We start from the raw sequence: 72,089 nt of genomic DNA on the forward strand, positions 1-72,089 counted from the left end.
CACTCCCACGAATCGACGATCTATTTGACCAGCTCCAAGGAGCTAGTTACTTCTCTAAGATAGATCTACGATCCGGATACCATCAACTCAAAGTCCGGGAAGAGGATATTCCTAAAACCGCTTTCCGAACTCGTTACGGACATTATGAATTTGTCGTAATGCCCTTCGATCTAAAGAATGCTCCTGCCGCATTTATGGATCTGATGAACTGAATATGTCGACCATTCCTCAACAACTTTGTCATCGTCTTCATTGACGACATTCTCGTTTATTCCCGAAGCGAGGAAGAGCATGGCCAACATCTCCGACAAATCCTAGAAACTCTGCGATCGGAAAAGTTATACGCAAAACTCTCCAAGTGTGAGTTCTGGCTCCGTAGCGTGAACTTCCTAGGTCATGTTGTTAGCCAAGATGGAATTCATGTGGATCCCTATAAGGTCAAATCCGTTGAAGGATGGGCCGTTCTGACAACACCCACAAAAATTCGTCAATTCTTAGGCCTAGCGGGCTACTATAGGAGGTTCATTCAAAACTTCTCTAAGATCGCCAAGCCACTTCCCTCGCTTACACAAAAGGGCGTACCATTCAAATGGACGGAAAAACAAGAAGTTGCATTCCGAACCCTGAAGCAGATGCTCTGCAGCGCCCCGGTACTATCTCTACCAGAGGGAACGGAAGATTTCGTGGTCTACTGTGACGCGTCAAATCAAGGTTTAGGTTGCGTTCTCATGCAGCGTGGAAGAGTGATAGCTTACGCATCCCGCCAACTAAAAACGCACAAAGTTAATTATACGACCCATGACCTAGAATTGGGAGCCGTGGTCTTTGCTCTGAAGATTTGGAGGCATTACCTTTATGGTACAAAGTGCACCATCTTCACAGACCACAAGAGTCTCCAGCACATCTTGAATCAGAAAGAGCTGAATATGAGGCAACGAAGATGGGTGGAGTTATTAAATGATTACGAGTGTGAAATCAAGTATCACCCAGGCAAGGCCAATGTAGTAGCTGATGCATTGAGCTGGAAAGAGTACTCTAATCGTCGTGAAAAAAACTCTCTCGATAACCATCCAATGTCACCTAACCACTCAGATCAGGGTAGCCCAGTCAGATGCCATGAAGACGGAAAACAGAGCAAGCGAAGCATTACGCGGAATGGAAAAGAACCTAGAGGTGAGAGAGGACGGAGTATACCATTTCATGAACCGTATTTGGGTCCCTAAACTCGGCGAATTTAGGGAGGTAGTCATGAAGGAAGCCCACAAGACGCGATACTCCATCCATCCCGGCTCGGACAAGATGTATTTGGATATTAAACAACACTATTGGTGGACTAACATGAAGGCAGAAATTGCCACCTATGTCGGTAAGTGTCTTACTTGTGCCAAGGTAAAGGTGGAGTACCAGAAGCCCTCGAGATTATTACAGCAACCAGTGATTCCCGAGTGGAAGTGGGAAGGGATTTCTATGGATTTTGTGACCAAGCTACCTAAGACGTCGGATGGATTAGACATTATATGGGTAATAGTTGACTGACTGACGAAATCCGCCCATTTCCTGCCAATAAAAGAATCATACAAGATGGAGAGACTGACGCATTTATACATTCGAGAAATCGTGAGACTTCATGGAATACCAGTGTTTATCATCTCAGATAGAGACAGTAGATTCACTTCACGTTTTTGGCAATCACTTCAGAAAGCACTCGGGACCCATCTCGACATGAGCACCGCTTATCACCCACAAACGGACGGTCAAAGCGAAAGAACCATTCAGACGCTCGAAGGCATGCTTGACGCATGTGTGATAGACTTTGGGAAGTCTTGGGACATCCACTTACCCTTAGTTGAATTTTCTTATAACAACAGTTACCATTCGAGCATCAAAGTCGCTCCTTTCGAAGCACTATATGGACGTAAGTGTAGATCACCGTTGTGTTGGGTTGAGGTGGGTGACACCCAGCTAGCAAAGACACTAGCATCTGACAAGGCGCTAACGGGACCGAAGATCATTCGTGAAACCACGGAAAAGATAGTTCAAATCAGAGCTAGATTACAAGCATCGCGCGACCGACAAAAGAGCTACGCTGATAAACGGGGAAAGCCCTTAGAGTTTCAGGTCGGGGATCAAGTGGTGTTAAAAGTCTCACCTTGGAAAGGAGTCATTCGTTTCGGAAAACGGGGAAAACTGAACCCACGATACATTAGACCTTTCGAGATCGTACAAACTGCAGCTACCCGCGGAGCTAAACAGTGTACACCCCGTGTTCCATGTCTCCAATCTAAAGAAGTGCCTATCAGATGAAACGATCGTCATTCCCCTTGACGAGATTGAAATCAACGAGAATCTCCTGTTCGTTGAAGAACCGGTTGAAATCATGGACAGGGAGGTGAAGCTTACTAAGCAAAGCCGCATCCCGATCGTGAAAGTACGGTGGAACGTGAAGCGTGGGCCAGAATTCACGTGGGAACGCAAAGACCAAATGAAACAAAAGTACCCTCACCTATTCTATCATTCTCAAATCTAGCTTTCAAAAGAATTTCGGGATGAAATTCCCTCTAACGGGGGGATGATGTCACAATTAGGAATTTTTGTGCCTTGTAACCAACACTTAAACCAATTTATGAATCAAAAACATAAGAGCATGAATGATGCATACTCTATGTCAGCAAAATTTCAATCAAACACCCATGCAAGCAATTCAAATAGTCATTAAGCAATTGGAAACCCTAGAAGTTCTTGTTTAAGTCCATTTTGGACTAGGATTTCCTTATTGGGCCCAATGGACCAATAAGCTTCCAATTTGGCTATCTTGGGCTTAGAACTCTTAAATGGATTCTAATTGGACCCACTTCCATTTAATTCAATATTTTGGGCCATATTGGGCCTAGAATGAGATAGATTAATTATATGAACCATTTTGGACCATAATTAACCTAATCTAACCTAATGGGTCATAAAAAAAATCATTTTTAGGCCAAAAATCATCCAACCTAGCTATAACATGGGCTTAAGGGAAAAAAGCTCAAAAACCTCCTGTCACCCTCCCCAAGCCCAAAAGAAGAGGAGAGTTGACTTTGTGAGTGACACCTCACAATTGTTCAAGGGACATCCATGCATGAAGACTCAAACATCCATGCACTCACATACTTCCAAGTCTAGCTACTCTTTTTCTCCCTTTCTCTCTTGCTCTCGGCTGAGTTCAAGCACACACACACACACATTTCACTCACTTTTCTCTCAAGGAAACTCTCTCATAACTCATCCATACTTCAAGATCTAAGAAGGAATCAAGGGGATTTTTATACAAAAATCATCATCTAAGGTAAGAAATCTCTTAGATCCTTAAACTAGCTACTTCATTTCATCCAAAAATCACCTCTTAATTCATTCAAACTCATGATCTAGCACCTAAGAAGCATTCAAGTTCGAAATCTTCCAAGGAAGGTTGCTAAGACCGAATTTCTTCTCATTTTCTTCCAAAAACCGAAACCACACCCAAAAGTGAGCTTCATACCCCCTCTTTTTCGGTTTTTATAAGTTTTTTGGGAGAGAATACAAGCAAATGTGTAGATCTATGAGTATATGTATGCCTTGTGTGATTTTTATGCTTATATGTATGGTCTTATGTGATTGTGATGTTTATACTAGCCAAAAGAACCTAAAAACCGAGATCTACAATATGATGAATGAAATAAGTATAACTTATACGATTTCACACTAATCAAGTCTAGAAAAATAACCAAGTTGGTTAATATGAACATTTTTGGACTTAAAACCCATTTTTGGGCTCAAAATGCTAAAATACAAAACTAAGGGCCCAAAACGACAAAATATAGATTCTGAAGGTTGAGATGAGACTAAACAATTTCTAATATGTTTTTTCTGAATATTAACACTTTTGAAGGGTTAAAAATGTGAAATTTAAACATAATGGGCCAAAATGGGCTTTTCGGCCCAATAAAGCCCCAAATTGTGAAATTTTGAGTTGGATGGGCCAAAATGGGCTTTTCGGCCGCACGCCCTATTTCCTTTTCCTCGATTTGGATGTGGTCTGGTGGGATATTGGGTAGCCGTCCGAAGGTTGTTTCAATATTAATTATATATCATGTGTACATCTATAGTCATAAAAGTTCTTCCATATTCATACTTACTATTTACATCATTAGTAAGTTACCATCGGGGTAACACAGGATCATACTTATACTATTGCTAGATCAATGAGTCAGTTCATTCATGAGTTAGTACTTATTACTATGAGAACATATACAAGTATACTAGAAAGAGAACATATACAACTATACTAGAAAGAGAACATATACAACTATACTAGAAGAAGAACATATACAACTATACTAGAAGGAGAACATATACAACTATACTAGAAAGAGGACATATACAACGATACTAGAACGAGTAACATTACGTTACATATACATGAAAACGTTAACAATTGTGATCCACTGTATCGGAGCATGCCTTCAATGGCATGGCCCGAGTTGTAGCCAGAGTCTCTTGGAGGGAGAGCGTGAGTTTGTGTATAGATCTATACTGGATTGACTATCCTACACATTGTTGCTAGCTACAGCCGGACCTGCAGGTCTGCGGGTGCCAAACGTCATTTCTTTTTACGACCTACATTAGTCGTTGTTTACCCAGTCGATAGTATGGTACAATTTATCACAAGATACCTTAATATAAATCCGGTTTAAGGTAGTTAGTACAGCAGTAGTTCCTATAATACAACACTACAGTACTACAATAATTTACCCTTTACATATATTTAGTGATTATTTCACTTAAACATTAATGTACAAACTATATTTTGTTAATGATAGTTACACTTGGGAAATTACATAATAAACGAACATACAAAACAGATACGCCTTAGTAGAAGGCTACGTTAATAGAAAATATAGGTTTTTCTAAGAGATTCAAACGTTTTGATACAAACACCGACACTAAAATACTTATGAACTCACCAGCTTAATGCTGATAAACTCTTTCAAAATAAATTGTATTCTCAGGTCGACAGTAGACAGGTACCGAGACCAGCTTTTGAAAAGATGGAGCGCATCCAAGACTCATCTTATTATTTTGATTTACTTTTTGGTGTCTATAACTGTACGGAACACACTTGTATTAAAATTATATATTTAATGCAATGGATGATGTTGTTTACTTATTTACTGTTATACTGTGTTGTGATATTTTACATGCCGTCCTTCGCCCCAGAACGTTTCCGCCGTTCTTGGTTTTGGGGTGTGACATATATATATATATATATATATATATATATATATATATATATATATATATATATATATATATATATATATATATATATATATATATATATATTCAACAGCCTTTAAGAATATGGAAATGGTCGAATTTCTCCTTAGGATAAAGGATATTGACTACCTTGAATAAGGATGTGGATTATCCATAGGGATTTCAAATAAAACTGGAGTTTATAAATAGGATACTAGGGATTAAACATTGACACTCCTTGGTTCTCTTAAATCTCACCCATCCTTTCCCCTCCCTCCATATTGATGAAAATTATGACCCCTCTCTATGGTTATATGATTTTTCGAAAAATCAACCTCTCTCATAAAGTCCTTATTTGCTAGTTGGTGTTTTGGGTGTGATTCCAATAGAGAGATTCCTAGTTTGGGTCCTCATCATCCGAGAAAAGTGGTTGTGACTATACCTCAAGTAAGGAACCAAGAACATCAAGATCAATAGGTTAGTTTCTTTTCAATTTTTAAAGTAGATTTCTATAATTGAAAAACCTAGATCCATAAGATGCATGTAAATATAGGGTGTAACACTTGGATTTCCGCTATGTTCTTTATTGCCCTTTTGTTTTGAAAATTTTGCATTTTAACCCTTGGAGTATTACGCAGGGCGTACCACATGGTACGCTTAGCGTACTAGCTGAAAAGCTAACGTGGGGCGTACCACATGGTATGCTTAGCGTACTAAGTGAGTCGGCAAACAGGATTATGAGGCTCCGTTCGCTGGGCATACGAGGGTTACGCTTAGCGTACTCGCTGATTATGAAACCCTAATTTTAGGGTGTTGTACCCTATTTAAGGACCTTAAGTCCCTAGGGCTGGCCTCTTTACCAGCCCCTAAACCTCCTAAAACCCTAAATTGACCCTTAAGCCTTCATTGTGGTATTCTTGAGAACTTGAGAGGATTTTAGTGGTTATTTTGCCCTTTGTGAATGGAGTCAAGAAGATTGAAGGTGCTTTGCTTGGTGAGGATTCTATAGATCCATAATCATCACCCTTTTTGCAAGTCTTTGGAGGTATCAAGTTCATACCTTGGCTTGTAAATGCTTAGATCTCTTTATGGCTTGATTTGTTATGATTTTAGTTCCCTTTTAGGCTAGTGGATGAGTTAAGTTTTTTGAAGGACTTATTCTTTTAGATAAGAGCTTATTAAGAGTCCCTTAGGCATAAAGGTGCCAACTTTATTGGGTATTGGGTCTCATACATGCATTAAGTCATCTATTAAGTCCTTCTTAAGATTAAGAGCTTCATTTAGCCACGCATGAACGTAAAGTTAGCAACTTTACGTGATAATCCAGCTCAGGGAAGTCAAATATACGTTTTGGAAGCAATGTCTTAGTGGATTATGGGTTGAAATCAAGTTTTGGCTGAATGGGTGAGTACGCTTAGCGTACAATCCCTCAAGCGAGTATGTTGCACCTACATCCTGAGTACGCCACGCATACTCAGTCTGATGGGCTTCATATTTTGTGCTTCGGGTTTGGGCCATTCTTTTAGGCCTTGATGCTTGGGGTTTTGTTGGACCATCTGAGTGCAAGTTTTTTAGGCTAGGAAAAATTGGTGGGCCTTGGGGTAAGGCCCATGTAATGGTTTAGCCACAATTTGGAAAATTGGGCCATGTATGTGTGACACTGGTATGTGTATGTGCTTGTATGCTTACTAGGCAGCGCCCAACGGTTATTTTGTATGCTATTAAGTGTTATGCTTATATGAACTATACGTGGGCAGGTCCCGTTATGTGTTATATATGTATGGTATGTGGTAGTTTAGGGAACTCACCATGCTTTGTGCTTACGGTTTTCAGTTTATGTTTCAAGTACTTCCAGTTCCAAGGGGAAGAGCTCGGGATGATTGCAGAGCACATACCACCTCATTCCGCATTGTTGATTTTCTCTGTTCTGAGATGATGTTTGATACACTTATTTTATCTAGATTGTATGGATGATGATTTGGAATACTGATTTTATTAAATTAAAAATGAAAATATTTTGGTCTTATTTTTGGGATGTTTCATGTTGGTATTAGAGTGTTAGTTTGAGGGATTCGGACATACCCTCAGGTTTGTCTAAACTCAAATTGAGGATTTGGGTAATGTTTTTCAAAAAGATCTAAATTTTTTAAAAAAGAGTTTTTCTAAAACAAGAAAGGGTGTGGCGCATGCAGTCAGCCGAGCTCAAGTAAGTTTTCCCAAATTAGCCATACATGTTATCTGATATTATTTGTTTCATGAATCTGTAAATCGCATGCTAGTTCAGGCTGAGGATCTGCTCAGTTTTTGCATGACAGTATGCTTGGAGAGATGCCTTTGTATGCCTATTATATGAGCTTGTAGACTTGCATGCTAGTCCTGATCAGTCAGTGATAGGATTGCCTAATTAGGTAATGCTTGGTTCTGATTACTTGATTCCGGAATGTTGCTTGCTTTGTGCTTTCTAGGAGTTTTATCTAGCTTCGGCTAACTAGTAAGCGAATATGCTAAGTTACATATTATGGGAAATAAATAATCTTAGAAGGTTAGGTTTTAACTCTATTGCATAGCTCTTTTTTGAGTCCAACTGTTGTAGTGTGAGACCTTTCATTCAAAAAATTATCTATTTTTAGTAATATGTAATTGTATTCATGAGCTAGTTAGAGGAAGTTAGCGGGTTTTCTTTGTGTAGCTGATAGTGGAGAGTGGCGTGGAGTTTGTCCTAGGAAAACCTAGGATGAGATCTAGTTTTGGGAGCATTATCTGTGAGGGGATGTTGTATGGATATAAAGTGACTTGGTGGAGTCAAGGCAATCTTTGAGGAAAGTATGGATATATGTTGAAGGTAGTATGCACCCGTACTACTGGAAGCAGAGGATCCATAATCGATTCAAGGATACATGCGATGAAACCAGGAAGCTTGTGGAGTTGTGATCCCTTGATATATATATATATATATATATATATATATATATATATATATATATATATATATTCTGATGCATATTTTGATGGTTTATATGGTCTATTTTTAGTATGGTGACATTATGAGGCAGACCTGTTGGTAGTTCTGGTGCTGGTGAGGGCTCGGGCTTAGGTTCTGGACCCAGGCATCTAGATGATCAGACAAGGGAGTTCATTACGTCTGAGGTGATGCGCTACATTCTCGAGCAGACTCCTGTGATCTTCGATACGATCAAGGAGGGTATTGTAGAGTTACCAGAGGAGTGTTTTGGTTCTTTCCATGCTAAGATGATGGCCTTGATGAGGGCGCGCTCCTTGTTCTTCAAGGAGTTTCAGTCATGTGGATCTCCAGACTATCACGAGGCGAGGGACCCGATAGTGAGTCGGAGGTGGTTAGCAGACATTACTAACGCCTTCCGCACCAGCAGTTGCCCTGATAGGCAAAGGTTAGGCTTGCCTCTTGTCTTTTGAATGACAGGGCAATGGATTGGTGGGATGAGTTTGGGTGCGCAGTGGGTGATGATGTTGTTGATTCAATGACGTAGGATGATTTTGTGACCAGGTTCCGGGATGAGTTTTCACCGATGATTAAGGTGCAGCAGTTGGCGCAAGAGTTTCAAGATCTCCGCCAGACTACTAAGACGGTGCCTGAGATCACTGCTATGTCCTGGGATAGGGAAATTTTGATTTTGTAGTATGTTGCGGATGTGGAGATTAAGAAGGATCGGTCTAATTAGATGTTGAGGAGTGACATTCGATAGTTTGTGAGCCGATCTAGCTGCGAGATGCTGGCGGATATGATAGCGCGAGCTATGGAGAGGGAGATTGATCTGGAGATGGAGATAAAGAGGAACCCTAAGTATGTGCCGAGTACTGAGGGTTCAGGAAAGAGGCCCAAGGTTGTTCATACAAGAGGGAAGGGACAGCAGGGTCGAGGCCGTTGTGGCAAGTACGATAGGTTGCACAAGGGGGCGTGCAAGGTGGGTGCTCCTGGCTGCTTCAAGTACAGTTGGACTGGTCATATTAGCATGGATTGTACTCCTACCACCACCACCACCCCGATATCTGATCTGATTTTCCTTCGTTGTAATCAGAAGGGCCTTAAGAAGGCCCATTGTCTGAGTTTGGCTGTAGAAAGACCGGTGTCAGCACCCGCTCATGCAACACTTCGGATTACTGACGGCCGCTAGGGCCCGACAGATGCACCTATGGTGAAGAGCAAGGCTTTCCAGTTGACAGCCGAGGAGGCTCTCGCGACACCAGATGTGGTGACAGGTATGAATCTTTTCCTTACTGCTATATTTTCATTGATTTACTGGTTATATTTAAGTGTTTTATTTTAGGATCGTTCCTCGTTAAAGGTATTTATGCTTTGGTATTGTTTGATTCGGGGGCTACCCGATCTTTTGTATCGCTTGCGATTAGCAAGAGATTTGTTGGATCTCCAAGGAAGCTGGATTGTACTCTTGATGTTGAGATTACTAACTGTTCGGGTTGCAAGAGTTCATCGGGGTTGTAATCTCCAGTTATTCAACGAGCAGTATCCGGTTGATTTGGTTCCCATTCCGCTGCGTGGGAACAAGGTTATTTTGGGTATGGATTAGTTGAGCCCTAATGGGGCAGTGATCGATTATGAGCAGCAGTTAGTTCGGGTTCGGACCCTGAGTGGGGGGAGTTAGTGGTTCATAGAGTGAGATATCAGTGTGGGCTGATTTTGTGTTCAACATCAAGGGCCAAATGCTATTTTTAGCAGTGATGTTCCGGTTATGTCGCCTATGTCATGGAGCCTTCGATAATGTACTGATTGTGCGGGACTATCCCTAAGTGTTCCCAGTGGATTTGCTTGGGGTGCCTCCGAAGAGGCAGGTTAAGTTCATGATTGATCTGGTTCTGGGTGCGACTCCGATCACTAAAGCACCGTATCGGTTGGCTCCTACCGAGATACATGAGTTGTCCACACAGCTGTAGGTGCAGCTTGACAAAGGAGTTTATTCGACCGAGTAGTTTGCCTTAAGGAGCATCGATCATGTTTTTGAAGAAGAAGTATGGGTCTCATCATATGTACATCGACTACCGGGAGCTGAATAAGGTAACGGTGACGAACCATTATCCACTCCCGAGGATTGATGATCTGTGTGACCAGCTTCAGGGCGCATCTTGGTTCTCCAAGATTGATTTGCGATCGGTTTACAATCAGATGCGGGTCATCGATCAGAATGTGCAGAAGACAGCCTTCTGGGCTCATTATGGTCATTACGAATTCGTGGTGATGCCTTTTGGGCTCACCAATGCTCCAACCGCGTTCATAGATCTCATGAACCATGTGTGCAGACTGATGCTGGATTGGTCTATGATTGTTTTCATCAATGATATCTTGTTTTATTCCAAGGCTCAGGAGCAGCACGAGGAGCACTTCAGGCAGGTGCTGGAGACTTTGAGGAATGACAGACTTTTTGCAAAGTTTTCCATGTGTGAGTTCTAGTTGCGCGAGGTGTATTCTAGTTGATCCGGCCAAGGATGAGGCCATGATACAATGGGAGGTTCTGAGGTCTCCATCTGAGATTTGGAGTTTTCATGGTTTGTTAGGTTATTATCGGATATTCATCCAGGATTTCTCCAAGATAGTTGTTCCATTGATCTGAATAACAAAGAAGACGATTACATTTCATTGGGGGCCTAAGCAGCAAGCGGATTTTGAGACTTTGAGACAAAAGTTGAGTGTGGCGCCAATAGTGCCCCTGCCAGAGGGTGTTGATGATTTTGTGGTTTATTGTGATGCTTCGATCATAGGATTAGGGGCATTATTGATGCAAAGGTGTCGCGTGATCGCCTACGTTTTGAGGCAGCTGAAGCCTCATGAGGCGTATTATCCGACACATAATTTGGAGTTAGGATTTGTAATTTTCTCCCTCAAGGTTTTTCAGCATTACCTCTATGGGGTCCGTTTTACTATTTACGCGAATCGCAAGAGCCTGAGGTACTTCATGGATCAGTCGAATCTGAATATGAGGCAGCGCCGGTGGTTTGATATGGTAAAGGATTATGATTGCGAGATCCTTTATCACCAGGGGAAGGCCAATGTGGTGTCCGATGCTCTTAGCCGCAAGGAGGTCGTAGATCCGATCAGAGACATATGTTTGACGATGATTGTGATTACTCCATTATTGAAGCGGATTCATGAGGCACATCTTGAGGCTATGAAGAAGAGCATCTGAAAAGTTAGCATATTATGGGTCAGGTGGCTTCCTTCGATTATGATAGTCGTGGATTGTTTACTTCGCATCGATGAGTTTGGGTTCCATATCGTGGCGATGTGCGTCAGATTATGATGGGGGAGGCCCACAAGTCTAGGTTCTCTATTCATCTTGGGGCGACGAAGATGTATAGGGATCTTCGTCCTGATTATTGGCAGCATTGCATTAAGCAGAATATGGATTTGTATGTGGAGTGGTGCTTGACTTGCAGGAAAGTCAAGGCCGAGCATCAGCGACCTCATGGAAAGATGTAGCCGTTGGAGGTTCCCGTCTAGAAATGGGAAGATATTACCATGGAATTTATCACGAAACTACCTCGGACTGCGTACAGAGTGGATTCAATTTAGGTCACCGTGGATCATTTGACCAGGAGCACGCATTTCATCCCGATTCAGGAGAGTATTTCCGCTAAGAAGTTGGCTGTGATTTACATTAGGGAGGTTGTGGCACGTTATAGGGTGCCGGTTTTGGTGGTTTTTGAGAGAGATGTCCATTCTACTTCCAAGTTTTGGAAGAGGTTCCATGATGATTTGAGCACTCGTCTCTATTTCAGCACAACCTTCCATCTACAGACCGATGGTCAGAGGGAGCGGACTATTCATAACCTTGAGGATATGCTGCGAGCGTGTGTTCTGGATTTTGGTGGGACTTGGGATATATATCTTTTGTTAGTGGAATTTTCATATAACAACAATTTTCACACCAACATTGATCGACCTCCTTTCAAGATGCTCTATGGGAGGAAGTGTAGGACCCAGATTTGTTGGGGAGAGGTCGGTTAGCATGTTATGAGGAGTATCGAGGTGGTACTCAAGACCACTGAGCGCATTCAACAAGTTTGGAGTAGGCTCCAGACAGCTCAGAGTCGGCAAAAAATTTATGCCAAAACGTGCCGGTCGGATTTAGAGTTCCAGGTGGGAGATATGGTTCTCCTGAAGGTGTCACCTTGGAAAGGTGTCATCTCATTCAGGAAGCGGGGCAAGCTGGGCCCCATATATATTGGTCTTTTCGAGGCTTTGGCTCAGGTGCGCCGGGTTGCTTATCGTTTGGATCTTCCAGATGAGCTTAGTTATATTCATAGCACATTCCATGTCTCTCAGCTGCGGAAGTACTTAGTGGATGATTCTGCAGTGGTACCTTTGGAGGATATTCAGGTGGATGACCGCCTGAATTATATTGAGAGACTGGTGGCGATTCTGGAACGGAAGACAAAAACCTTGAGGAACAAGGTTGTTGAGTTGGTGAAGGTGCAATGGTCGCACCGAAAGTGGACATGGGAGCCTGAAGATGAGATGGGAGAGCATTATCCGAAGTTTTTCAGTGCAGCGACTTCGAGGACGAAGTGGGATTTGACTGGGGGAGAATTGTAACACTTCGATTGCTGGTATGCTCTTTATTGCCCTTTTATTTTGAAAATGTTGCATTTTAACCCTTGGAGTAGTATGTGGGGCGTACCACATGTTACACTTAGCGTATAAGCAGAAAAGCTAGTATCCAGGGCGTACCACATTATACACTTAGCATACTAAGTGAGTGGGCAGACGAGATTGTGATTCCTCGTACGATGGGCATACAAGGGTTACCCTTAGTGTACTCGGTGATTATGAAACCCTAATTGCAGGGTGTCGTACCCTATTGAAGGACCCTAAGTCCCTAGGGTTGGCCTCTTTACCATCCCCCAAACCTCCTAAAACCCTAAATCGACCCTTAAGCTTTCTTTGTGGTAATATTGAGCTCTTGAGATGATTTTGGTGGCTATTTTTCCCTTTGTGAAGGAATTCAAGAAGATTGAAGGTGCTTTTCTTGGTGAGGAATCTATAAATCCAGAATCATCACCCTTTTCGTAAGACTTTGGAAGTATCAAGTTCATACCTTGGCTTGTAAGTGCTTAGAGATCTTTATGGCTTAATTTGTTATGATTTTGGTTCCTTTTTGGGCTATTGGATGAGTTAAGTTGTTTGATGGACTTAAGAGCCTGTTAGGCGTGAAGGTACCAACTTTATGAGGTATTGGGTCTCATGCATGCATTATGTCATATATTAAGTCCTTGTTAAGCTTAAGAGATTCATTTAGCCATGCATGAATGTAAAGTTAGCAACTTTACATAATAATCCAGCTCAGGGAAGTCAGATCTACATTTTGGACGCAATGTATTAATGGAATATGGGTTAAAATCGAGTTTTGGCTGAATGGGTGAGTACATTGGGCATACAAGGAGGTACACTTAACATACAAGTCCTCAAGTGACTACACTATGCATACGTGCTGAGTAAGCCCCACATACTCAGTCTGATAGGCTTCACATTATAGGCTTCGGTTTTGGGCCATTCTTTTGGGCCTTGATGCTTGCGGTTTTGTTGGGCCATCTGAGTGCAAGTGTATTGGGCTAGGAAAAATTGGCGGGCCTTGGGGTAAGTCCCATGTAATTTTTTAGGCCTAATGTACCATGTATGGGCCTTGAATGATTAATTGGTTTTGGGCCTTTTAGATTGTAGGCTTGGGCCTTAGTCTTGGAGCAAACTAGGTAAGGGGTAAAATGGTCTTTTTACCCTATGTATGGATTGATAGTTATAGATTGGACTCCAATTCTTAATTGGGTGTTATTTGATATTGATAGCTTGGGATTTGTCAGATCAACATCAAGGGATTATCAGTGTGATTCAGTAGGGTGAGGTGGGTTTCGTCACTTTGTTTAGTGGGTCGAAGGCACCAATGCCGACCCATGATCTATTATGATAGAATACTCGTTGTATCTGTGTGACACTGGTATGTGTATGTGCTTGTATGCTTACTGGGCGGGGCTCGATGGTTATTTTTTATGCTATTAACTATTATACTTATATGAAATGTATGTGGGCGGGGCCCGATATGTGAGTTAGGGTAGGGACTGTTATACTCATTGGGTAAGGTCCATTATCCAAGTTAGGGCGGGGCCGGTTATACTCATTTGTTGGGGCCCGTTATGCGAGTTAGGGGGCCCGTTATACTCATTGGGTGGGGCTCGTTATGTGTTATATATGCATGGTATGTGTTAGTTTGGGGAAATCACTAAGCTTTTTGCTTATTGTTTTCAGTTTTTATTTCAGGTACTCTCAGTTACAAGTGGAAGGCTTGGGATGATTGTAGAACACACACCGCGTCATTCTGCATTTCTGATTTACTCTGATCTGAGATGATGTTCACACTTATTTTATGTGGATTGTATTGATGATGATTTGGAATACTGATTTTATTAAATTAAAAATGAAAATTTTTAGGTCTTATTTTTGGGATTTAGAGAAACTCATCTAGCAAGGCACGCCCTGTCTTTTCTTTTCGGATTTGAACAAACTCATAATTTGAAATGTTATTTAAATAAGAATTAAATATGGTTATTTAAATTAAATTGTTTTTAAATATTGTTTGATAAGAGAGTTAAATTTGAATATTTAAGATAAATCTGAAATTTATAAATCTGTAAATTTTAATTTTATCTAAATTAGATTTAAATTTGAATATATACTTTAAAAAATTAAATATTATTTAATAGAGAATTAAAATTGAATATTTAGTTATCTATAAATGTAAAAGATTTAAATTTATTATATATTATAATTACTATATGTATGACATATTTACAACATATTTCATTAAAGAGGTTTTAAGAGGCCTCTATGATTCATAATGGGTTGGTTTTTAAAAAGCTCATAGCTTAGTGCCTTCACCACCTATTTGCATTTTGAGTTTAAATTTACCGAAAGGGTTTGATAGTATATATGTTGAAAGTTAAAAGTATTACCTAAAGTAGTAAAATGAAATCTAATTTTATATAATTAACAATGGGAGTTGTTTGGTACATGTGAAAAAACGCACATTTCCGTATAAGCTGACGATGGAGTGTATACACTTATTTGACACATTAATATGAGGATTATGGTTGGAAATGATGTAAAACTTGCGAATCTCAAGCTTAAATTGAGCAAAGCATCACACAGTTTTTTCATGGTTGATACATCATTTGTTTCATAATGCACGACATCCATGTCATAAATATGAAATGAGCACAATCCTAGATTAACATGACATTGACTCTAGTCAATGAATCTCACTAGAGCTAAGAGTTTCATAGAGAATGAAATTGGGGGAGAGTTTAGTCTACCTAAATAAATTTGTGGTGTGTTTACGTCACCCCTTTACACATTACAAAGCAAAATATGGATCCTAGCCTTGTTAAGTAATTGTTTTGGGTAAATTGTTTTAAGGATAAAATCAAACTAACTAAACTTTCTATTTCAATGGTGAGGCTATAAATAAGGAACGTTGGTCAAATGACCCACCAAAATTTTCTAATTTGTCTAAAATTTCTATAGAAAAAATTTTGTGACCTACCTTACCAATAAAATCATTAAATTTGTGTAGAAAATTTCTATAGAAAAATTAGTGAACCATGTGCTTTTTATGCTAGACTTACTACTGCTTTATTTTGTAGTTGTTGATTCCAAACAACAACAACAACAAACTTCCTCCCCTCTTCCTCTACCACTTCACTCCAACTTCTCACTACTATCAGTTTTATGAAGGTAGAAAATCATTGGTCCTAACTAACTTGATTGGATCTTCACCCTAACTATCATATTAAGGTACAAGAACAAAGAGTATGTTCTTGATGAGGAACTCCCAGAACTCAATTTGATCACCTTAAGGAAATGTTCCAAGAGTAAGCTTTGCAAGAATGATTCGAGATCATGGAATCCTTGATGTCATGTAAACATCAAGATGGGACTTCTGTATGTATGCACAATCAGAAAATGGAGTCGTATATGGACATATTAGAGAACCTGGGTGTTCATTTTCCTATCGAGTTGGCTATTGACATGGTCATTAACTTGTTATCGAGTTCACACCACCACTTAATTATGAAATACAGTATGAAAATTTTGGAAAAGACCTCAATGGAGCTTCATGGCATGTTAAAGATTACCGAAGTGAGTATGGTTAAAACTCAAAGGTCCACCTCATCTACTCCTTTCTTGTCCATTGGTCATAAGAATGTTGCTAAGAAGAAGAAGTTTTCTCATTCCAAGGGAAAGGGAAAGACTAGGGAAGGAATGTACAAACAAGGTCTCATGAGAAATATTGAATCTAACATAACCCTTACTACTGACCCCAAAGAGACCATATGTTTCTACTACGAAGAAATGGGCCACTGGAATGAAAGTGTTGTTTGTATTGGCAAATCTAATAATATAACATTAAATATTGATTCTTCCAAATGAGTATTGGATAAATGATGTTTGTAGCATTATCATCTTGGTCATATAACTAAGAAACGCATCGCCAAGCTCCAAAAGAATGGGATCTTGAAATCATATAGTTAGATAATGTATACCAGTCTAGCTTACTTGGCAAGATAGCAAAAGCGACGTTCACATCTAGCTATGAAAGAGAAAAATATATGTTAGATCTCATATACATAAATATGTATGGACCATTCAGATCCACCATAAGTCATGGTGAATGATAATTTGTCATTTTCATCGATGATTTTAGAAGATATTGTTATAACTATTTAATCTATCAAAGTCAGAAACCTTTGAAGTTTTCAAAGAATTTCAAAATGAGTTAAAGAATGAGCTGGGCAAGAAAATCAAGATGATTTGCTCCGATAGGGGTGGATAATATTTTAGTCTTGAGTTTATTTTGTTGGTTTAAGGTGTCTAAGGCCCTAACTAAATTGACAAAATGTTGAATAATAAAAGTAAAGTCATATTTGGGTTTCCATCATAACTAGGAAATGGATTGGACTCATTATAAGAGATAGATAAATGATTTGTTAATATATTATATGATCAATATATTAAATAGAAATAGTAATAATTAATTAAGAATTAATCATAATTAGTTTAGAATTAATTAAGGGTTAATTAGAATTAATTAAAGGCATAAGGGTTGAGCTATAATTGTTCGATAGTGGAACAATAGAGAGGATCTCGAACCTCCTTACGAGGGGGACTGTTTTGGTGCCCTAGATAGGGTTTTTGGAAGCCACCAACTGATAAAAGGAAACTACATAACTACTAGATTAAAAATATTATTATTTTGAATTCGAATCTAGGGTTTCTAGGATAATCTGGCAGCCATAAAAAGGGGCACAACCCCTTGGATTTTCAGTCTAATTCTCCATACAAAATAGAAATCTGATTTTCTTCCTTCTCCCCTCTCTGTTATTCAATCCTAGAGTTTCCTCGAGTTTTGGGTGTTACGTATTAAAGGCTACCATACTTTTGGAGCTAGGTTTTGTAAGGGGACTTCAAGAATTTGATTAGCTTAATTCATATTAATGACTAAGGTATGTATCTTACACATGATTTCGATTATCATAAAGTTTCCATTTTTGTTTCATAAGTATGTTGCTATTAATAGTGAAAAGCCATATTCATTTAGGTTGCATGTACCCATAAGGGTTATGTGAAATTTCACACGTTCAATGTTATTTTAATCTAAAAACCCCATTAGTGGTATCAGAGTCATGCCTTTTCAATTACTATGGTATAGAAGATGAGAAGAAAGAAAAAGAAACTTGATTAAAATGTAAGTGAATTATTAGTCATTATCTGTAATTTATCTCATTAACATCCAAACTATTAATGCTATATAATTATAAAACCTAAATTAAAATTTTGAGGAAGTAAATTTAAAAGTAAACAAATATTTAATTATAAGATAATTAAATGAATTTGATTTATCATAAATGGAATTTAATATATATTTAATTAATGGTATAATTAAAAGATTAATATTAAACTCATAATTATTTTAAAAGATTAACTAACTAAATGTTATGTTGCATCCGAAACCTTGAGGTACTTAATTTTAAAGTTATGATCTTTGGGAGGAGGCTCACATCGTGAGCCATAGTGGTCAAGACGTGAGGATGACCATTGACCGTTTGATCCGTGTTCTTGATGCTCACGATGTGAGGCATAGTTCTGACGACGTAATATAAGCATGATGATGCTAAACCCTAAATTTCGAGAATATAATGGAATAAGAAGGGTAGGATCGCCCATCCTCAGTCCCCTTCACTCTCTAGCCCCTGAAAAACCCTAATTTTGACCTCTTTGAGTCCTTGATCCATTGTTGGTGATTTTGAAGAGTTTACTTGGAGTTTTTGGTGACTTAAGGTAGAAGTGGTGGTTCATCTTGGCAAGGTAGACTCTCCCTTTTTGGATTTGCTAAGCTTGTGAGCATTTGTAAGTCATAAAGCTCCTATCTTTTTTCCTTGAGCGTGTTAGATCTAAGCTTTGGCACCTTTCTTCGCATGGTTGGGTGTTTTATCATGCATGAGGTCCATAAAGTTGGCAACTTTATGGACCATTGGGAAATTTTCTGTATGAGAGTCTTTGGAGGTTTGGACTTCAAGCTTGATTCTTAATCTTAATACCCTTCTTTTGACCTATCTAGTGTTTAAGTCATGTATTGGACATGCATGACTAGAAGGCTATGATTTTTATAGTCTCTAGGATCAAAGAAGGTATTCTGAAAACTCCCAATGTATGCCTGAACGGATTAAGAGCTTAATGATCCAACTTGGTCTGAGTAGATCTCATAAAGTGTGAAATGGAATCTTACGACATGAGTTAGGCGAGTGTCCCGATCTGAATACCTTGCTAGCGAGGGAAGCTGACTCGACTCGTTAAGTGAGTCTAGCTCGAGTCTATTCTCATGACATGAGCCTTAATGGCCACGACGTGAGGATGAGCTAAGGAGGGAAGTTGATCGTTGACCCTAGGCGTTGAATTTTGACTTGTGTTGTGTTTCGGTCAGCTCTTGGTGTTGAAGGACAAAACTAAGGTTTGTCTTCTGCCATTATCTAGGTGTGGAATAGCACAAGTATAGATGTTAGAGCAGACGGCAGTAGTTGACATTCGATTGAGAGGTGAGTCTTCCTTTGCAGGAGTCGTGGGTCGAAGGCACCAATGTTGGCCCACTAGTTATGCTATAGCATGATGATTGTCTTTGTGATATTTGTCATTCATGTTTGTATTTGTATGATGATTCGGTGATTTTTGTTATGATATTATGTGGTAATGGTAGGGGTGAAATAGACCCGTTATCCGGTTGACAGAGACCAAAGCGGTAGGCCAGCACCCATATATGCTTGGCAGTGTACGGTTGAAATAGATCGAAGGGGTAGGGCAGCACCTATATATGTTTGGCAGTATGCGGTTGAAATAGACCAAAGGGGCAGGCCAACACCCTGATATGCTCGACACTACGCTTGTTTAGTATTTTTTTCATAGCATGTTTGGTTAGTATGTGGTATGTTGGGGGAACTCACTAAGCTTTGTGCTTACAGTTTTTCATTTTTTGTTTCAGTTACCTCTAGTTCGAAGGGAAAGGGCACAACATGATCGTACCGCATCACGCCACAATTTTTATGCACTAGTGATTTTGTGGTTTGTTGTATGATACTATGTTACAATGTGACTCTTTTAAATATTTTGGATCAGTTTCTTATTAATTGAATGAATTTAAAAACAAAATTTGTATCAGTATTTTTGGGATGTTACATGTTAATTCCTATAGTTAAATTTAAACACGGTGTTTTGAAAGAGTTGTAAAATAAAGCCTATACATTCGTATAATAGTATATATATATATATATATATATATATATATATATATATTACTAAAAGTCAGTCAAATCAATAGTAGGACTCATTCACGAAGCCACACTATAAGAGAGGTATAATGAACCAGTCTATAAAATGATCGTTGAATAGGTGTCCTTTTCACCTACCGCTTCTTGGTGCAGTGGAGGATCGTTAGCCAAATAGGTTTGATAGTACACTAGTCACATTAAAAGTATAATGTATGATTTACTAGAACCTTCTATAAAATCCCACTCTAGCTACTTTAGGAAAAATGTAAAATTGCATGCTAATCCATGAAAACATACATCATTTATTTGCAAGTCGTTAGTGAGTGTGTGTGTGGTTAACTGACACAATAATGTGGGACCACAAATATGAAAGGATGACACATACACAAATTTATGGTTGTTGATGGAGTGTGTGTGGTTAAGTACGTCAATGTGAGATAATAAACGACCTCGAGCATGGCACATGGGTTTGCATGGTTATTCACATCTTGTTTGTCATTCTCGGTATCCCGGTCACAAATCTAAGAGGATACTCTGAGATTAAACATGCCGTTGAATAGTTCAATGAATCTCAAAATATCTAGGAATTTCATATTATATTGAAATTGGTAAAGTGATTTACCTACCTAAAATAAATTCACTATTTGATTACAGCATCCCTCTTCTTAATTTTGAATTGTTGTTATGGATCTGACCCTTAAATATTTATTAGGGTTAAAATATTAAGGATTGAATCGACTAACTAAAATATTATCTATTCTTATAGATGTCTGGAAATGGTGATCTTCCTCCACCTCCTCCTCCAACCACTCGCAACTTCACTCTCTTGTCAATTCTCTCAAAGGACAAGATTACTAGTTCAAAGTACATGGATTCGTTGCTTAATTTGAAGACAATGTTGAGATATGAGAACAAAGAGTATGTTCTAGACATTCCAGTCCCAAAAATTGATAAATAATTTTCTATTCCTAAGTTGTAACGGCCCAAAATTCACAAAAAAAATTTCATTAAATAATTCGTAATATCAACCACATTTGTTTTCCAAAAATCCTATTACATAACCACATTGTTTAAAAGAACAGAGTATTCAAATACTAACTTTAGAATACTGGAGAGTGCACACTACTCCATCAAGCCGAGCCCTTGCCCTTAGAACCAGAAGTACCTGAAACACCCCGCAAAATTGTAAGCATACACTTAGCGAGTTTCTCAAAAACACATGAAACACATAACCACATAATGCCATGCACACATACACACACATATACATATATATATATATATATATATATATATATATATATATATATATATATATATATATATATATATATATATATATATAATCGTTTGCAATGGACTCCCTCCATGGTCTTCATTTGGAATGTCATGGACTACCCCCATGGTCTTGTGTCTCAAAGCCATGGGCTCCCCTATGGTTTTAACGAGTGTCATGGGCTCCTCCTATGGTCTTCACATAAGTCAATTAGAAAACCATAGCATACTCAATTACTAAAAATCTCAAAACAAATAATGAGTCGGCCTTGGTGCCTTCGACCCATGGGTATAGTGAGAAGACTCACCGAAATCTTCTTAACACAATTGTTGCTCGCCTAGCAGTCTGAAACCCCACACTGAACAATAATACAAATAACCCTAAATTTGGATTATGATTCAACCTAGTCAAAGAGTCCAAACACTTAATCCTAATCCCTTCAATGTTGGCCCAAAAGTCTTTCTTTTACTAATGGGCCTAGGATTTAAGATAAAATCTATTAATAGTCCACATGGCCTAACTGATGGGTTTTAGCCATAAGAACTTTCCTATGTGCGCATGAAAAACCCTAATGCTTGGATCTAGGCTTTCTAATTAAACATGCTTTGAATCCAAGACTTCTAATGACTATTTAGGAATAAGAACAATGTTAAAACAGATCTAGAATCATACCTTTGAATTCCTTGTTGATCTTGTTGTCTTGGAGCTTCTAGAGTCACAATTGTCACACCTCTAATGGCTTACAAACACCAACTAGCAAGGAGGATGATTTGGGAGAGAGGAGAGGGGAGGAAATCGGCCAGGGTTCTCTTACTTTAGATGAAGTGTCGATTTCCCTTAGCCATAGGGTCTATTTATACTTGTAGACTCCTTAAGGGTTACAACCTAAACCCTAATTGGATAATCTTCTCTTAAGGCTATCCAAATCCTTTCCTTAGATAACTCCTTGGACGATTTGAAGCTATCCTTAGCTTCTAGAATCCGTCCAATCCATATCTATATGGATTTACAGTCTAAAGTTTAACTATCAAACAATTGATAGTTTATACCCTCTTATTTAATTAATCTCTTTAAGTCACCAAATTAATTCCAATTAATTCTATGACTTATATTAATCAAATAATAATATATTATTCTTTATATTATTCTAATAATATTTACTCTCTCTTAATAAATCATCCTATCAAGTTGCTATGGTGAAGGCAACCCAAAAGGACCATGCACAACCGGGTCAATTACTTGCCTAATATAGTTGCAGCCTTAGACACTATTCCAACACTAACAAGCCCAACCAATACAATTATGGTCCAAAATAGAATAACAGACCACTAACTCTAAATGGGACCATGCCCAAAACAGAATAAGGCCCAATAAGCTCACGAGCCCACACTAAGCCCAAACCCATCTGAGGTGCATACGCCCAACATACCACTCCAGTACACTTAGCGTACTGAGCCCTTTGGTTGTACGCACAACGTACATGATATTACACCTGACGTACAAATTGATTATGCACCAATGACCATTAAGTGTTTAATACTTGGGATTTCAACGTTAAAATTCAGATCTGAGTCCATTAGGATGTCCTAGGGTATAAAGTTGGCAACTTTATGCCATTTGATACCATAAGGGTCCCCAATACTCCATTCTTCCCATTAGGACTTCATTTAAGACCCCAAGCTCATGAATGGTATCAAAATAACCTTCAAGATGGAACCTTTATGCATCAATCATGCTCAAAGAGCTTAGATCTAACAATCCCAAGCTCTAGAGTTGCTCAACTCACACAAAAGGGTCCAAGAACCAAAAAAGGGACTTCATAACAAAACCCTAGCTCAAACTAACAAAAGAGATGACAAGGTGATGACTTTATACCTCCAAAAGTTCCTCAAGATGAACTAGTTGTAGGATCTAGAAGCTCAATAACACCCAAGACATGCTCACCACCTTCTCCTTCTTGAGTGCTCTCTAAAATGGCCACTAAAACACTCTTTAAGCTCAAGGATCACACTCTCATAAAAATATTGGGTTAAGCGACAAAATGAGGCTATGGGGGCTGATTAGGGTTTGGTCCAAATGATATAAGGTTGCTTAAATAACGTGAAAGTCAAGAAATTAGGGTTTTAGCCACCTGACACATATTCCCCATGTACGTACCTCAGCCACCCGATGTGCAACTCCCATGTACTCTAAGCGTACCAAATGTACGCCCAGCGTACGGAAAGGCCCTTTTTGCCCAAATGAAAATACTTGAAGGTGGATAAAGGAATACCTGCATTGGAGTGTTACAACTCTACCCCACTTGAAATAGACTTCGCCCTCAAAGTCCACTGCCGCAAATAGATCCAGGTAATGCTCTTGCATCTCGTCCTCCAGCTCCCATGTCCATTTAGAGCCCTTCCGATGCTGCCATTGTACCTTCACTAGCTTCACCACCTTGTTACGAAGAGCTTTAGTTTTCCTATCCATAACTGCAATGGGCTTCTCCACATAATTAAGGCTCCTATCCACCTAAATATCATCCAGATAAAGAACAACGACCTCATCTGCAACACACTTCTGGAGTTGAGACACGTGGAAGGTGTTATGATTCTGAATGAGCTCATCTGGAAGATCCAACCGATAAGAAACCCTGTCATACAGGCAGAAATCTTGAATGGACCAATATATCGGGGCCCCAGCTTGCCCCTCTTTCGAAACCGAATGACACCCTTCCAAGGTGACACCTTCAACAACTCAAAATCTCCCACCTGGAACTCGAGATCTGATCAATGCCGGCCAACATAGCTCTTTTGACAGGTGTGATACCAAATTGTAATGACCCAAATTTCACAAAAAAAAATCATTAAATATTTAGTAATATCAACCACATTTGTTTTCCAAAAATCCCATTACATAACCACATTGTTTAAAAGATCAAAGTATTCAAATACTAAATTCGGAATACTAGGGAGTGCACGCTACGCCATCAAGTCGGACCCTTGCCCTTAGAACCAGAAGTACCTGAAACACCCAACAAAACTATAAGCACATGCTTACCGAGTTTCTCAAAAACACATGAAACACATAACCACATAATGCCATGCACACACACACACACACACACACACATATATATATATATATATATATATATATATATATATATATATATATATATATATATATAAGTTTGCCATGGACAGATGGTCTTAATTTGGAATGCCATAGGCTACCCCCATGGTCTTTCTGATTGCCACGAGCTCCCCCCATAGTCTTCACATAAGTCAAAACATAAGTCAATTAACAAACCATATCATACTCAATTACTAAACATCTCATAACAAAAAAGGTGCGGCCTTGGTGCCTTCGACCCATGGGTGTAGTGAGAAGACTCACCTCAATCTGGTGAACACAATAGCTACTCGCCTAGAAGTCTGAAACCTCACACTGAACAATAATTCAAATAATCCTAAATTTGGATTTTGATTCAGCTTAGTCAAACAGTCCAAACACTTAAGCCTAAGCCCTTCAATTGTGGCCTAAAAGTATTTCATTTACTAATGGGCCTAGGATCCAAGATAAAAGTTATTAATGGGTCGTATGGCCCAACAAGCACAACCAATACAATCATCGTCCAAAATAGAATAACATACCACTAACTCTAAATGGGACCATGCCCAAAACAGAATAAGTCCCAATAAGCTCACGAGCCCACACTAAGCCCAAACCCATCTGAGGTGCGTACGCCCAGCATACCACTCCAGTACACTTAGCGTACTGAGCCCCTTGGTTGTACGCACAACGTACATGATATTACACCCGACGTACAATTTGATTATGCACCAACGACCATTAAGTGCTTAATACTTGGGAATTCAACGTTAAACTTCATATATGAGTCCATTAAGATGTCTTAGGGCATAATGTTGGCAACTTTATGCCCTTGCTTGCCATAAGGGTCCCCAATACTCCATTCTTACCAATAAGACCTCATTTAAGACCTCAAGCTCAAGCATGGTATCAAAACAACCTTTAAGATGGCACCGTTATGCATCAATCGTGCTGAAAGAGCTTAGATCTAACAATCCTAGTCTCTGGAGTTGCTCAACTCACAAGAGAGGGTCCAAGAACCAAAAAGGGACTTCATAACAAAACCCTAGCTAAAAGTAACAAAAGTGATGACAAGGTTATGAGTTTATACCTCCAGAAGTTCCTCAAAATGAACTAGATGTAGGATCTAGAAGCTCAATGACACCCAAGAGTTTCTCACCACCTTCTCCTTCTTGAATTCTCTCTAAAATAGCCACAAAAACAATCTTTAAGATCTAGGATCACACTCTCATATAAGTATAGGTGTTAAGGGACGAAATGAGGCTATGAAGGTTGATTAGGGTTTGGTACAAATGATATAAGGTTGATCAAATAGGGTGCAAGTCAAGAAATTAGGGTTTTAGCCACCTGACATGTGCGGCCCACGTACCAACTCGTACGCCCCGCGTACGAGCCTCAGCCACCCAATACGTAGCTCACATGTACGCTAAGCGTACCAATTGTAAGCCTAGCGTATGGAAGGGCCCTTTTGCTAAAATGAAAATTCTTGACGGTGGACAAAGGAATACCTTGATTGGAGTGTTACATGAGGCATTGGTTGACTATAACCAACACATTGACGACGCTACCAAGGTCATTTGCATTATGATTGCAACGAAAATACCTAAGATCCAAAAGATCTATAAGGACTATTGGCCTTATGAAATGAATAAGTCACTTTCTAAGATTTTTATCAAGAAAGCTATACAAAAGAGTTATGAAGTTGTCAATGCTCTTATGGTGTGCACATTGAAAGATGTGGAATCTGTGTGTGCTCATACACAAAAAATGTAGAGACACGTGGAAATATTGTAAAAAGCTTAATGTGAACTTCAACAAGGAGCTTGCCATTGACATAGTACTCAACTCCTTACCCAACAGTTATGATAATTTCATCCAAACCTATCATGTAACATCCCAAATATACGAGCCAAATTTTTTTTGTTTTAATAATAAAAAAATCATATATCGAACAACATATCACAAAACCATACGTCCAATATCTCAAATCATAATAAAATGTCGTGAAACAACTGTATCAAATCAAACTAAGAATCAAAATAAACTCCCAGCACAAAGACTGAAGTTGTGGTGTGTGCGATGCCATCATCTCGAGCTCTTCCCTTTACTTGCGGAAGTACCTGAAACCAAAACTGAAACTGTAAGCACGAAGCTTACTGAGCTCCCCCAAACTACCACATACCATACAATAACATGTAAACACATACTGGGCCTTGCCCACTGCATCGGACCGATGTCCGGAAACTACATCGAACCGAAGTCCAGAACCCCGAGTCCGAAAACTGCATCGGACTAAAGTCCAGGACTGACTGGGACCTTGTCCCCTGCATCAAACCGAAGTCCGGAACTAACTCCATCGGACCGAAATCTGGAACAGACTGGAACCTTGTCCCCTGCATCGGACCGAAGTCCAGGAACTGACTGAGCATAACATAGCATAGCATAAACATATCAACTAGCATGAACACATAAACTACATACTGCATCGGGACGTAGCCCGGAACGCATAACACATAAATCATGTCTGAGCCACGAAGACATCAAACATACTAACTACTACATCGGATCGAAGTCCGGAAATGACTGCTAGCTAAACGGGGCGGCATTGTGGCCTTAAACCCGTTCCTACTGGAAGGAAACTCACCTCGTAGTCTAGCTGCTGAATGAACTGCTCTGGAATTTGTCTGCTACTGCTCCGGTTTCACCCCGGCTACAATTTCCATAAGTACACTCAATCAATCACTGATAACTACACTGAGGGTAAAATGACTATTTTACCCCTGGTCAAAGTCAACATACAGTTGACCTGACTCGTTAAGTTGGGTCACCAACTCGTCGAGTCCTTACTCTCATTTCTCAATTCTAATCACTACTACTCGTCGAGTTTGGCATAGACTCGACGAGTTCCTCTTCAATACCAACACTCACTCAATCTGCATCCAACTCGTCGAGTTGTATGAACAACTCGTCGAGTCCTCCTTCAACACATGAACACTCTAGCTGTGAATCGCTGAGTTGTATGAGCAACTCGTCGAGTCTGTTCTTGAGGTATGAAGATTGCCTTGGACTCGCCGAGTCAGGGAATTGACTTGCCGAGTCCCTCCATTAATGAGTCTGGCTTCCAACTCACTGAGTCCACCTATGGCTCAATGTTCCTACTCAGCATACTCGAAATGGGGAAAAAATCAGGGACTCGCGACCCGACTTGCCGAGTCTGAAGAACAGCTCCCCGAGTCGGTTGCATGGAACTTCTATAAAATCGATTCTGCTCAAAACCACTACATACAATTTGTAGATCTGGGTTCCTAAGGCTTGTTTACCACGTAAAGTTTCCAACTTTACGTGTACACATGCATGAAAAGGGATTTAAAGGCTCAAAAGACACTTAGAAGAGTAGATCTAGGGCTTTCATGCAAAATGCCTCCATAAAGGTGTTAGATCCACGACGTAGGGACTGAAACATGGCTAGACCCGAAGGCCAATAACCCCAATTTGATCTCTCTACCATAAATAAGCTAAGTAATGGATTAAATGGTCTAAATGTGATTCAAAAATGTAGAATCAAACATAGAAACAGAGGGAATCCGATTTTTACCTCAATAACTTTGTAATATATGCAAGATCTTGGATCTCCTTCTACTCCCTTGGATCTAGCTTCCTTCTTCTCTTCCAAAACTTCAAGATTCACACAATAAGTGCTCAAAATGCTCAAGGAAAGGTTAGGGTTTGCTAAATGATGCTCTGAGGGTGATGGGGGCGAGGTTGGGGCTCATAACATGGTATAAATAGGTTCCAAAACCAGGGGATTTAGGGTTTCATTCAGACCGATGGACTCGCCGAGTCCAGGATATGGACTCGCCGAGTCGCCAACTTGAATGTGCTCGAAATCCCGTCTCTACTCGATGAGTCGGGCTACAGACTCTTCGAGTTCCTCTTGAAACTTGAATAAATATTAATATTAAATAACATACCAGAAACGGGGCGTTACAACTCTCCCCCACTTGTCTCAGACTTCGTCCTCGAAGTCTGCTGCTGCTACATCTGGGAACAACTCTGGGTAGTGCTTCCTCATCTCCTCCTCTGCCTCCCACGTCCAGTCAGATCCTTTCCGGTGCTGCCACTACACCTTTACCAACTGAACAACCTTGTTCCTCAAGCTCTTTGTCTTTCGATCCAAGATCGCAACCGGTTTCTCAATATAATTCAGTCTGCCATCAACCTGAATGTCCTCTAAGGGTACGACTGTTGACTCATCCACCAAACACTTCCGCAACTGGGAAACAGGGAAAGTGTTGTGGATCTGGCTAAGCTCTGCCGGAAGATCCAACTGATAAGCGACCCGACCCACCCGGGCCAAAAGCCTAAAAGGACCGATGAACCTGGGGCCCAGCTTGCCCCTCTTCTGAAACCTGATGACACCCTTCCAGGGTGATACCTTTAGGAGGACAATGTCGCCCACCTGAAATTCCAAGTCTGAACGCCTCCTGTCGGCATAACTCTTCTGCCGACTCTGCGCAGTCTGTAGTCTACTACGAACCTGCTGCATCAACTCTGTCGTCTTGAGCACTACCTTGGTGCTCCCAGTGATGCACTGACTGACCTTGCCCCAACAAATCGGGGTCCTGCACTTTCTGCCGTAAAGCATCTCGAAGGGAGGGAGGTCAATACTCGCATGATAACTGTTGTTATATGAAAATTTTGGTAATGGAAGATACATATCCAAAATGCCACCAAAATCTAGGACGCTGATGGGTTTTACACAAACAATCATATGTGTGCATGCAACCCTAGGGTTTTACACAATGTCTAATGAAGTGATATTTTCTGTCGATATGTCATGATCTACCATGATCCTTCGGTTCCTTGGTCAAGGCAACCGCTCCTTCGTTATCACAGAAAATCTCCATGGGCTCCTTTATGGCAGGTACAACTCCAAGATCACTGATGAAGTTCTTTAGCCATATTGCCTCCTTCGACGCTTCGCTCGCTGCGATGTACTCTGATTCGCACGTTGAATCAGCTACGGTTTCCTGCTTGGAACTTTTCCATGTCACTGCTCCTCCATTCAGGGTAAAGACCCAGCCCGACTGCGAACGGTAGTTGTCCCTGTCGGTTTGAAAGCTGGCGTCACTATACCCTCGCACCTTCAAGTCATCACTCCCTCTGAGGACTAAGAACCATTCCTTTGTCCTCCGAAGGTACTTAAGGATATTCTTCACCGCAATCCAATGTGCTCTGCCAGGATTCCCTTGATATCTGCTAACCATGCTCAAAGCAAAGGCTACATCAGGGCGAGTACAAGTCATAGCGTACATGATTGAGCCAACTGCGGAAGCGTATGGAACTCGGCTCATTTCTGCTATCTCAGCTTCAGTACTCGGACTTTGAGTCTTACTCAACTTGGCATTACTTTGTATCGGTAATTCTCCCTTCTTTGAGTTTTCCATACTAAAACGTTTTAGTACCTTCTCCAAGTAAGTGTTCTGACTAAGTCCAATTAGTCTCTTACTTCATTCTCTTACTATCCTTATTCCCAAAATGTAAGAAGCCTCTCCGAGATCCTTCATAGTGAAGCACTTCCCGAGCCAGGACTTAACCTCCTGCAGAGTCGGGATGTCATTTCCTATGAGTAATATGTCATCGACATATAGAACAAGGAAGCTTACTATACTCCCACTGGCTTTGACATATACACAAGACTCATCTTCGCTTCGTACAAATCCAAACTCTTTGACTTTCTCATCGAAGCAAAGATTCCATCTGCGAGACGCTTGCTTAAGTCCATAAATGGACTTCTCAAGTTTACACACTCTATTCGGATGCTTCGGATCCACAAACCCCTCTGGCTGAGCCATGTAAACATCCTCAGCCAACTTTCCATTAAGGAAAGCGATCTTGACATCCATTTGCCAAATCTCATAATCATGAAATGCGGCAATCGCTAGCATCACTCTAATAGATTTTATCTCCGCAACTGGTGAGAAGGTCTCATCATAGTCAACTCCGGGAGTTTGAGTAAAGCCCTTCGCAACCAATCGCGCTTTATATGTGTGTACGTTTCCATCCACGTCGTTCTTCTTCTTGAAGATCCATTTGCACCCAACGGTCTTACGTCCGGGCACATAATCAACTAAATTCCAAACTTGGTTATCATACATGGATTGGATCTCGCTATCCATTGCCTCTTTCCATTTCGCAGACTCCGGGCCTGCCATGGCTTCCTTATAGCTATTAGGTTCATCAAGATTTATTAGTGTACCATCACTAATATACGTGTCCCCTTCAGTAGTAATATGAAAACCATAAAACTGGGGTAGAACTCTAACTCTATCGGAACGTCTAAGAGGTAAGGATTCGTCAATCGGTTCAACTGGAGTTTCCTCCTCGGGTTGAGTGCCAGCGGTAGAGGTTCCTTCATCTATCGACTCTTGAATCTCTTCAAGCTCGATTTTCCTCCCACTGTCTCCTTGGCCTATGAGTTCTCGCTCTCGAAAAACTCCTCTCCTCGCAACAAAGACAACATTGTCCTTCGGTCTATAGAAGAGATATCCAAAGGATGACTATGGGTAGCCGATGAAAATACATCGCTCACTTCGGGGTTCGAGCTTTTCGTGAGTATCTCGTCTTACGAAAGCCTCGCAACCCCAAACCTTGATATGTGCCAACGAGGGAGCTGTCCCTGTCCACGTCTCGTGAGGTGTTTTGGCAACCTTCTTAGTAGGGACTCGGTTAAGGATATGGGCGGCAGTCTCTAAGGCATACCCCCAAAAAGAGATAGGTAGTGAAGCACGACTCATCATAGAGCGGACCATATCCAATAAGGTTCGATTACGCCTTTCTGCCACACCATTCAACTGCGGTGTCCTAGGAGGCGTCAATTGTGAAACTATTCCACACTCCTTGAGATAATCGTGGAATTCAAGACTTAGGTACTCTCCTCCTCGATCGGATCGAAACATCTTGATTTTCCTGCCCAATTGATTCTACACTTCATTCTTGAACTCTTTGAACCTTTCAAAAGTTTCTGACTTTTGCTTGATTAAATAGATATACCCATATCTACTATAATCATCGGTAAAAGTCACGTAGAAGCGGTTCCCATCCTTCGTGGTTGATCTAAACCGTCCACATACATCGGTGTGTATTAAGTCCAATAGACCCTCACCCCTCTCACACGTACTCGTGAAGGGTGACTTAGTCATCTTTCCAAGTAAACAAGACTCGCATGTGTCATCTTCCCTAAGGTCGAATGACTCCAATACTCCATCCTTTTGGAGTTGGGCCATGCGTTTCTTGTTGACATGTCCAAGACGACAATGCCACAAGGATGCTTTATCCATACTAGTGGAAGAATCTATATTCAAAACATCATTTCCTAAGTTATCAACAATCATAACAGTTTCATAAATTCCATTACATGGTATAGCTTCAAAGTAAAAGACACCATTTAGATAAGCCAAAATAGAATCATTGTCATTATTAAAAGAAAATCTAAAACCTTGTCTATATAAACCATGAAATGAAATGATGTTTCTAGCCATTTCTGGCGAATAGCAACAGTTTTTCAAATCTAAACATAAATTATTCCTAAGCACTAAAGAATACACTCCAATCTTGGTCACAGGCGACGATCTTCTGTTCCCCATGATTAGATTGATCCTTCCTTGCTCCATATCCCTACTTCTTCTTAGTCCCTGCACATTAGAACAAATGTGGTAACCACAACCGGTATCAAGAACCCAAGAAATAGCATGATTAGAATCGTTAGATTTAATTGTATATGTACTTGCGAAAGATGGCTTGATCTTTCCTTCCATGATAGCTTGCAGGTACTCTGGGCAAATTCTCTTCCAATGTCCTATCTTGTGGCAGTGGTGGCACTCTGCCTCCTTAGGGTTAGGGTAGGGCTTAGCGGGATCAACTTTGGTCCCACTAGAAGAGGCACCATCTCGGGCTTTAACCTTGCAATAGTTCTTAGACGAAGCCTTCCTCTTCTTTCCCTTTCCTTGACCAATAGCCAAGACAGGAGCAGCGGTTGGATTGGGAGTTGGTGCAATAGACTTGTCTTTGAAGTTGCTCTCAGCGACCCTCAAGAGACCTTGGAGTTTACTTAGGGTGACCTCCTCTTTGTTCATGTGGTAGGTCATCCTAAATTGATTGTACATCGGAGGCAAAGAGTGAAGCACTATGTCGATCGCCAAGTCTTCCCCAAAGTCAACATTTAACTTGCGAAGGCGGTCAACATACCTTTGCATCTTTTGCAGGTGCAAGGTAAGAGATTCTCCATGACCCATCTTAGCGGAAATCATGTTAGTGAAAATATCATAACGCTCTTGTCTCGCGTTTTGGTGGTATCTCTCCAATAAGTCTTGAAGCATTTCGTACGGGTACATGTCCTCGTAGGACTTTTGGAATTCGGAGTTCATGGTGGCTATCATGATGCAATGTACCTTTGTTGCATCTCGCTCATGAGTTTCAAAAGCGGTAATTTCAGCCGGAGTAGCGATTTCAGGGTTGATTTTCTCGAGCTTCTCATCGAGGACATACTCCTTATCCTCATAGCGAGCAATGGTGCGAATGTATCTTATCCATTCGCTAAAGTTCGTTCCATCGAAGGTGACCTTTTGGCAAAGGCTCATCAACATGAAAGAACTAGCAGCAGCGTTGTTTGCGTTCGACATCTACAAATAGAAAGGACAAAGATAGATTAGAATATGAATCCCTAATTATCACCCAATAAGAAAAATTAGGGCTAGGATCCAACAATAACATTTACATATGAGAAAAGGGATGACGTAATCTAATATGCAAATGAATTGAAGGTAAGTGAATGACGATTCACTAATTCTCCACCATAAAACCTAACTATTAGTTCTAAATGTATTGAGAATTCCTAGGTTCGGATGAGATTCATTGAAACTATTCAATGGCATGTTTAAATCTCGATATGCCCCTCTAGTTTGTGACTCGGATACCGAGGATCACAAAGTGGGTGTGAATTACCATGCAAATTCACATGGTGCCTTCATTGTAACGATCACCTATTCGATGTGTCGGTAAACCACACACGCTCCATCGAACTATGATAAACAATGAATCACCCTTTGCCACCTTTGCTTAGAATCAATTAGTGTGCCGGTAAACCACACACGCTCCACTAACTTCTTAGCAAGGGTGCAAAGTGTAATTTCATGGGATTGCATCAATTCACTTTTCCTAAAGTAACTAAGATTGGGAAATTTTAAAATATGTGTACTTACTTTGTATTACTTATTATACTTTTAATGAGAGGATGAGGTTGCCCTATCCTACCCGTTCGGCTAACGACCCTCCACCGATCAAGCAAGCAGTGGGTGTGAGTGTACACCCATTAAGAGCCATTTTATAGGCCGCAACCTTATACCCACCTTATAGATCGGCTTCGTGAATGAGGCCTACTAACGGTAAGACTAGCATTTTAGTTATACATACATACATATATATATATATATATATATATATATATATATATATATATATATATATATATATTAATCTTGTAATATTATATTAGTATAGGGTTGTATTTTAAACATTTTAAAATCTAGGGTTTTAAATTTAAATTGTCTAAATTAAAACTTTTAATTACAAAATATAAATTTCAAAACTTGAGGACAAGTTTTAAACATTTAAAACATGGAGGATCAAATAACAAATAATTTCAATTAACAATTAATTTCCTAATTATCTATATTTGATTTATTCAAGATTTCTTGCAAGATAATTACCAAAATAATCAAAATAATTAATTAATTATCATATAAGGGAATTAAATATTTTATTAGTTGATAAATATCTTTAATTAGATTAAGATAATAGTCATATATATCAAAAAAAATCGGATTAGGTTTGATCTAATATGATTAAGGTAAGTTTCCATAAGATAATCATGAAGAAATCCCGAATCTGGCCATTCCTGACGCTTGGACTCGCCGAGTGCACCAAGGGACTCTCCGAGTTAGGCCAACTCGCCGAGTCCACTATGGAACTAGCCGAGTCCATGACTCAGAAACACAAAAATTGAATTTTGCGGTTTACTTTCAGACAATTAAGCAACAATTTAATGAAAAACCAAGCTAGGCTCTGATACCACTGATGGGTTTTAGCCATAAGAACTTTCCTATGTGCGCATGCAAAACCCTAATGCTTGGATCTAGGCTTTCTAATTAAACATGCTTTGAATCCAAGACTTCTAATGACTATTTAAGAATAAGAACAATGTTAAAATAGATCTATAATCATACCTTTGAATTCCTTGTTGATCTTGTTGTCTTGGAGCTTCTAGAGTCACAACTGTCACTCCTCTAATGGCTTAAAAATACCAACTAGCAAGGAGGATGATTTGGGAGAGAGGATAGGGGAGGAAATCGGCCAGGGTTCTCTTACTTTAGATGAAGTGCCGATTTCCCTTAGCCATAGGGTCTATTTATACTTGTAGAATCCTTAAGGGTTACAACCTAAACCCTAATTGGATAATCTTCTCTTAAGGCTATCCAAATCCTTTCCTTAGATAACTCCTTGGACGATTTGAAGCTATCCTTAGCTTCTAGAATCCGTCCAATCCATATCTATATGGATTTACAGTCTAAAGTTTAACTATCAAACAATTGACAGTTTATACCCTCTTATTTAATTAATCTCTTTAAGTCACCAAATTAATTCCAATTAATTCTATGACTTATATTAATCAAATAATAATATATTAATCTAATAATATTTACTCTCTCTTAATAAATCATCCTATCAAGTTGCTAAGGTGAAGGCAACCCAAAAGGACCATGCACAACCAGGTCAATTACTTGCCTAATATAGTTGCAGCCTTAGACACTATTCCAACACTAACAAGCCCAACCAATACAATTATGGTCCAAAATAGAATAACAGACCACTAACTCTAAATGGGACCATGGCCAAAACAGAATAAGGCCCAATAAGCTCAGGAGCCCACACTAAGCCCAAACCCATCTGAGGTGCGTACGCCCAACATACCACTCCAGTACACTTAGCGTACTGAGCCCTTTGGTTGTACGCACAAAGTACATGATATTACACCCGACATACAAATTGATTATGCACCAATGACCATTAAGTGTTTAATACTTGGGATTTCAATGTTAAAATTCAGATCTGAGTCCATTAGGATGTCCTAGGGCATAAAGTTGGCAACTTTATGCCATTTGATACCATAAGGGTCCCCAATACTCCATTCTTCCCATTAGGACTTCATTTAAGACCCCAAGCTCAAGAATGGTATCAAAATAACCTTCAAGATGGAACCTTTATGCATCAATCATGCTCAAAGAGCTTAGATCTAACAATACTAGGCTCTAGAGTTGCTCAACTCACACGAAAGGGTCCAAGAACCAAAAAAGGGACTTCATAACAAAACCCTTGCTCAAACTAACAAAAGAGCTGACAAGGTGATGACTTTATACCTCCAAAAGTTCCTCAAGATGAACTAGTTGTAAGATCTAGAAGCTCAATAACACCCAAGACATGCTCACCACCTTCTCCTTCTTGAGTGCTCTCTAAAATGGCCACTAAAACACTCTTTAAGCTCAAGGATCACACTCTCATAAAAATATTGGGTTAAGCGACAAAATGAGGCTATGGGGGCTGATTAGGGTTTGGTCCAAATGATATAAGGTTGCTTAAATAACGTGAAAGTCAAGAAATTAGGGTTTTAGCCACCTGACACATATTCCCCATGTACGTACCTCAGCCACCCGATATGCAGCTCCCATGTACTCTAAGCGTACCAAATGTACGCCCAGCGTACGGAAAGGCCCTTTTTGCCCAAATGAAAATACTTGAAGGTGGATAAAGGAATACCTGCATTGGAGTGTTACAACCCTACCCCACTTGAAATAGACTTCGCCCTCAAAGTCCACTGCCGCAAATAGATCCAGGTAATGCTCTTGCATCTCGTCCTCCAGCTCCCATGTCCATTTAGAGCCCTTCCGATGCTGCCATTGTACCTTCACTAGCTTCACCACCTTGTTACGAAGAGCTTTAGTTTTCCTATCCATAACTGCAATGGGCTTCTCCACATAATTAAGGCTCCTATCCACCTAAATATCATCCAGATAAAGAACAACGACCTCATCTGCAACACACTTCTGGAGTTGAGACACGTGGAAGGTGTTATGATTCTGAATGAGCTCGTCTGGAAGATCCATCCGATAAGAAACCCTGTCATACAGGCAGAAATCCTGAATGGACCAATAAATCGGGGCCCCAACTTGCCCCTCTTTCGAAACTGAATGACACCCTTCCAAGGTGACACCTTCAACAACACAAAATCTCCCACCTGGAACTCGAGATCTGATTAATGCCGGCCAACATAGCTCTTTTGACAGGTCTGATACCAAATTGTAATGACCCAAATTTCACAAAAAAAAATCATTAAATATTTAGTAATATCAACCACATTTGTTTTCCAAAAATCCCATTACATAACCACATTGTTTAAAAGATCAAATTATTCAAATACTAAATTCGGAATACTAGGGAGTGCACGCTACGCCATCAAGCCGGACCTTTGCCCTTAGAACCAGAAGTACCTGAAACACCCAACAAAACTATAAGCACATGCTTACCGAGTTTCTCAAAAACACATGAAACACATAACCACATAATGCCATGCACACACACACACACACACACACACACACACACACATATATATATATATATATATATATATATATATATATATAAGTTTGCCATGGACTCCTTCGATGGTCTTAATTTGGAATGCCACAGGCTGCCCCCATGGTCTTTCTGATTGCCACGGGCTCCCACCATAGTCTTCACAGAAGTCAAAACATAAGTCAATTAACAAACCATATCATACTCAATTACTAAACATCTCATAACAAAAAAGGTGCGGCCTTGGTGCCTTCGACCCATGGGTGTAGTGAGAAGACTCACCTTAATCTGGTGAACACAATAGCTACTCTCCTAGAAGTCTGAAACCTCACACTGAACAATAATTCAAATAATCCTAAATTTGGATTTTGATTCAGCTTAGTCAAACAGTCCAAACACTTAAGCCTAAGCCCTTCCATTGTGGCCTAAAAGTCTTTCATTTACTAATGGGCCTAGGATCCAAGATAAAAGTTATTAATGGGTCATATGGCCCAACAAGCACAACCAATACAATTATCGTCCAAAATAGAATAACATACCACTAACTCTAAATGGGACCATGCCCAAAACAGAATAAGTCCCAATAAGCTCACGAGCCCACACTAAGCCCAAACCCATCTGAGGTGCGTACGCCCAGCATACCACTCCAGTACACTTAGCGTACTGAGCCCCTTGGTTGTACGCACAACGTACATGATATTACACCCGACGTACAATTTGATTATGCACCAACGACCATTAAATGCTTAATACTTGGGAATTCAACGTTAAACTTCATATCTGGGTCCATTAAGATGTCTTAGGGCATAATGTTGGCAACTTTATGCCCTTGCTTGCCATAAGGGTCCCAAATACTCCATTCTTACCAATAAGACATCATTTAAGACCTCAAGCTCAAGCATGGTATCAAAACAACCTTTAAGATGGCACCGTTATGCATCAATCGTGCTGAAAGAGCTTAGATCTAACAATCCTAGTCTCTGGAGTTGCTCAACTCACAAGAGAGGGTCCAAGAACAAAAAAGGGACTTCATAACAAAACCCTAGCTAAAAGTAACAAAAGTGATGACAAGGTTATGAGTTTATACCGCCAGAAGTTCCTCAAAATGAACTAGATGTAGGATCTAGAAGCTCAATGACACCCAAGAGTTTCTCACCACCTTCTCCTTCTTGAATTCTCTCTAAAATAGCCACAAAAACAATCTTTAAGATCTAGGATCACACTCTCATATAAGTATAGGGGTTAAGGGACGAAATGAGGCTATGAAGGTTGATTAGGGTTTGGTACAAATGATATAAGGTTGATCAAATAGGGTGCAAGTCAAGAAATTAGTGTTTTAGCTACCTGACATGTGTGGCCCACGTACCAACTCGTACGCCCCGCGTACAAGCCTCAGCCACCCAATGCGTAGCTCACATGTACGCTAAGCGTACCAATTGTAAGCCTAGCGTATGGAAGGGCCCTTTTGCTAAAATGAAAATTCTTGACGGTGGACAAAGGAATACCTCGATTCGAGTGTTACATGAGGCATTGGTTGACTATAACCAACACATTGACGACGCTACCAAGGTCATTTGCATTATGATTGCAACGAAAATACCTAAGATCCAAAAGATCTATAAGGACTATTGGCCTTATGAAATGAATAAATCACTTTCTAAGATTTTTATCAAGAAAGCTATACAAAAGAGTTATGAAGTTGTCAATGCTCTTATGGTGTGCACATTGAAAGATGTGGAATCTGTGTGTGCTCATACGCAAAAAATGTAGAGACATGTGGAAATATTGTAAAAAGCTTAATGTGAACTTCAACAAGGAGCTTACCATTGACATAGTACTCAACTCCTTACCCAACAATTATGATCATTTCATCCAAACCTATCATGTAACATCCCAAATATACGAGCCAATTTTTTTTTGTTTTAATAATAATAAAAATCATATACTGAACAACATATCTCAAAACCATACGTCCAATATCTAAAATCATAATAAAATGTCATGAAACAAATGTATCAAATCAAACTAAGAATCAAAACAAACTCCCATGACAAAGGCTGGAGTTGTGGTGTGTGCGATGCCATCATCTCGAGCTCTTCCCTTTACTTGCGGAAGTACCTGAAACCAAAACTGAAAATGTAAGAACGAAGCTTAGTTGGCTCCCCCAAACTACCACATACCATACAATAACATATAAACACATACTGGGCCTTGCCCACTGCATCAGAACGATGTCCGGAAACTACATCGAACCGACGTTCGGAACTAACCAGGGCCTGGCCCTCTGCATCGGACCGGAGTCCGAAAACTGCATCGGACCAAAGTCCGGGACTGACTGGGACCTTGTCCCCTGCATCAGACCGAAGTCCGGAACTAACTGCATCAGACCGAAATCTGGAACTGACTGGAACCTTGTACCCTGCAACGGACCGAAGTCCAGGAACTGACTGAGCATAACATAGCATAGCATAAACATATCAACTAGCATGAACACATAAACTGCATACTGCATCGGGCCATAGCCCGGAACACATAACACATAAATCATGTCTGAGCCACGAAGGCATCAAACATACTAACTACTACATCGGACCGAAGTCCGGAAATGACTGCTACCTAAAAGGGCCGACATTGTGGCCTTAGACCCGTTCCTACTGGAAGGAAACTCACCTCGTAGTCTAGCTGCTGAATGAACTGCTCTGGAATTTGTCTGCTACTGCTCCGGTTTCACCCCGGCTACAATTTCCATAAGTACACTCAATCAATCACTGATAACTACACTGAGGGTAAAATGACTATTTTACCCCTGGTCAAAGTCAACATACAGTTGACCTGACTCGTTAAGTTGGGTCACCAACTCGTCGAGTCCTTACTCTCATTTCTCAATTCTGATCACTACTACTCGTCGAGTTTGGCATAGACTCGACGAGTTCCTCTTCAATACTAACACTCACTCAATCTGCATCCAACTTGTCGAGTTGTATGAACAACTCGTCGAGTCCTCCTTCAACACATGAACACTCTAGCTATGAATCGTTGAGTTGTATGAGCAACTCGTCGAGTCTGTTCTTGAGGTATGAAGATTTCCTTGGACTCGCCGAGTCAGGGCATTGACTCGCCGAGTCCTTCCAATAATGAGTCTGGCTTCCGACTCACTGAGTCCACCTATGGCTCAATGTTCCTACTCAGCATACTCGAAAGGGGAAAAAAAATCAGGGACTCGCGACCCGACTCGCCGAGTCTGAAGAACAGCTCCCCGAGTCGGTTGCATGGAACTTCTATAAAATCGATTCTTCTCAAAACCACTATATACAATTTGTAGATCTGGGTTCCTAAGGCTTGTTTACCACGTAAAGTTTCCAACTTTACGTGTACACATGCATGAAAAGGGATTTAAAGGCTCAAAAGACACTTAGAAGAGTAGATCTAGGGCTTTCATGCAAAATGGCTCCATAAAGGTGTTAGATCCACGAATTAGGGGATAAAACATGGATAGACCCGAAGGCCAATCACCCCAATGTGATCTCTCTACCATAAATAAGCTAAGTAATGGATTAAATGGTCTAAATGTGATTCAACAATGGAGAATCAAACATAGAAACAGAGGGAATCCGATTTTTACCTCAATAACTTTGTAATAGATGCAAGATCTTGGATCTCCTTCTACTCCCTTGGATCTAGCTTCCTTCTTCTCTTCCAAAACTTCAAGATTCACACAATAAGTGCTCAAAATGCTCAAGGAAAGGTTAGGGTTTGCTAAATGATGCTCTGAGGGTAAAGGGGGCAAGGTTGGGGCTCATAACATGGTATAAATAGGGTGCAAAACCAGGGGATTTAGGGTTTCATTCAGACCGATGGACTCGCCGAGTCCAGGATATGGACTCGCCGAGTCGCCAACTTGAACGTGCTCAAAATCCCGTCTCTACTCGATGAGTCGGGCTACAGACTCTTCGAGTTCCTCTTGAAACTTGAATAAATATTAATATTAAATAACATACCAGAAACGGGGCGTTACAACTCTCCCCCACTTGTCTCAGACTTCGTCCTCGAAGTCTGCTGCTGCTACGTCTGGGAACAACTCTGGGTAGTGCTTCCTCATCTCCTCCTCTGCCTCCCACGTCCAGTCAGATCCTTTCCGGTGCTGCCACTACACCTTTACCAACTGAACAACCTTGTTCCTCAAGCTCTTTGTCTTTCGATCCAAGATCGCAACCGGTTTCTCAATATAATTCAGTCTGCCATCAACCTGAATGTCCTCTAAGGGTACGACTGTTGACTCATCCACCAAACACTTCCGCAACTGGGAAACAGGGAAAGTGTTGTGGATCTGGCTAAGCTCTGCCGGAAGATCCAACTGATAAGCGACCCGACCCACCCGGGCCAAAAGCCTAAAAGGACCGATGAACCTGGGGCCCAGCTTGCCCCTCTTCTGAAACCTGATGACACCCTTCCAGGGTGATACCTTTAGGAGGACAATGTCGCCCACCTGAAATTCCAAGTCTGAACGCCTCCTGTCGGCATAACTCTTCTGCCGACTCTGCGCAGTCTGCAGTCTGCTGCGAACCTGCTGCATCAACTCTGTCGTCTTGAGCACCACCTCGGTGCTCCCAATGACGCGCTGACTGACCTCGCCCCAACAAATCGGGGTCCTGCACTTCCTCCCGTAAAGCATCTCGAAGGGAGGGCGGTCAATACTCGCATGATAACTGTTGTTATACAAAAATTCTGCTAATGGAAGATATGTATCCAAAATGCCACCAAAATCTAGGACGCTGATGGGTTTTACACAAACAATCCTATGTGTGCATGCAACCCTAGAGTTGGATCTATCTTATCACTATTAGTTATGCAACATTATGAAAATGTGAAGAACCATAACAAGCTTCTAGGGATTTCGAAATTCACAAAGAAAGATGAAATACATACCTCTTGTTGTTATACTGGAATAACAACTTAAATCTTGAATCTTCTTGTCTTTGAAAGCAAGTGCCACTAGTGGCGTGCCTCTAATGGCTCACAAACAAACCTAGCAATCAAGGATTACTATGGAGAGAGAAGGGAAGTGGAAAATTCGGATCTAAGCCTCTCTTGGAGTGCCTTCCACGAAATCTAACCCTATAGGGGTTTATATAGGTGATAAGGAATGTTCAGGATAAGGCAAGTGTATCCTAGATAACCCTAATCCCTTAACTTCCTCCCTAAGGCTTCCAAGGCACCCTTAAAGCCCAAGGAAACCCTGGGACACTCTAGATTTCGTTCCCCACCTCTAAGGGAGGTTCTAGAATGCTTCAATGCTCAACTTTTGAACATTGTCACCTTTAGTCCCTGCAGTTTCAATTAATTCCTTTAATCCTAAAATTTATTCCAAATTAATTTCTGATTAAATATTAAATAAACAATATGATTTCTAATCAATATATTATATCCATAATACATTAATAAATCATTTATCATGATTTCAAATTAATTTTTTAAACAAGTAATTAATTAATAAATCATTCTTCTCTCTCCAACAATTATCCTATTCCATTGCCAGGTTTGAAGGCAACCCAAAAGGACCATGCACAACCGGGTCAAGTACTTACCAAATATGGTTACGGGCTTAGACACTAATCCAACAATCTCCCACTTGGATAAGTCTAGTAACCATAAATGCAAGTACAACCCGATTGGCAATCGTAGCTCTCAAAGACGTTGTCGAACTCTGATCTTATCAGTAACCTGTCCTTTAGATAAGGGATCATATATTCCTCCATTCTAGATATCGTATAGATGTGAGATATGGATTGAAATCATTCTCTCAGTCTATGTGTTGTTTCCCGATTTCCGATTTACGACGAATGACTAATTGAACAAATCAAATTAGCCCTAGCTCGGCCGAGCACTTACGTTTGTCATCACTAAATCATCGAGGGGCCCACAGATATCGCTTTTATCCCACTTTAGGTAAAAGGAACAGATAAACTTCGACTCAATGCTTGCTTGCACTCACTCACCAAATCACACACAACAATATGTTTTATAACACCAAGTTACGGGTGCGTTTACATATTATCAATGTATAATCGATTCGCAAGATACAACTCACACATCTCGGTTTCAAGAATACAAGATATTATCGTCTCACTAATCGCTCGTGATAAAATCCATGAAGCGATCCAAGTGAGCGTGGGTTTAATCCAATGCTCAAAATCATATTCATAAGCACTCAGGAACGTTGCAGCAAACCTTTGCTATGTCTAATACACTTTAGACAATCTACAAACCAATTCATGACAGTTTTCATTCATACCTACTTCCAACATATGAACGACTGTGGACCATTCGAATAATTTGATTATTCTGAAATAATTAATTATTCGGGAAGTCAAAACATGCAAAGTGAAACACAAGAATAAAACTAATCCTATATGGTCCCAAACCTTTGAGTATAAATAAAACACATTTTATTTATCGCCATATCAATTACTCATTATTTGTTGTTTCGATTAATTAACTAATTACTTGAATTATTACTACAATTGTCCCATGCTCTTAGCATGCCCACAATTTTTACCGATGGTCCTTAATTTGTGAAATAGATCAAATGAACACATTTCCAATCATACTCATTTCACAACTCCAATCCTTATCACAAGTGTAAGAATATCAAATTCTTGACACTTATAGAATATGTTATATTTTAACTTTTTATGCAACGATCCTTTCGTAATGTCACTGCACTAAAGTCACAAAGACCATTGCCAATGAAATTACAACGTCCTCTATTGGAGATTGTTGCAAGACAATTTCATAGATACGAAGTCTCATATTCAAGGTACATTCATTTGAATATCCTCCTGCATAAAAGTTTCTAATCTAGACATATAGATTCTAAACGTCCAACTCCCAATATGGAAACATTTCCACATTTTCCATATAACAACTCATTATCAAATCTTGTAATAATAGTGTCAGTATGATCCATCCACTACTATACTTCCAACTATTCACAAGCAAGAAATCCTTGGAGAATTTTAGATTGTCCTTTGATAGTTGCTTAATAAACTTAGTTATGTCCGGTTCTAGTCCTTTTTCCCTCTTAATGCTCTAGGCATTTGGAAAATTTTAGAACAGTCAATTATTACAGCATATGCGATCAATACTATACTCGAAGCGTATGGAACACGAAGCATAATGTCTTACATAAAGACATGATACTTTATCAGTCTTTTGTCATAATATTTCTATTTGCCATGTTCTCATAATCGAATTTTGAGAATGCAATTCATATATTTGACTAAATTTGATTAAAACTTCTCGATCTAAGCTCTTAGATTTCGAAACGAAGTACAATATTCTCTCCCTTAATTATAGAAAAACAATTTTTCAACCCTTCCAACTTTGCAAATTAAAGCACTTGTTTTCTATAATTAATATTGCTAACTTGCAACTTACCATAATTGTCATGCTCCCACTAACATGATGATTATATTAATACCAGCATAATACTTATGCTCCCACTAGCTTTGACATGTATTCAGAAAATAGTTGAACTTCTAGAAAACAATGCTTATTGAGTTTCTTAATTAAGTTCATATTTCTAATACTAAGACACTTCGATAAGACTTTATCTAAGCTTCTCAACCTCATACACCTTTTCTTAGATAACTCATGTGTGTGTCTAAATGATTCTAGAACTTATAGCAATAAGTCTAAAATGTTCAGACCCATTTTCCATTTCCCACAATTCGAACTATGAAGATGGATGTCGTTATCATAGTTGAATTTGAGAAACCCAAATTACATAGTGCTATCTTCAAAATCTCTCTTAGTGAAAGCACTTCCTCACAATCATTTTCATGAAGGAGAGAAACCTTATGACACTTAGATTTTATTGTGTGTGTCCTTATCCATGTGAATTTGTTATAACCATAATCACAAGATAATGTTAGTGACAAATCCAAACTCTTATGGACAAAACATGTTCATTCTTAATTTCTTGCCATCAAGGGTCACACCATTGCTTCCAAGTTATTGAGCAGCCCACCCCTTCATTTCAATGTACTTTCCATTGAATAAGGTGCCTTGCCCCTATGCAATCCATTGAGAACTCATAGAACTCACATGCATATTTGACCAAACTGGAATGACACAGAAACAAAAATCTGTCAACATGATAGGTTAGAAACCTCAAGTCGTGTGCTAGTGTATAATAATAGGTTTACTCTTGATTAGCTCTTGAACATATTCAAGATCATTTAGACTCCCACTGACCTCTTGACATATAAGATTCTCTTGTTAAGAAACATTTCATGACAAAACAAATATTCAAGAGTCAGTGTGTGTCTTTATCAAGACAAAACCTACACACAATTTGGTACTAGTTCGTCTTTGTCTTATTCTAGACATCACAACTCACCAAAATGTGAAAAAATAAGAACATTCCTACTTAAGATTTTATCACTCAAGTCACAATCTTAGAGTTTAACTCTAAGACTTGATCTTGGAACAAAGTACGATTCATCTTATTGACTTAACCCATTTTGACAATTCCCGACTCCTCTTCTTAGCCATACTTAGTGCACTAAGGTGTCCTTAGAGGATGACTTGTAATATGGATCTTAAGATGATCATAAAACATGATACAAAAGTACTCTCCCTTCTTCTTAGATTAGAGAAACTTTTATCTTTCTGCCTAATTGATTCTTCTTATTCGTTCTGCCATTCATTGAAACGTTTCAATGATTAAGAATTACACTTAATCTTGTAAGCATAATCATGTTTACTAGACTTTTAGTAAATCATGACGAATAATCTGGTTGTTATTTATGGTGGACTTGACTAGTGCACAACATTGTGAACTCGATCTCCTAGTCCTTCACTTGACTCTTTGTCAAGGAATTAGCCTTAAAATTTCTAAGTACCAAGATTTCCATACATCACATGATTCAAATCATATGATGCCATGCTTCTGTCCAATTGAAACTTGGGCGATGGGAATCTTTCCTTACTTAGAAAATAACATAACTAAAAATCACATCAACTTAATATTGCTTATAATAGAAACACACAAACATCAATTTTCACAATTGCCATTATAAGGAAATATAAATAAGACAAAATCAAATTTTATTTTATTGCGGAAAAATATATATCCTTACAATGTAAATGAAAATTATGATATTACATATTCCTAAGCAATCTACCATAACTCTAAGCAGCAGCTCAAAAATCTTATCGTAGAATCCATGCGATCGTAATCCATTTCTTCGCGATCAGACCCAGCTCGCTCCTTCTTTTAAGCTTCCTTTTTTTTCTTCGATCCTTCAAAACATTGAAATGTAATCTTATCACATCTTGTATTAAGAATCTCCAAATAGGAACTTAATGGAGTTAGATAGTGGATTTTACCTAAATCAGAGTCATACATCTTGACTCTCCCATCTCTTAGATCTCTTAGGTAGTGAGGGCAGCTTTGTAACCAATTCCCCTTCTTTTGGCAGTATAAACACATGGATTCTTCTGGAATGGTACACGGGACTATCTCAGACCCAGCCTTTCTCTTCCGTAAAGAAAACCTTTCTAGACTTCCAATGTTGCCATTGCCCATAGAAGGTTCAGATATTGATTTATCAGAAAAATTTGCTCCACCAATGCACCAAATCATTTTTGATTCAACAGCAACAAGCAAATAAGTCAAATCAATGAGGGTCACGTCGTGGTCCATCATATAGTACTCTATAACGAACTTACCATATGATTCGAGAAGTGATTGAAGAACCAATTCAACAACCAACTTCCTTAAGACATCAACACTCAACATCCTTAACCTGTCAATGTGTAACTTCATCTTTAAGACGTGTGCACACACAGACTTTCCATCTTTATGTCTTATTTCCAATAGGGTTCGAGTGACCTTGAACTTTTCAAGTCTTCAAACACGTGGGTCAGGGAGAATTATTGGAGGAGGTGGAGGAAATGAAGGATGATTTCCATTTCCACAATCCAATTGTGGAACATCATCTTCATGTGGAAAACCTTTTCCAATAGATTTAGGAAGACCATAGTTGTTAGACTTTGACATCTACAAAAGGGAGAAATTTCAAGTTAGTTGATTGAATCCTTAATGAAACACCCAAATGAGACATTAAGGCTAGGATCCAACACAACATCCTACAAATTGGAAGAGGGATGTCGTAATCCAACTTGCAGAACATCTGAAGGTAAGTGAATGACGATTCACTAATTTTCCACCATGAAAAAACGAAAAAGAATTTAAGTCTTAAATTTATTGAAAACTCCTAGATCTTTTGAGATTCAGTGAACTTTTCAATGGCATGTTTAAATCTCGATATGCCCCTCGATTTGGGATTGGGATGCCGAGGATCACAAAATAGGGTGTGAATAACGATGCAAATAAACATGGTGCCCCCAATGTTATAGTCACCTATTTGATGTGCCGGTTAACCACACACGCTCCATCGAACTATGACAACCATTGAGTCACCCTTTTCCAACTTTGCATAGAACCCAATTAGTGTGTCGGTTAACCACACACGCTCTACTAATGTCTTAGCAAGGGTAGAAAGTGTAATTTCATGGAACTGCATCAATTCACTTTTTCCTAAAGCAACTAAGATTGGGAATTTTGTAAAACATTTAGCTACTTTATTTTTCATTATACTTTTAATGAGGAGAGGGTTTGCCCTATCCTACCCGTTCGGCTAACAACCCTCCACTAATCAAGGAAGCGGTGAGTGAGAGTGGACACCCATTAAACGACCATTTTATAAGCCATAACCTTATACCCCCCTAAAATATCGGCTTCGTGAATGAGGCATACTAACGGTAAGACTAGCATTTAAGTTATACATATATAATATTAGACTTTTAATGTTATACATAGTATAAGGGTGTATTTTACACTTTTAAAATACTAGGTGGTTTAATTTTATAAATTACACTTTTAATTTAATCAAATATAAACCAAATGATGATGGATTTATTAACTTTCTTTTAATTATACTTTTAATTAACTTAATAAAACCAAAAAGGTGAAATTTGAACTTTTCAAAACTAGGGTTTTAGAATTTAACATTTTAAAATTAAACTTTTAATCAAAATTTAAATTCCAAAACTTGAGGGCAAGTTTTGAAACTTTTCAAAACATAAGCAAGAACATTCTAGATCAAATTACAAATAATAATAATTAACTAATTAATTAGTAATTATCTAAATATGACCTAATTCAATTTCTTGCAAGATAATCTATCAAATAATTCAAATAAATCAAGTTTATCACATAAGGCAATGATTATCTATTTAATTTGACAATTATCTTCTATTTTGGTAAGGATATCTTTTAAATTAAACAGTTAATTTAACCTATTCCCTTAAATCCCCTAAAATTCGAAATTATGGGATGGGATAATGCAAAATCTTTAATTACCAAATTTAAACACTTAAAAGATAATTACAAGATATGGCATTTATCCAAATCCCTAAAAAATAGGATCTTATCTTCGGGAAGGAGGCAAATTTCGAAATTCAAGGGTTGGATAACCCTAGAATTCGAAAACTTGGAGGCTAAGGAAAGGGTTTGGGAAACCCTAACCAATTTCGAAATCTTGGAGGCTAAGGAAAGGGTTTGGGAAACCCTAACCAAATTTCGTAAATCGGGGTTCAAGAACCCTAATTTCAAAAATTCATGCCTCCTAGGGTTTATTGGCCATAAACCCTAATTTTCAAGTTTATACATTTGTATAATGCTAATTGAAAACAAAACCCAATGGCTCTGATACCACTGATGGGTTTTACACAAACAATCCTATGTGTACATGCAACCCTAGAGTTGGATCTATCTTATCACTATTAGTTATGCAACATTATGAAAATGTGAAGAACCATAACAAGCTTCTATGGATTTCGAAATTCACAAAGAAAGATGAAATACATACCTTTTGTTGTTATATTGGAATAAAAACTTAAATCTTGAATCTTCTTGTCTTTGAAAGCAAGCGCCACAAGTGGCGTGCCTCTAATGGCTCACAAACAAACCTAGCAATCAAGTATTACTATGGAGAGAGAAGGGAAGTGAAAAATTTGGATCTAAGCCTCTCTTGGAGTGCCTTCCACGAAATCTAACCCTATAGGGGTTTATATAGGTGATAACGAAGGTTCAGCATAAGGCAAGTGTATCCTAGATAACCCTAATCCCTTGACTTCCTCCCTAAGGCTTCCAAGGCACCCTTAAAGCCCAAGGAAACCCTGGGACACTCTAGATTTCGTTCCCCACCTCTAAGGGAGGTTCTAGAATGCTTCAATGCTCAACTTTTGAACATTGTCACCTTTAGTCCCTGCAGTTTCAATTAATTCCTTTAATCCTAAAATTAATTCCAAATTAATTTCTGATTAAATATTAAATAAACAATATGATTTCTAATCAATATATTATATCCATAATGCATTAATAAATCATTTATCTTGATTTCAAATTAATTTATTAACCAAGTAATTAATTAATAAATCATTATTCTCTCTCCAACAATTATCTTATTCCATTGCCAGTTTTGAAGGCAACACAAAAGGACCATGCACAACCGGGTCAAGTACTTACCAAATATGGTTACGGGCTTAGACACTAATCCAACAGACACATGCCCGGAGCATTTCCTCAAGATTCTGAATTGTCCTCTCACTCTGCCTGTCCGTCTAAGGGTGGAAAGCGGTGCTGAAATGGAGATGAGTACCCATCTCGTCATGAAACCGCTTCCAGAATCTGGAAGTAAAACGAACATCTCTGTCTGACACCACTGATACCAGCACTCCATGCCATGCCACAACCTCTCGCACATATATATCGGCTAGCTTCTTAGCCGATATGCTCTCCTGGATCGGTATAAAATGAGCACTCTTCGTCAACCGATCCACTATAACCCAAATCGAATCCACTCCTCGTGTGGTCTTGGGAAGCTTAGTGATAAAATCCATAGTGAAACCCTCCCATTTCCACACTGGAATGTCCAATGGTTGCATCTTGTCGTGAGGCCTCTAGTGCTCCACCTTAACCTTCCTGCAGCTCAGGCATCTTTCCACATACCAGGCGACATCCCGTTTCATGCAGGGCCACCAATAGTCGGGTCGAAGATCCCTATACATCTTCGTTGCCCCTGGATGGATGGAAAATCGAGACTTATGGGCCTCGTCCATCAACACCTGCTGCACTCCGCCCCAGTACGGTACCCATACTCTCCCATGAAGGGTCAACAATCCTCGGTTGTCGTAGTCAAAAGAAGCTACTTGGCCCACAATCCTATCACACTTTTGCCTCTCCTCCTTGAGGCCCTCGGCCTGTGCCTCTTTGATTTGCTCCAAAAATGGAGTAATCACTGTCATCCTCAAACAAATATCTCTGATCGGGGCCGCTTCTGCCTTGCGGCTCAGGGCATCGGCCACTACGTTGACCTTCCCTGGGTGACAAAGGATCTCGCAGTCGTAATCCTTCAACACATCTAACCATCGCCTCTGACCCATGTTCAGATTCGGCTGATCCATGAGGTACCTCATGCTCTTGTGATCCGTGTAAATGGTACATCGGACCCCATAGAGGTAATGTCTCTAAATTTTGAGGGCAAACACCACTGCCCCCAGCTCTAAGTCATGCGTAGGATAGCTAGCCACGTGAGGCTTCAACTGTCTCGAGGCGTAAGCGATCACACGACCTCGCTGCATCAGTACTGCTCCCATACCTGTGATCAAGGCATCACAGTAGACTACAAAATCTTCTATTCCCTCCGACAGGGTTAGAATCAGTGGCTCACACAACCTCTGTCTGAGGGTCTCAAATGTTGCCTGCTGCTCAGGCCCCCAATGAAACGCCACCGACTTCTTGGTCAGTCGGGTGAGTGGTACTGCTATCTTGGAGAAATCCTGAATGAACCTCCTGTAGTACCCTGCCAAACCTAGGAAGCTCCGAATCTCAGATGGAGACCTCGGCACCTCCCACTGCATCATGGGCTCTATCTTGGCTGGATCTACCAAAATACCCTTCTGGTTAACGAGGTGTCCTAGGAACTGCACCTCGTGCAACCAAAACTCGCACTTGGAGAACCTTGCGAAAAGTTTCTCCCTCCTCAAAATCTCCAGCACCTCCCTTAGGTGCTCCTCGTGCGGCTCCTGAGTCTTGGAATACACCAAGATATCATCTATGAATACTATCACAGACCGATCCAGCATCGGCCTGCATATGCGGTTCATGAGATCCATGAACGTGGCTGGGGCGTTGGTAAGCCCAAATGGCATCACCACGAACTCATAATGTCCATACCTGGTCCTGAAAGCAGTCTTCTGCACATCCTCATCTCTAACTCGCATCTGATGATACCCGGAGCGTAAATCGATCTTCGAAAACCAAGACACTTCCTGCAGCTGATCAAACAAATCATCTATCCTTGGAAGTGGGTAACGGTTCTTCATTGTTACCTTATTCAGCTCCCGGTAATCTATACACATACGATGCGACCCGTCCTTTTTCTTCACAAACAAAATCGGTGCACCCCAGGGCGAACTGCTCGGCTAGATAAAATCCTTGTCTAGCAGCTCTTGCAGCTGCGAAGATAACTCCTGCATCTCTGGGGGAGCCAACCGATACGGTGCCTTGGCTATCGGAGCCGCACCAGGGATTAGGTCAATCCCGAACTCGACCTGCCTCTTGGGAGGTATTCCAGGCAAATCCTCTGGAAATACATTCGGGTACTCTCCCACTAATGGAACATCATCAACTGTCGTCTTGGCCTTCTCCCGGGCATCTAAAACATAGGCAACATTGTAACATCCACATTTTTAATGAAGTAATTAATAAATAAAGCAGGAGTCCTGGGAAGTAATTATATTATTGTTGTATATTTTTTTATAGTCCAAAATCATATAATAGTTATTGGAATGTTAGTTTCAAGGGTTAAAGAATGATATTGGACTTAATTCGAAAGGATCTTGAATGATTGGGGTTTAAAGAGTAAATTTTGGACTATATTGAAAGGATTTTATGGAGTTAGGGACTAAAGTGTAAGTTCGGACCTGATTTGAAAAGAATGTAGAGGGGGAGGGACTAATTATGTCATTATGGTAGGAAGTTTTAAAGGAGCCGGTATATAGCGTTAGCAACCGGTGAACCCTAACCCTAGATGCTCTAAACCCCCAGCCGCCACCTTAAGCTTCAACCTCCATTGTCGCTACCTTCCTCCGTTGTCAAAGTCGTGAACCACCGAGCCGCTGCAGCCACTGCCGACATCGCATCCTCCGGAGACCACAAAAGCCATCACAGTCGCGAAGTCCAACAGCCGACGAAGACGATCGCCACAAGCTGGCATCGTTTCGCTGCTACTGAAGACGCGAGCCGCCGCCCATGTTTCCTCCAGTCGTCGTTGTTCCGGTTGTGGCTGTGATTGAAGGCCACCTTCAAGGCATCGTTTCAGTGGGGATGGTGGCACCACCGTTGCTGCTTCTGTTTAAGACGATGTTGTCATCGGATCTCGTGACCGCTAGGGTGCTTTTCCGACCCCCCTCCTCCTTCTCCACCTTCTTCCGCTGTTGTGTGGCCATTGCTGCCCCAGCGACTACTCTTTTCTGATGACGCCCATCAACCGTTGCACGCCACAAGTGGGTGGCTTTGTTCGAGTTAGCATAGACTGTTGTTGCTAGTTTTGTGTATCGTGGGCTTATAATGGATTTGTCGGAGGTTCAAGAAAAGACCCACCATGGCCACCAGCCATGGTGGCAGCCGTTGTGCCACCGTTATGCCACTTATGTTGCTGTTTGCAAGAAAGTAAGTGGGTGGGTGTTTGTTTCTGCTGTAGAGTGTGTAGTAGTTGGCTGAGAAATCAAGAACAACAACCACCACCAGCGTGAGGTGGTGGCTGCCGCCATAAACCACCTTGTGTGTGTGTGTGTGTAATTTTATTAGTGTGTGTAACTTAGTGTGTGGGTGTTATTGAAAAATTGCATTGTAAAAATGTAATATAGTAGGAATAATGGAAAGAAAAGCTCTAACCACCGCCGTAGGGTGGTGGCGGCCACCGGCCGCTGCGTCGGGTGGCGGTGTGCCTTGCTTGCGTTTGGACCTCGTTTGGGGGATGTTTGGACAATGTGGGATCAATGAAACACTAATGGGTCCAACGAAAACCTAGTGGGCCCAATGTGACCTTAATGGGACCAATAAGGCACAATGTGACCTAAAAGCCCAACCAATGGACTAATGGGCTAGTATTGGGTTGGAAAACCTTAATTAGGGTTTGGAAAACCCTAATGGCATAAGACCCTAATTTTGAGAATTAATTGGGACACACGAGATTATTTAATAACTTGAAATATTTAATAATAATCAATGGAAAACTAACTTAAGGCAATAATGGACTTAATGAATAAGTCCTTAATGGGTTAAGTCAGAAACACTTAACCCTAATCATCATTTCATGTGAAAGCCCTAATCTCACTTGGGCCTTAGATTGGGCCTTTCTATTGGGTTTTGGTGATTGGACTATTAATTGGCTTTCCAAGGATAAGTAAATGGACTAAAATAATTAGATGGACCTTAGGATAAGGCCCATGTGAAGGACTTGGGCCTAATTTGGAAAATTGGGCCATGGATGGGCCATAATTGGGCCTTCATGATTATGTGATATTGGATCACGGGAATTGGATTGGAATAATGGGATGGACCTTAAAGAAAGACCATGTAGAGGTCTAGGCCCAATTTGGAAAATTGGGCCATATGTTGGGCTTTAAGCCCATTATTGGACTTTTGGGATTTTGTATTGTGAGTTGGACCTTGGGCTTGGAACCCAATTATTAATTGGGTGTTATTTGATGTTGACAGTTCGGGAGCCTGTCAACCAGCAGCTGGAGTTTTATCTGCGGGACTTCAACAATGTTAGGTGAGTTTTCCTCACTATATCAATAAGGTCTAAGGCACTAAGGCCGACCCTTACGGATTGTATTCAGATTATTGCATGTTATGCATACTGATTTATATATTGGTAGTTAGGATGGTGATATGTTATGCTTTAGTGACCCGGTTGGGTCGGTATCCTGATATATAGGATGATGCTATGTTAGTGACCTATTAGGTTGATATCATGGTTATAGGATTGTTGCTATGCTTTGTGATTTGTTAGATCGGTTTGACTGTTATAAATATATACATGCTAGTATTATATGATGTCTATGCGCACATGATTGTCCTGGTTATAGGATGATGCTATATTAGTGACCGGTTAGGTCTGTATCCCGGTTATTGGGATGTTGCTATGATTGGGATCTGTTAGATCGGTTTGACTGTTATATGAAATGAGCTAGCGTATGATATTTCTGTGCACATGTTTGTGTGATTGGAGGTTGGATTGAGGCGGTCCTGCTTTGTGTTGTAGGCCAACATACCCGGCGAGCGGTCCGAATAGGTTGTAGGCCATGTGTGGCAGTCCAGACGTGCTGAAGGCTCGAAGAGCAGTCCAGATAGACTGAAGGCATGTGAGGCGGTCCAGTCAGGCTGATGACTCATTATCATGTTGTTCTATATTGGTTATGTGATATGGTTATGTTCGTATGGCGTTGGTATTTTGGAGAAACTCACTAAGCTTCGGGCTACAATTGTTGATTTTGTTTCAGGCACTTCGCATGTTTGCGGCAAGGCGAAGGCATGATCGTGCACCTCCTCATATTTTCATGATTGATTTTGGGAATACTCTGATGTATAAACTATTTTGAAAACAACCTGTAATAACTTAATGGTTTTAAAATGTGTTAAAAAGTTTAAATTTGGCTTGAATTTTATGGGTGTTACAAACATAACCGACGCAACCCTGCTGAAAATAGCGCCTCGCTCTCGCCGCTGAACATAGAACTGGTCCGCATTGTGGCCTCTCGCCCTGAATCACTAACTCTCCCCCACTGGGAGTGCAAACCCTCACTAACTACAGCTCACAATCTATCACCGCCCCATTGGGGCTCAGCCAATCCATGCCTACTATAACCTTATTCCCTCGCAGGGGAATAGGGACCAAGTCCATCGGAAACTGCTCATCGAATAACTGTAGAGAAAATCCTCTGTGTACCCTTGCAACCCTAACGGTCCTATCAGCTGCTATCTCAACCTCAAGTGGACAATCTTGCTCCCCTGGAGTTCTGCTAAACCTCTTGCTAAGCGCAATAGAGACGAATGATCGGGTAGCCCCCGAATCAAACAATATTGTAGCTGAAATGTCGTTCACTGAGAACGACCCTATACAAAACATATAACCATAAGAAACAATCAATAATAAATGCAGAGATAAGGGAAAAATACATACCCGTCACCACGTCAGGAGTCGCTCGCGCCTCCTCTGCTGTCAGCTGAAAATCCCTACTCTTCGCCACCGACGTCTCAACTCGGCCCTGACGGCCATCTGTAATCCTCAAAGTAGCAGGAGCAGGTGCTGACACCTTCCCTGCAGCAGCTAAAATCGGACACTGGGACTTTTTATGTCCCCTATGATTGCACTGAAAGCAAATCAAATCTGATGCCGCAATGGCGGTAGTAGTGGCTGTACAATCTCTGCTCATATGCCCAGTCCGACCGCACTTGTAGCAGCCGGAACTCCCTGCCTTGCACGCCCCGTTGTGCAATCTACCACACTTGCCACACCGACCGTGCCTCTATTGACTCCTGGATCTGTGATCTGAAACCTTGGGCTTTTTTCCCGCACTCCCTGAACCCGAAGCCGCCTCCGGCTTCCTTTTTCTCTCCATCTCTAGGTCAATCTCTCTCTCTCTCTCTCGAGCCCTAGCAATCATGTCATCCAACGTTTTACAGCTGGACCGGCTCACAAATTGGCGGATATCACTCCGCAGCATCTCATGATAACGGGCTTTCTTCATTTCCTCATCTGATGCGTACTGAGGAACGAGAAGTTCCCTCTCCCTGAACTTGGCGGTAATCTCCGCCAGTGTCTCTGTAGTCTGAGTCAAATCCTGGAACTAACGTGCTAACTGTTGCACCTCAATAACAGGTGCGAACTCAGCTCTGAACCTGGTGGTAAAGTCCGCCCAGGTCATAACATCCAAAGTCGCGTCATCTCCAATGACATGTCCTACCTCCTCCCACCAATCCCGTGCCCTGTCCTTCAGATGCCAAGACGCCAATCTGACCTTGTCCCCCTCGGGACATCTGCTCGTGCGAAAAGCGTTGGCCATATCCGCCAACCATCTAGTACTCGCTATGGGGACCCGCGCCCCGTGGTAATCTAGAGCTCCACATGCCCGGAACTCCCTGAATGTAAGTGTGCGCGATCCCATCATGGCTGCCACCTCAGCACGAAATGTGCCTAGTCTCTCCTCCATCAACTCTAGTATACCCTCCTTGATCGAACCGCATATCACTGGAGTCTGCTCAAGAATGATACAGGTCACCTATGAAGTGAAGAACTCTCTAGTCTACTCATCCAACTGCTTGGCTCTCAAGCCTGATCCCGATCCCTCTCCGACACCTGAACTGTCGCCTGCTGGTCTAGGGCGTAAAACCACCATTCTGAAAATACATCACAATAAACGTCAGAACATTGATATGACTCGAGGGATCATTACTACTACCGGCTTTTCGGTCTCATCTCAGCCTTCCTCGATTCAAGTACGGATCCTCTGCTTCCAGTAGTATGGGCCCCTACTACCTTCCACATCTATTCGTACTTCCCTCAAGAATTGCCTCGACTCCACCTAGCCACTACTATTGCTGCTGATCTCTACTGTTCTCATCCTAGGCTTGTCCTAGGGAAATCTCTTACTCAACCCAACCAGTCCTCAGCTGCTGAGGGCCTCCTTGTAATGCCAATTAACCATTACCTGAATACCATCACATGTGGCGAGGCTTAGATAATCCTTCGAGTAAAAGAATCATCCCTACAACAATTAGACTCAAACAAGAGTTGCACAGCAGGGACAAATCCAACACTCTGAGATTATCCAACCATGTTCACATGTGATGTGGCGTATTAACCTAATGGCTAACTCCCATCACTCAGAGTCCCGCAAGCACAAAGCAAACAACATTCGGACACGAAAAACTACTCAAGCAATTCTATCCTAATAATGAGAAATTGTACTAGCATACAATGCTAAGCTCATGCTATCAGGCATAACCTAAACAAGCCATCATACTATTGTTTACTCAATACTAGCATGCAATGCTGAAATACATAAAGCAGGCACGTAAGGCATCCTCCTAGATCCTTAGTCCTATACTAGCATGTTTTTCTACTGAAACTGAAACAAATAATCATAATATAAACTTGTGTGGGTAATTTGGGAGTACTTACTTGAGCTCGGCTGATCGCATGCACCACACCCTTTTCTCTTTATAAAAACTCTTTTCTTTCTAAGTTCTTTTTCAAAAATGTTTTTCTTTTAAAAACCAATTTACCATTTCCTTAGATTGAGTTCAAACGCACCCAAGAGTGTATCCGAATCCCTCAAACCAAGGCTTTGATACCAACTTGTAACATCCCAAAAATACGACCCAAAATTTTTTTGTTTTAATAATAATAAAAATCATATACTGAACAACATATCACAAAACCATACGTCCAATATCTCAAATCATAATAAAATTTCGTGAAACAACTGTACCAAATCAAACTAAGAATCAAAACAAACTCCCATGACAAAGACTGAAGTTGTGGTTTGTGCGATGCCATCATACCGAGCTCTTCTATTTACTTGAGGAAGTACCTGAAACCAAAACTGAAACAGTAAGCACGAAGCTTAGTGAGCTCCTCCAAACTACCACATACCATACAATAACATGTAAACACATACTGGGCCTTGCCCACTGCATCGGACCGATGTCCGAAACTAACCAGGGTCTTGCCCTCTGCATCGGACCGGAGTCCGGAAACTGCATCGGACCGAAGTCTGGGGCTGACTGGGACCTTGTCCCCTGCATCGGACCGAAGTCCGGAACTAACTTCATCGGACCGAAATCCGGAACTGACTAGGACCTTGTCCCACGCATCGGACCAAAGTCCGGGAACTGACTGAGCATAACATAGCATAGCATAAACACATCAACTAGCATGAACACATAAACTGCATACTGCATCGGGCCGTAGCCCGGAACACATAACACATAAATCTTGTCTGAGCCACGAAGGCATCAAACATGCTAACTACTACATCAGACCGAAGTCCGGAAACTACTGCTAGCTAAACTGGCTGACATTATGGCCTTAGGCCCATTCCTAATGGAAGGAAACTCACCTCGTAGTCTAGCTGCTGAATGAACTACTCAAGAATTTGTCTGCTGCTGCTCCGATTTCACCCCGGCTACAATTTCCATAAGTACACTCAATCAATCACTGATAACTACACTGAGGGTAAAATGACTATTTTACCCCTGGTCAAAGTCAACCTATTAGTCAAAGTCAACATACAGTTGACCTGACTCGTCGAGTTGGGTCACCAACTCGTCGAGTCCTTACTCTCATTTCTAAATTCTGCACACTACTACTCGTCGAGTTTGGCAGACTCGACGAGTTCCTCTTCGATACTAACACTCACTCAATCTGCATCTGACTCGTCGAGTTGTATAAACAACTCGTCGAGTCCTCCTTCAACATATGAACACTCTGGTTGTGACTCGCCGAGTTGTATGAACAACTCATTGAGTTTGTTCTTGAGGTATGAAGATTGCCTTGGACTCGCCGAGTCAGGGCATTGACTCGCCGAGTCCCTCCATTAATGAGTCTGGCTTCCGACTCACTGAGTCCACCTATGGCTCACTGTTCCTACTCAGCATACTCTAAAGGGGAAAAAATTAGGGACTCGCGACCCGACTCGCGGAGTCTAAAGAACGACTCACCGAGTCGGTTGCATGCAACTTTTGTAAAATCGATTCTGCTCAAAACCACTACATACAATTTGTAGATCTGGGTTCCTAAGTCTTGTTTACCACGTAAAGTTTCCAACTTTACGTGTACACATGCATGAAAGGTATTTAAAGGCTCAAAAGACAGTTAGAAGAGTATATCTATGGGTTTCATGCAAAATGGCTCCATAAAGGTGTTAGATCCACGATTTAGGGACTGAAACATGGCTAGACCCGAAGGCCAATCACCCCAATGTGATCTCTCTACCATAAATAAGCTAAGTAATGGATTAAATGGTCTAAATGCAATTCAAAAATGGAGAATCAAACATAGAAACAGAGGGAATCCGATTTTTACCTCAATAACTCTGTAATAGATGCAAGATCTTGGATCTCCTTCTACTCCCTTTGATCTAGCTTCCTTCTTCTCTTCCAAAACTTCAAGATTCACACAATAAGTGCTCAAAATGCTCAAGGAAAGGTTAGGGTTTGCTAAATGATGCTCTAGGGGTGAAGGGGCGAGGTTGGGGCTCATAACATGGTATAAATAAGGTGCAAAACCCGGGGATTTAGGGTTTCATTCAGACCGATGGACTCGTCGAGTCCAGGATATGGACTCGTCGATTCGCCAACTTGAACGTGATCGAAATCCCATCTCTACTTGACGAGTCGGGCTACTGACTCATCGAGTTCCACTTGAAACTTGAATAAATATTAATATTGAATAACATACTAGAAACGATGTGTTACATATCATTTGAACAATACCGAGACCACTTGTATTTAGTTTCACAATCTATTGCAAATAGTTGAAGCTTAAATGAAAAAGTCTCATTCTAATAGTGTTTCTACTACCCCATTCACAGCTATTCAAAGAGGAAAATGAAATAAGGGAAAGGGAAAGCCCACATTAGAGAGACCAGTGGCTCAAAGGGAAAGAGGAAAATGAGATAGTTAATGCTCCTCCTGTCGGTGACCCGAAAGAAGTCGTGTGCTTTCATTGTGGCCAGAAAATTCATTGGAAGAGAAGTTTTCCAATTTTCTACAAGAAGTGAAAGATGCTAATGGTGTTGGATTAGGTGTCTAAGCCTATAACTATAAATGGGATATACTTAAATTACTAGTAGCATAGTCCTTTTGGGTTGCCCTTAAGACTAGCAACTAGACAGGATGATTTTGGAGCATGAAGTTAATTTATGATTTTATTAATAGATTGAAATAAATGATTTATTAATATGTTATGAAAATAATATATTAATTAGAAATTGCAATATTTAATTAAGATTTAATCAGAAATTAATTGGAATTAATTTTGGTATTAAAGGAATTAATTAAAAGTCCAGGGACTGAAGTGCAATTGTTCAATAGTTGAGTAAAAGACAATCTAGAACCCTCCATAGGCCTTGGAAGATTTTATTATGGCCTATGGTTTTTGTAGTGACAAAGAACATGGTTTGACATGCGGAATTAAAGCTTGCACAATTGAACATGGTAATTTGGGTGTTTAAGAGATATATTGAATGTATATGGTGTTACACAAAAATGATCTAGATCTAGACTACATAAATAACACACACTTACACACTCACTTTTACATCTCTCAAACACACCTCTACAAGTGGTATGAACCCACTATTTATAGAGGTGTTTACATGTCTCTCTCTCACTCTTTAACAAATGGGTCTAAAGGCTAAAGCACCACATGCAAGTGGGTTTTACAAAAGTCAAACATTACAAAGTCATGAATGAATAACTTTGCACCCCAACATTCTCCCCCTCAAAGTTAGGAATGAATGACCCACTTCAAATCTTCCAAAATCAAGCACTACGCGGTTCGAGCCTCAAACGTGACACATGTCGAAACGAACTTCAATCTTCAATTCTTCCATGACTCTTCAATTTGGGCTCTAGGATGTGAGACCATACAATCCGAGCAGCAACGAATGATCAAGATTATTCCAAACTCCAAATAATCACCCTAAAGTTGCGCATAAAAACACACCCCAAAAATCTTCAATAAAACCATACCCATTTCGAATACATCACTTTCGAACTTCCAATTGCATCATCTCGTAGGCTTCAAAACTTCAAGATCACTTCGGTCTTCAAATCCGTGTAATATGAAAAATTCAAGTTCGAATTTCCATATAAAATTTCTCCCCCTTTTTATAATCGAAATTTGATTGTAAAACTCTAAGGAAAAAGAACGTGCTCTATTCGGAATTTTTCATGTCAAAACTCCCCCTTAACATGTGGCATAAACTTTGTGCTTCAATACGAAACATCCAAAAAATATTGAATTTTTAGCTTCGTTCACGGATCGCCTTTGACAAAATTTCTCAAAAATGGGTAGAAATTGTCAATTTCAAAATTCTGCAGTGACCCGGTGCGCCCAAAACAGCCAAATATGCGAAACACACCCCCATTTGTGAAACTGTGTAGAATGTGTAAATTCGCACAAACTGCAGGGACCAGATTTGAAAATATTCTCATTTCTCAAATTTTTTACCCCAAATGCGAAACTGGGTAAAATTTGCCATCTTGCGAATACTGCAGGGATGCGAAATGAAAATTCTGCACTTTTGTCATTTTATTATCCCATTTTGCGAAGTTGGACCATTTGTGTTATTTTGTGAAAAAATCAGGGGCCAAATGCGAAAATATTTACTTTCTTCTTCCCCAATTCACTAATCAGTAAAGACTTCGCATTTTAATTCACATTCCTCTGCATCTTGTATCCATCTAAACAAATGCGAACTGTTAATCACCTTCGCATTTTAATCCAATTAATCAAATGTGAAATTAGCTGAGAAACCCAGATGCGAACCCGTCTTTGAGTCACTCATATGCGAACTTAGTTTTGATTCACACAAATGCGAATATCACCATTACATAACAAAATGATAATTCCCATCCAATAGTTTTGAATCAATTCTTGTTGATTCAGATACACAAATTGATAATTCTGAAATAAATGATTTTGATTATGACTTAATTTTTGGAATTCCTGACAGAGCAATTGATGCGGAAAACAATGCTCCTGATAATCAATCAACAGAATCCTCAAAACATACTGATGATTCAACAATCACTACAAGTTCAGAATCATGCGAAAGTGTGCATGAAGTTCATATGGAGGGGGAGCATACGATTAACAATGAACTCAGAACGCAAACTTTCGAGGGGGAGAATGAAAATATGAATCTTCAAGTTGAGGGGCAGCATTCGCAAAATCAACAGGAACATCATCTTGAGGGGGAGCATCAATATGAACATCATGTTGAGGGGGAGCATGATGAAACAGAGACAATTAATCTTGATGAAAGTGATGAGTTTCATGAACTAAATGATAATTTTTCTGTTGCAGGATCTGAAAATGAAGATTTGTATGAAGATACACCATTGGAATTAAATCCTGATTATCCACCACTTGAGAAATGGACAAGAAATCATCCAAAAGAACAGGTAAGTGGAAATCCACAAGATGGTGTGTTGACAAGAGCTCACATTCGTGTGAAAAATGAGGTACTGAATGCGAACCAAGAATTGTGTATGTTTAATGTCTTTATTTCGAAAATAGAGCCAAAGACAGTAAAGGATGCTATGGAACACTCAGATTGGGTTGTTGCTATGCAATCTGAACTAGTTGAATTTGAACGAAACAAGGTTTAGAGATTAATTCCTAAACCTACTGATGTTTCAATTGTCGGATTGAAATGGATTTTTAAAAATAAAACCGACAAAGATGGCAGTATTATCCGCAATAAAGCTAGACTAGTTGTTAAAGGTTATTCGCAACAAGAAGGAATAGACTATGAAGAAACATTTGCTCCTGTTGCAAGACTCAAAGCAGTTCGCATATTTTTAGCTTATGCGGCTCACAAAGACTTTGATGTTTATCAAATGGATGTTAAGTGTGCATTCTTAAATGGAGAACTTGAAGAAACAGTGTATGTTGAACAACCACCAGGATTCATAAATGAGGAACATCCTGATCATGTTTACATCCTAGACAAGGCAGTGTATGGATTAAAACAAGCACCAAGAGCCTGGTACGCAACACTTACAAATTTCTTGAAACAATCTAAATTTAAACAAGGATCAATTGACCCCACATTATTTCGCAAGAAAGTTAGGAATCATCTAATGCTTGTTCAAATTTATGTTGATGATATTATTTTTGGCTCAACTGACCCAGCATTGTCAATTGAATTTTAAAATCTAATGAAAAGTCAATTTGAAATGAGTATGATGGGAAAAATTAATAATTTTCTTGGATTGAATATAAGACAGAACAGGGATGGAATCTTAATCAATCAAGAAAAATGCACGAAGAACTTGCTTGAAAAAATTAGAATGACTAACAGCACGAAATTGAGAGTACCAATGGCAGTGGGAACAAGATTAACTCCTTCGTTAGATGCTCCTGCTGTTGACTTAACACTTTATCGAAGCATGATAGGGTCTTTATTGTACTTAACTGCAAGTAGACCTGATATTATGTTTTCGGTATGTAATTGTGCTAGATATCAAGCTAATCCCAGAGAACCTCATTTGACTGCAGTGAAAAATATTTTTCACTATCTTAAGGGAACAGTTTCGTTAGGACTTTGGTATCCTTCGAAAACGGGATTTTTCATTCAAGCTTTTTCAGATTCTGATCTAGGAGGATGTACTTTGGATAGGAAAAGTACGAGTGGTGGATGTCAACTATTGGATGGGAAGTTGGGAAGTTGGCAATCGAAGAAGCAAACTTGTGTGAATTTCAGATTTTCAATCGATTCCAGTTTTGATTTCTTAAGAACATCGATTTTGACTTTAAAAAGTCAATTTAAACCAACTGTGTTCTAATGCTCTTCAATCCGAATATGATTCGTATTCAAAATCAAACCAAACCTCCAAAATGATTTCGATCAACATACAAATCTCATTCAACCGATTAACAAAAAAAAATGAGATAACAAGATTGAGGATTCAAGAACAGTCACACAACAGATGAGTTGAAGGTACAAGTGAGTTATACATATGTATATGTCAACTAAAGAACGAACATAACTATTAGAGAATCACACTTCTTTTTGGATTTACTCATATAGATCGGATCTTTTAAATGAACGATTAGGCTCCTTGATCAATGAACAGTAACATGCTAACAATTTTGGGCTTAAATGATTTATGAACAGCATCACGAATTTTAATTGGGCTATATCTTTGAATAAAAGAAATGGTTTGATTATTGTATTTTTCTTTGGGCTTGAAAATCTGATCACACGAACAGTAACCAATTCAAACGAATTTTGAAGATATTAGATCCTAAAATGAATTTTGAGCTTAAATCTCAATTCAGACGATCAATTTCAATTTGAAAATTGAATCAAACAAACAAATATGATTGGATCGGGCTTTGATCAACAAAAAAAATATTGGATCACAACAAATGAGTTTTTCAAAGAAGATTTGATCCAACGAGTCAAATGATCATGAATCAAAAAAAACAATGCACGAATTCAATGAAAATAAGAGAGATCATAGAGAAAGAGACTCACCAAAATTGTTCAAATTGCGACAAATGTGTCCAAACCGAGAATCGTTCTTCAAAAATCACCTTGATCTTGAAGACCTGCTCTGATACCAATTGTAGTGACAAAGAACATGGTGTGACATGCAGAATTAAATCTTGCACAATTGAACATGGTGATTTGGGTGTTTAGGAGATATATTGAATGTATATGGTGTTACACAAAAATGATCTAGATCTAGACTACATAAATAACACACACTTACACACTCACTTTTACATCTCTCAAGCACACGTCTACAAGTGGTATGAACCCACAATTTATAGAGGTGTTTACATGTCTCTCTCTCACTCTCTAACAAATGGGTCTAAAGGCTAAAGCACCACATGCAAGTGGGTTTTACAAAAGTCAAACATTACAAACTCATGAATGAATAACTTTGCACCCCAACAGTTTTCTTGAATGGTCTTCGGTAGCTAAACGGGAAAGTGGATAACTGTCCAGTTTAAGATAAGCTTGGATTAGGGCTTATCTAGGGTTTCCTGACTGCACTATATAAGCAGCCTAAAGCCTACAATTTTTGGCCACTTGTTCTTCGGAAGTCCTAGCGGAAAATTTGAACCTCTCTCATCCTTCTCAATCATTCTTCTTTGCTAGTGTCGGGTGTGAACCAGTAGAGGCATGACATTTGTGACGCTTGCTCTCAAGGCTTCAATAACACAAGGATTTTGATTGTTATTATTATATAACAATCAAGGTATGAATCTTCTAACCCTAATTGTGTATTTCCATTATATACTAGTATTCTAGGGTTTTTTCTATTTTTTTTCAATTTGTATGTTCAATTAGAGAAAACATAGATAAAAAAAAATTTAGGGTTGCATGCACATATAGGAATACATGTTTTGCAAAATACCCATCAAGGGGGAAGGTGTTTGGCTCTTCATCTGGTATGTACTTTATTAAAATCAATAACACTTTTATTTCAAATTCTTGGGTCCTTGATACGAGATGTGGTTTCCATATTTGTTCTGAATATAAGGGCTAAAGGAAAGCGAAGAGGTCAAACATGGGAAGTTGGACCAGATCATGGGGAATAGGAGAGAGTCGACTGTTACTAGGATCGAATTTTATGAGCTTATTTTTCATAATAGTGTTAGGGTTGATTTTAACAATTATTTTTATACGTCAAAAATGACTAGGAACAAAATTCCATTTCATGTTTTATTTAGACAATGTTATTGCTATAGTTTGGAAAATAATCATGGTGCAACTTTAGTTTATAAAAATGGAGCATTGAGTTTCAAAGTGTATCCTTTTAATGGTGTGTATGAAACAATTGTCTGTATGAATGAACCTGGAAATAGTGTTTTTAGTATTGATTCTTCTAATGGTTTAGACAAGGCATACAACATGCCATGTTCTTCTTGGGTACATCAACAACAAACGCATTGCTTAATTCAAAATTATGGAGTGTTGGAATCATTTGACGTAAAAACAAACGATGAATGTGATTCTTGTATGTTGGGAAAGATGAATAAGTCATCTTTCATAGGAACATATGAAAAATGTGAAGATTTGGTAGACATCATTCATACGAATGTATGTGGTCCTTTTAGATCAACCACAGGAGATGAGAATCGTTGCTAGGTGACGTTTACTGATGATTATATTAGATATGTATATCTCTACTTAATCAAGCATAAATCAAAAACTTTTGAAAGTTAAAAGAGTTTAAGCACGAGGTAGAGAATCAATTGGGCAAGAAGATAAAGATTCTCCAATCTGATAGAGGTGGAGAATATCTTAGTATAGATTTTAATGGCTTTGTAAAGGAATGTGGAATCTTTTCACAACTGAAAACCTCCTAGCACACTGCCACTTAATGGTGTAGCTAAAAGGCGTAATCGAATCTTGCTAGACATGGTTTGTTTCATGGTGAGTCAAGCTTCCCTACCTATATTGTTTTAGCGGTATACATTAGAGATAGTCGTTTATATCCTCAATCTTGTTCCTTCTAAGAAGGTTCCCAAAGCACCTCATAAGATGTGGACATGGAAACCTCCCTCACTAGCACATATCAAGGTATTAGGTTGTGAGGCTTTCATTAGGAACAAGACCCAAGACAAATGGGAACCCAAAGTCGAGAGGTGTATTTTCATCTGTTGTCAACAAAAGTCGTTTGGATACTTGTTCTATAGAGCTAGTGAGAATGTTGTCTTTGTAGCTCGAATGGGAGTCTTTCGCGAGAGAGAGCTCGTATCCAAAGAGGACAACGAGATTATGATTGATCTTGAAGAAAATCAAGAGTCATCCAATGAAGGAAGATTTGATGACACAAGCTCTCAACCAGAGGCTGAACCTATTGAGCCCACTGACTATCTGTTAATTCTTCATCGATTCAGTAGAGTTATCACACCACCTTCGTTTTATGGTTTCCATATAATGACATATGGAGATTCATTTATCAGGGATATCCTGGTAAATTAGGATGAGCCATCAAACTACAAGAAAGCAACGGAAGGACCTGAGGCTACTAAAAGGATGGAGACAATGGAAATCAAGATCAAATCCATGTATGATAACCAAGTATAGACTTCGGTTAATCAAGCTCTAGATTGGAAGATACTAGAGAGTAAATGGAAATTTAATAAGAAGATCAACATGGATGTTAATATAAAGAACTCAAGGCAAGGTTGGTGGCAAAGGGCTTTACACGAACCCAATGGGTTAACTATGATGAGACCTATTCACTAGTTTCCAAGATAAAGTAAATTAGGGTAATGGTTTCCATATATGCTCATTATGACTATAAAGTTTTTCAAATGGATGTTAAGGCAACTTTCCTTAATTGGAAATGTAATGTACCAAAAATAATGACATAAGTTTTTGTTTTTAGATTAATAAACTGTTAATACATATCATTTCCATAAACCAAGGTAATCAAGATTTAGTAAAACATAAACAAATCAAAGTAAATCATGGAATACAGAAACATGTGGTGGGTGCTCTGCAATCATCTTGAGCTCTTCCATTTGAAAACCAAAGTACCTGAAACATAAACAGAAAATCATAAGCACAAAGCTTAGTGAGTTTCCCAAACTACCACATAACATACAACCACAGAATACTATGCAACATACATATAGATGCCATGGGCTACCCGCATGGTCTTTACCTGGAATGTCATGGGCTCCCCTCACGGTCTTACATCCAAGTGTCATGGGCTACCTCTGATGGTCTTTAGTTGGAATGTCATGGGCTCCCCCCATGGTTTGACATCCAAGTGCCATGGGCTAACCCCATTGTCTTTCATCCAAGTATCATAGAGACAACTAGCATTCCACACAAAAAGTAATGGGCCGACATTGGTGCCTTCGACCCATGGACATAGTAAGAAGACTCACCTTGATCCGCTGCTATTCAGATAACACTCGGCTGCCAAACCAGAAATCCCACACTAAAAACAAATAAATCACAATTAATAATTATGCAATAATCCATTAACCGTGCTCTCAACTCATAAGTCCCAGCTCTTAGTTTAAAAGACAATTTTATACTTTCTTTAGTGTGCCCAACCCAAACTTGGCCCAAGGCCCACTGATGGCCCAACAACACAACTCATGGCCCAATCTATACTTAAGGCCCACTCAAAGTCCTGAGGCCCAAACAGCTAATTCATAGCCTAACGAAACAATCTAGCGCAACCAAAGCCCATTCCAAGAGTCCATGTCCAAAAAGCCTAATATGTCAACAGGCCAAACATGTGCATGACATACTGGGCTTGTACACACGGTGTACATCACACGTTCAAAAAGATGGGCCTCAACCTAAGTACGCATGACGTACAAGAAAGGTACGCACATCATACTAAACAGACAACCAAAACTCATTCCAAATCGTCTTAATCCTTTGAGCCATGACGTCCAAAATTCAGAATAGCATAACCACGGTGAGTTAATCCATAAAGTTGAAGTCTTTAACCCTTTGCATGGCTCAAAAGGTCCAATCATGATTTCAAGCACTTAAACTTCACCAAGTGGCCAATAACACAAGCATGGGAGACTTAATGAATCAAGACTCCAACTTTATGTCAGATCCAACTCAGAAAAGGCAAGATCTACAATCCTAGGCTCTTGGAGTGACTCAAACTCACAAATAGCTCTCAAAAAACCATAGCATGCATAATTCAAGCCCTAACTTAGATCTTATGATGTAGAAGCATCAAGATGAGAACTTTATACCTATAATAGCTTGCAATGGTGATAAAGAATCTGGAAATAGAAGCTCAACTCTAACCAAGGCTTGATTACCAAGTTTCTTCTTCCTCAACATATAAAACATAACAACTCAAGACCAAAGTAAATCCATATAAGAAAACCATCAGGGTTGAGACTTTACACCTCCAGAGGTTAGATCTATCTGAATAAAGCTTGGATCCAAAAGCTCCAAGCCAATCCATGACTCTTCAAGAAGCTCCTTCTTCCTCCTCCAAAACCAAAAATACACTTAAACCACTATGAAGCTCAAGAATCACTCAAATGGAGGCTAGGTTTCGTTCTTAGGGTTAGAGAGGATGGAGGCTGAAGGAAATGAGGGTTGGAGGTGAGTTAAGGTCTTTAAATAGGGTCCAAGACCTTAAATTAGCGTTTTCATCTGGCCTAAGAACGCCTAGCATTCCCTAAAAGTGCCCACGTCCAGTTATCCCATGAACACCATGTGTTCCCTCCTAGTATGCCCTGCATACCCGGTTTGGTCCAAAACCCTTCTAACTTCAAATGATCATAACTTTTGCATCCCTTATCCATTTTTGACGTTCTTTATATCCACGAAATGGTAACAAGATTCCCTACACTCCTATCAACTTACTTTTTCCTGAAAACCAATCGAAATCAAATCACAAATTCATAAAAGGCCCCACCCAACACCTTTACCGATACCCTTGGGCTCTAAAACACAAACCAAATACCTGGATCATCCAAATTACATCATCCACCTCCAAATGAGCCCAACCCTCAATTCTTCAAGGGTTGTAAGTCTACTAATACCCATTCCTTGATCACCACCCTGCAATGGGAAACAATTCGAAACAGGGCGTTACAACTCTCCCCCACTTAAATTTGCTTTCGTCCTAAAAATCATTCCTTACCATCCCCGGCACGCCAAACAACCTGAGTAACATGACCACGACCTGGAGCATACGATAGCCTTCCAAAGGAAACCGAAACCAACCCTAGCAGGGCTCTCCAACCTAAATATGAACAAATCCTTTCACCATCCAACAATAATCCTTTGCAAAATAACCAAATCTACTCAATCTGGAATTTGAAGTCTTGAGATGGTCTGACTCCCTGATAGGCCGCTCATACTGAACCGTTGGTATATCCATTTCACTTATCACCCAACTAACTAACCAAATTTCTGATTACTTGAGTTTCCCACTAGAAAATGAAATCACAGACCAAATATCACTACAGAACACTTATACTTGACAGACGGATCAGATAATCCTTCGAGTAGAAGACTTATCCCAACGACATTTAGACTCAGACGAGATCTGTGCAACAGGGTCAACTCATTTACTTTGAGAATATTTAATCAAAAACTGCAAGTGACCCGACATGTCCTCTGAATAACAAACGCCTCCACACACGAGTTCTAAATCAATAATACCGCCTTGACTTATCTTGATGCCCTTCACACGTAGAACCAATCCAATACACGATCCCAAAGGCATTAATATACCATCGAAACTAAATCCATTCCTTACCCCTGACGACTTTGATTGATGCCCTGGGCATATAGATACCCAAATTCTTATCCCACTAAAAAGAAAATTTGGCACCTAAACACTCACGATTTCCAACTCAAGATCTCCCCCAAAAACCAACCCGATACTCTACTAATAACCCGAGATCCATGGATCTACACTTGAGTTTTATCCAAAACCATCTGATTCACGACAACCCCTTACTAGACCAGGTTATAAAGGTTCCCAAACCGTCATTGAGACTACCAGTCTCGCATTTGGTCCAACCAACACGTTACCAAGAGTCCAGATAACAAGGATACCCAGCTTATAAACCGCTTTGTGTAACACACTGACCATCCACTTAAGTCTGTAACTTAAGATCCAATACCTTCATCCAACAGTCTCTACCAGCTCCCACCTGTATTGTTGTAATCACACAGGCCTCACCCATGGGTCCCACTCAAACTATACCACGAAGTGGCCTCGTCCACGGGTCCCACCCCTCTAGAGCTACACAAGATCGACTCCGCTCCGGACCCCAATGTTCCTCAACCTAAAACAGATAAATACTCCTCGACAATCCTGACCGGCATGACCAAGGCATGAACTGTTTCCCCCTTTACACTCATGACCACCTCAAACGATAGTGTACCTCAAACTGGTGAATACTACGATCCCGTCACAGTCTTACAATACTTCTAACCACCCATGGCCTTACCACACCCTATGTATCCCAACCCCATGCATCCTGAGCCAAAACATGCATATAATCTGGTGCTCGGGTCATGCTTCGAATTACAAATCCCCCGGGCTGGACTCAACCACAAGTCTGTTATGCATAATAAAGGAGATGCTGACCAATGGTTAGAAGTCTCCTAAACTCTCACTTAAACAACCTCAATCTAAACAGCCACCTGGGTCGTCTCCCTCCTGACCAGGTTGTGAAACTTTCCCTAGTTCCACATCTAATCTAACTCCCGAAATTCTGATTGATTCTCCCGCACTTGGATTTGGCGAAGCTCTCTCTCATCCCATAAATTTTATGAATTCCCAACCCACAAACATTATACAACATCAACAACCTATGACTTGCGCTTACCAATACTAGCATTCCATTACTAGCCAAACTCAATGACCACCCAACTCCTGAAGACCTGAAGAGTACTCTTGAAATCTTAACCAGCTCAAATCACCTCCCATGATACCAAACCAGTTCCTTGAATTCTTATGTTGGTGACTAAAAACTATAACCCTTTCCTTAACTGACCAATCTTCACCCCAACTTCCATTCTCAAGGAATCACTGGATTCTAACAGTCTACAACGTATACGAATATAAAACTCCCCTAAAATTTCCTATTACCAAGCAACTCATGCAAATGACACCACCATCTTCCTACTACCGCTCCTCTCCTAGAAACAATAGTGTTTGAACCCCCAAAAGTTCTTTCATAGACGACTACCGATCCCACCAAATCAAAAGATAAAACAACTGTACAACTCATGCAAATGATACAACCATCATCCTGCTACCGCTCCTATCCTATCAACGGTAGTGTTTGAACCCCCAAAAGTTCTTTCATGGACGACTGCCGATCCCACCAGATCAAAAGACAAACAACTGAACCCTGAATTTACTAGAGAGTTAACCCGCTAATCCTGACCAAAGGTCCTCCAAGCAATACCCCTGAATTGATCCCAAAAAATCCTGGAACAATAATTGAACACGCTGAAACCCGCTCAACGAGATACGATC

The sequence above is a fragment of the Lactuca sativa genome, chromosome 9 (genome assembly GCF_002870075.4).
Source record: "Lactuca sativa cultivar Salinas chromosome 9, Lsat_Salinas_v11, whole genome shotgun sequence".
Taxonomy (NCBI): domain Eukaryota; kingdom Viridiplantae; phylum Streptophyta; class Magnoliopsida; order Asterales; family Asteraceae; genus Lactuca; species Lactuca sativa.